The following is a 72,089-nucleotide window of genomic DNA, read 5'->3' on the forward strand; positions in this document are numbered from 1 at the left end:
TTTTTATTATTTTATTATTATCTATTCTTATTTTTTCTAATTTTAGCTTCTTCTCTACATCGTAGTTCTTCTTTCTCTGCATTTTTTTCAGATACTCTCTTTTTTTGGTAGAATTTCTTACTTGACTGGATAATTAATTAATTCCATCGTTCATTTTATTCTCTATGGCATGCTGTATTAATGGAGACTTAATTTACTTTTCTACTTTATGTTATTTTATTTAAAAAAAGTATGAGGAGACAATAGTCTTATTGTACAATGCATACAATAGGGTTTAATTGAAATTAAAATTAAATCATGGGTAATTAATTAATTTTGAATTCTTTCTAATTTGAAATTTGAAACAAATTAGGGTTGCCATCAGTTATAGAATCAAAACAACGAACTCCCTCTCTCAAGACAGTGTGACCTCCATTCTCTCGATTAATCCGCGAATCTCCCTCGTCATCTCTGCCACGATCACACGACTGCCCTCGGCGTCTATTTTCACCGCCCAGCCCAGTCCACTGTCCAGCACTGCGTCCCGTTGGTCTGTTTCCACCTTCCTCTACGATCGAACAGACACCCCAGCACCGCCCTCTCGTTCGCACAGTGCCCAGCCGGTTTTGCCTCCTTCGAAATGGCAGGATCTTAAGACGAACATATTTCAAGCGAGGGTCCTCCTTTATGCACACCACCTAGCCGAAATTTATTAATGGAGTTCGATGTAGTTGAACCGGTAGTTTCTGTTCCGTCTGAGATTGCAAAAATTTTATCAAACCAACATGAAAACTTATCCGACGATGTCGCAGTCCACGGTCACAAGTCGATCAAGGTGAGCAATTACGATCAACAAATTCTGCCATGGATGTTTATTTTTCGATTAATTTAAATTTTTAGTCACAATATAAATGAGGTATTTGTTTTATATTTCATGAAATATGCAAATGTGATCGATGAGTTGAGATTCAACTAAATTTGTGATTATTTTATATTGAATAGTATGATTATATGTGTTGAGAATTTGCTGAAATTAATTAATCGTTTCATTCTTATATGATTATATGCAGGAAATATATTTTATGCGTGTTTTTGTAGATGAATTTATATTTTATGCATGTTTTTGTAGATGAATTTATGCGGCCTTCATGTTGTATGACATCTTTATATGTTAACCATCCTATTATAGACTTATGTGCTTATATGAATAATGAGGTAGCATAAATAAATTTATTGGTTTGCTTATATGAATGCATTATAATGTATGGTGTGTGTATATTATCCCTACATGATGGTCATTCAATTAATTAAAAAAAATAACCATAAGGTGATGTAATGGCTGAAATTGTTATTTGAATTGAAGTGTATGCTAATTGTATTTGCAGCATGTTAACCATGAAATACTTATATGAGTATTTTATAAAGGCATGGTATGCTTATATGATCTCTACATATTTTTTAGTTATATGCTCATATACTTCTTGCATATGATGTAGTATTTTTTGTTTTTGCATTTTTTTATTTTTTACGCTATATAATTTTGCTAGAAAATATATATATACATTTGTGCTTAACATACAATATAATACTCAAAGGCCCCAAAATTTCAATTAGCAAGTCCACAATACATACAACACTGATTACTACTATAAGAAAAATAAATTAATTAATAAACAAATAAGAAGAAGAAGAAATAAGAGAGGATTGGCAAGGAAGTCATTAAAGAATCGAAAATGGAAAATGGGAGTGTATCATTCACATCCAAGAAGAAATAATGAGCTTTTTGACTTTTCAAAGCATAGAAATGGACTTGGTTTTAGGTTGTGTAGGTGCGATTCAGTTGTGGCAGATCCATGCATACTCTATATGAATACTTAATATAAACCTAACTAATTAGGTGAGATTTTTTATGAGTACACTTTTCATTGTTATTATTTCTTGTAAGTTATGTTTAGTAATAAATTTTTTATGATTTTTTTGAAAAAAATATTAATAAAATCTTTTGAGTTGAAATTTGTTTAATAGTACTGTATCTAATTAGTTTGTGTATGTTTGATTGTAGGTCATAGAATGTACGGATATTACTGGAAGTCATGACGCAGATCTTGTTGATGAGGTTTGGTCTCTAGTATATTGCTGTTTTTTCATGAACCGCATATTTGAATCTACCATTAATCCTTATGTTCATCGAATGATGTCTGTTTTAAAATAATTCGCAGTATCATAGTTGCCTTGCCAAAGACGAAATACCAAGAGTTGGGATGCGGTTTGAGCATTTGAAGCTGGCTAAGGATTTTTATGCAACATATACAAAGAAAGTCGGTTTCGATTTAATAGCGTAGCGGATGGTTATTTCTATTGGTACCCAGATGGTTATTTTGTAATAGCCTTAGTGTGATGTGTATAATTAGTTACAATTATGTTAAACTGGATATTCGATTTAATAGTATAGCGGATATTTATTTCTATTGTTACCCAGATGGTTATTTTGAATAGTTTGGGTGTAGTGTGTGTGATTCGTTAAAAGTATTATAAACTGGATATTTGATTTAATACAAAAGCGAATTGTTATTTCTTTTGTTACTCAGATGGTTATTTCAAATAATTAGGGTGTAGTGTGTGTGATCAGTTGCAAGTATTTTAATATGGATGTTCGATTCAATAGGATAGCGGATGATTATTTTTACTGGTACCCAGATGGTTATTCATAATAATCTTGGTGTAGAGTATGTGATCAGTTACAAGTAATAAAGGCTGGATGTTCGATTCTATAGGCTAACAGATGGTTATCTCTATTGTCACCCAAATGGTTATTTAGAAGTTTTGGTGTAGTGTGTAAATAGTAACAAATAGTAGAAGGACTAAAGTCTTAAGACTAATGTCCAATTTGAAAAAGGTAATTGTGAAAAAGGTATTTGTGGTCTTAAGACTAAGGTACAATTTGGGTTAACAACTTAAATAAGCTCTTTTTCCAAAGTATGAGGACTTTTATTAATAGCAACTTATAAATAAGTTATTTGTGTTGATTTTTAGTTATAAAAATACTTATTTTAAAGTTGTAATGTTTGGATAAATAACGAAAAAAATATAATTTTTTTACACAAGAGAATGGATATTAAAATTCTAATTCACAATAATTTTGATGACAATGCAAAAAAAATAGTGTATAGTTAGTATTTGTTGTTTTATTGTGCATGATATGGTAGGTGAAAATAAAAAATGAATATGAAATGTGTGTCAATGTATATTTTGTTGCTGTTTTTTAGTTTTTAGTATTTTGGAGCTATATGGCACGAGAATATAACACTGATGTATTGAGGCAACTAAGAAAATATTGGCCTCAAAGATTCTAGTCTTTTTCTTATATCTGCTATGCTACAGAAGATATATCAAAATCAAACCTCAGAATTTTTCTTTTATAACCATCTGCAATTAAGATAAAAAAAACTAATTCATAAAGACATAATAGCAAATACGAAATCCACCTATCCAATCACAAACTTAAGTAATGATCCAAATAAATATGAGCATTGTCTATCAGATACACCAACCATCCAATACCCTACTAAAGCAATCATCCAAATTGCTTACGAATATTATCACCAAACCAATAAGAGGAGCACAGCCGTCAATTACAGCCACACCAATCATCAATGTAAACTACTTTCATACAATCCATCAACTTAGCAGCTCCACAAATCAATTTTTCCTTTCACAAAAGAGCATGCGAATAACATGAAAAAAGAAGCCTATAACCTGTAGCCAAAAATGTAAATTATATCATAATTTTATAATTCAATTGATATAATATTAATTGTTGGAACGAGAAGGCATCATAATAAAATACTGATATATTGAGACAGAAAACAAATTATTGGTATTAAAGAAGCTAGCTTTTTCCTATTTTGTGATATGCTTCAGAAGATTTATCAACATCAAACTTCCCAATATCTCTATTGTAACCATCTATAATTAAGATAAAAATTTAATTCATGAAAACAAATCATCAACTACGAAGACCAACTAACTAACCACATACTCAAGTAACAATCCAAATAAAGAAGTGCAATTTCCATCAGATACAACAATCAACCAATAACTTACTAAAGCAACCATCCAAAATGCTAACAAAATTTATTAACAAAGCAAGTCGGGTAGCAAAGACGTCAATCACATCCACACCAACCATCCGTGTGAACTACTTTCGCAAAATATAACAGCTTTGCAGACCCATAAATCAGTTTCGTCCTACACAAAAAGCGATGCCAAAAATAAATCACAAATTATCTATCTAGTGAAGGTGTACTCCATTTTGATTATCTAGAACGAAAATATTTACTGAACAAATACAACCACAGAAAATACTAAAAAAAGAAATAAAAATCACACAATACATGTCTTTGTAGGAGCCTTCAAAGTAATAACATAAAAACAGCATTCATGGTTATTGAAACAAATTCTCCCAATTTTCCTTGACTTACGTTATCTATCAAAACCAATGGCCCGATTAAATACCGATCTAAATATCCAAATAAATGTGCCCAATATCTATGATTAAGATCAACCATTACATCACATAATAAACAAGAGTGTTTACAAAGGATAAAATGCAAAAAAACACATATAAGGTTTCCTTTCACTTCTGATCACTAGATTCAGTGATGCACCATTCCACTTTTCTAGTAGACTTGAACAAACATGAAAAATACATGCTTTAACTTGAATATATTTGTAGTTTGAATTACACACCAATAATAAAAAGGTTCAGGTAATTCTTTGACTAAAGTAACAACGGCAATATAGTAAGGACTGGAAATTGTTGTGAATCCAAAATTCAAACTAGAGTAACAGCTTGTAAGACTAGCCATCCAATAGGCTACAGAAATAAACATCCTATAAATATCAACCAAATTTCAACATTTGTCAATTACTTTACGTCACATTGCATGCACAGGTCCGCACGGGGCAGGAAAAAAATTGAAAATTTAGCTGCTATATATACAACATTACCAAACTTTTTCAACCATTCCCACGCTAAAGTTAGATCACCATAAATTGTAACGATCTCAACCAACATCATACTACATATGCTGCAAGATAATAAAATTGAACCTAATGATTTCTCAGTGCATATAATCACTCATATCAGAAGCAAAATCTGTCCATAATACAACATGCAACAGAAATTACGATTCAATCAATGAACAAGTTAACCCACTTACCTCGGATGGTTAGTCTACTGCCAGCGATGATGTTCGTGGTTGTCCCGGTGGATGGTCAAGGAGCAGGCGGCTAATCTTCCGCGGTCGGATGCTCGGCTGCCACCAGTGCGACGGGTTCTGCTGGATACAGCCGCTTCCGCGCGACGAGATGTGCAACGGAGGAGTGCGTGGTTGGGCTGCAGATCGGGTCGCCAGCGTAGCGCGCAGGAGCTGCTCCAATGACGTGGAGGTGTGCAACGGCAACAGGGTGAGGGACTTGAGGGGAGCAATCAAGGACACTCGCGAAGACGAGTCGCTTTTCGAGGTTGCAGCTTCCGACGCACGTGGTTCTCCGTCGATAGGCGTCTCTGCAGCGACTTGGAGGGTTTTGGGTAGGGGAGACAGCGTGGGAACTGAAATGATTGGGTAATTGGGGTAAATTTTGAAATAGGAATAATTTGGTGGAGGGGTAAATTAAACAGCAATTAGGAATTATGATTATTTGGCGTTTAATTACTCTTTTAATGAAAATTGGGTCCAATAAACAGCCCATTATAATTATTGTATACATATCTCATTGTCTCCCTAACGGGACTCTTTTATTTATTCTTAATTTTGTTACTTTAATACCATTTTTATCTTATTGATTTATAGACCAATTCTTCTTGTAATTTTCTGTACTCCTACATACTCTTATTTTTTTATTAAATTAATTTGTACTTGATGTAAAAAATTTAAAATCACATGGCTATTTTAGTCATTTCGCATATAATATCTTAGTTTTGTCCATATTTTTCTAAACATAATACACGACATTACATTAGTGTCTTGTCCATCATATCTAAATACAATACACAAAAAATAATTTTTAGTATTTCTATTCTGTTATCTCTATTTTAGTGTCATGTCCTATCCTATTTTCAAAAATAAATGCAGCCAAATTTAAGACTTAACTCGATTATTTTCTTTTTATAATAATAAATTCATTTAATTGTTCGTTTTTTCCTCTTTCACTTTAAATAGTAAGTGTTCTAGTACATGATATTAACTATATAGTCTTTTTCATTCTCATAATTATTTAATTTAATTTAATTTTTAAATTTATTCAATTATTATATTGTGACTTATTTTTTATAATAATATATAAAAAATATTATTTATACACTAAAAATAATTAATAAAATTAATTATTAATATATTTATTTATTTTAATATATATTTATATTTTAACATATATTTTATATTAATAACTGGTCATATGGCTTATTTTAATATAAATATCGTATAATTGAATAATAAATTCATTTAATTGTTTGTTTCCTTCATTCTCTCTTTCACTTATCCACTTGCCCGCATATAATAATTGCCTAGCTAATACAGCAGCCAGCTGCATTATTTAGATAGAAAGAACATGTCATTTTTTTCAATTTGTAATAAATTATTACATGCACAAAAAATTTTAAATTTTCTATACTTATTGAAATACAAACAAATAAATTAACTATATAACTAACTCAAATTGGTTGAATACATGCCAATTATAATGCATGTCCCACAACCACATGCATATATACAAGTTGGGCATGTTGTATGTCCAGGGAAAGATTCAAAAGAGATAGGCTAGACTCTAGATACCTATTTTTAGAGAGAAACCAGAGTCTAGTTGATAATAATAATAATAATTATTGGCCCTTACTAATTAAGAAGTTAAATGGAAATTAAGACTTTTACTGAGTTTATGTTGAAAAAAATTATCCGATCCATACATTATTTTATTAGTCCAATATATATCCAGTATTTCATTAGGTGGAACTTCTTTATTATCATTGTGTTATACAATAAGATCATATACCCATAAGATTAATATTTAACGAGTTGAAACTCCTTCAATTAATATTCTTTTTTTTTTCATGCTAATAATCGTGTATGTACTCGTCCGAGACAAAAATTAAAGGAAAAAAAAAAACCGGTCATAATTGCTTCATCATAGTAATTATTTGTAGACATTTTAAATGGTTATTTTTAATTAAGTACTTTTTTAAGAGAGTTCTGTGCCTTTTTAACTTCTCCTTTCTGAGGATCAAGGTTTGTTTAATTATTCTCTCTGTTGTTAATTAATTATTTATTCATATATTTTGGTATATATATATTCAAAAAGAAAATAATGTACCTTAACATTTTATGTCCTATTTAATTAAGTTCAATAAATGTTTACAATTTGTAGATGACTTGCCCAAAAAGAGATTAGAAAATCAAATTCGTAAGAAGGGATTCTCACATGAAATAGAAAGTAATTAATACTACTGTTTCATGATAAACTACATACTATGATTTGATTTGGTTAATAAGATACTGATATTTTGGTTTTTGTCAAATTCAAAAACAATATTTTCCCCATGAAATATTTTCATTGATTAAATATCATATTTCATCATAAAGTATAAAAATATTATTAGTAATTATGGTAGCAAATATCATTAGTAATTCATGAAGATGACTATTGTTCATACACTGCCCAACACTAAGGCCCAGGTCCAAATACACCAAAAGGCCCAATCCAAAGATTGGCCTTTGTTATTCACCGACCTCCTCAAAAGAGGTCGGACTCAACACAGACTTCTTTCCAAAGAAGTCGGGTTCAAGAGATAGCTGGCAGATAACGCTTATTCAAATAAGTAACTGCCCCTAAAATCTCTCTAACCACTTCTAGAAGCCATATCCCAACAATCCCTAGATAAAGGGACGGTTATCCACCTAAAAAGGTGGCACTACTCCAACGGTGGTTATTGGATCACCACTATAAATACCCTGACACCCCTCAGGTATCTCTAAGTTCCAATACATTCTAAACCTGCTTAACCCCATGCTGACTTAGGCATCGGAGTGTCTTTGCAGGTACCACCCCCATCTCTTGGAACACATAACTCGGAGGCGGCTCCCAGACGTAAACCAAGTCGGAGACCACTCTCCTCCAACGCTTGGGCCTCAGACAAGTCCAACCACCGTCCGGTTCTAGGTAAGCCCCGGAACATTGGCGCCGTTGCCGGGGACCCGGAGCTCAATCCTTGATAATGGCGGATGATCAACAAGATGGTCGGACAACCTCTCGACATGAATAAGATGAAAGCATGTTAAAAAGAAGCTGGAGTACAGCTTCTATGGATACCAGAAATCCCGTAAAAACTTCTCCCAATGGGCAGAGGATATCAAATAGGGATGACGATTCTACTTCTACAGTTAAATTGGATTAAAAGAGAAGAAAACACCGTCCCAAGGCCATTGTAGAAGGCAAACCAAGACGAACTCGAAAGCCAATTGAATAAAAGAATTTTCAATTCAGAAAATTCAATTGGCAAAAGAAGTTACGTGAAAAAAAAAAAAGAACTCGAAAGCCAATTGAATAAAAGAATTTTCAATTCAGAAAATTCAATTGGCAAAAGAAGCTACTTGAAAAAAAAAATGAACTCGAAAGCCAATTGAATAAAAGAATTTTCAACTCAGAAAATTTAACTGGCAAAAGAAGTTACGTGAAGAAAAAAAAAAAGAGGAAAAGGGAACGTGACTAATCCCAACCTCTTCGTGAAATAGGATGGACAATGACATCTGTGCCGACTTACAATCTCGGAAAAGTCCATGATACCCACTCATGGAATGGAGCAGTTGCATGTTCCAAATTCACAGGTTTTATAAATAAATAAAATATCCCATATTAGTCAGTAATTGAAGAAAGAAGGGAAAACGTTGTTGATAAAAACAATGAAACCTTTCTTTTCAACTTATGCCAAAAAGTGCAGCATCAATCCATTTGAATGCAACCCAATCCGACAATGAAGTGATGAATCCAGTTTTTTCTTCGTTGGATTCACATATCAATTACAACAGAGTAGTGAATAACACGAAAAATTCACATGGTACATCTTTCGTTGGTTGCTCACAAATTACATCACTGCCAATGAATATGGAAAGAAATATTCCTGCGGTAGAATTTGATGTTGTTTGCACACCAATAAAGATGGATGTCTTCCAGGAAGAAAACTGGAATCTGATCCAAAGAAAAAAGAAAGTCGGAGCGACAAAGGCCCAGTCTTCATTGGAGGGAATAATGGTCAGACTTTTCTTTAAAGGTCGGATGAGTTGGGAGCTCACCAAAGAAAATCCGACCTCTTTTAGAGAGCTCACAAATAAAAGTCCGACCTCTTTTAAAGGTCAGACTTTACAATAAAGTCGGATGAGTTGGGAGCTCACCAAAGAAAATCCGACCTCTTTTAGAGAGCTCATGAAGAAAAGTCCGACCTCTTTTAAAGGTCAGACTTTAAAATCCGACCTCTTTTAGAGAGTTCACAAATAAAAGTCCGACCTCTTTTAAAGGTCAGACTTTACAATAAAGTCGGATGAGTTGGGAGCTCACCAAAGAAAATCCGACCTCTTTTAGAGAGCTCACAAATAAAAGTCCGACCTCTTTTAAAGGTCAGACTTTACAATAAAGTCGGATGAGTTGGGAGCTCACCAAAGAAAATCCGACCTCTTTTAAAGAGCTCATGAAGAAAAGTCCGACCTCTTTAGTATCCGACAAAGAAAAAATCCGACCTCATTTTGGAGTCTGTAAAAAATCCGACCTCTTTTACGATCAACTCTACAATGAGGTCAAAAACCTCGAAGAATATCAGAAAGAGGTTCCGACTTCTTTTAAAGATCAGAGTCTACAATGAGGTCAAAAAACCCCAAGCTTAGAAAGAAAGCCCGACCTCTTTCCAAGCTTAGAAAGAAGAATCCGACCTCTTCTAAATATCCCAGCTTATGAAGATAATTTGACCTCCTCTGAGGATTCAAGTCTACAAATAAAAATCCGACTTCCTTTAAGAGCTTACAAAGAAAAGTCCGACTTCTTTCTTGAGCGGACGAAGAAAAGCCAACACCAAAAGGAAAAGATCCAACAAAGTCACTTAAGACTTGAAAAAGAACTACTACAACATACTCAACTTATTCGAAAACAATCTACCTAGATTGTGCCATGTTTACAACAAAAGGGATACTACAGCTAGAAAGTGCACCTTACTCCTTAATGCACACTTTTTCTGACTTGAAGTGATGAGATCCAAAGTGGCATAAGAAGTTATAAATGCAAATCGTGGTCCGACCCCATTAAGCCACTTGTACTAAATCAAACTGGCAAGGGGCAAAGCCTAAAACGAATTGCACAAATAACTTAAGGGCAACGTGATCATAATCAAACATCAACACGAAGAGGATGTAAACCCGACGTCACAACAATTTGTTTAAAACAAATTGAGAAAGGATGGCGATTTATAAGGATGCCTCCTCAAGCCAAGAGATAAGTATCCAACCTTGCTAAGTTGACACAACAAGTATAAAACAAGTTATCCGACCTCCCAAAAAGAGAGTCCAAAATAACTTGTAAAAGTCACATAGCAACAAATAGTAAGATTCAAAGAATGGCATGACTGAATACTCGAGTCCGACTTTATGAAGCTCGACCTCGAGTAGGGGCACTGGCTTATCATGAAAGCTAAGTCCAAAATTATTAAAAACTAAAGACAACATTCTACAATGATGCTAGAGCACGAAAGAAGAACGTGGCCCCCTTCCAGAAACCTGAGAGCAAACTCAGATAAGGAAAGAGCTCTTGAGACAAAGGATGGCTACGAGATTCGCCACAAAAGACCTCATCTTGATAAGAAAAAATATCAGGCTACTGAGTTCGGGCGAATGAAAGCTGACAACAAAAAGGATAGGACCCTACAAGATTACTGAGATCTTAGGAAAAGGTTATTACAAGGTGACTGACTTAAACAGCACCGAGCTACCAAGGTCGTGGCATGAAAAGGTACTAAAAACGAACTCTACTCCCTGATGTACTCTTTTTCCAACTTCATGATTTTTTCCCAAAAATTAAAGGATTTTTTCTGAAGAAGGGTTTTAACGAGGCATCGTAGTAGAGACTAAGGGATCATAGATAGTAAAAAACCCTTAGTAGCAATAAAAGTACCTTCGCAAATAAATAAAGATCTTTTATCTCTTATAAATTCCTTCTCGTTTTTCTTTCTTTCTACGAAACGCACCGACTTAAGCTCGACAAAGCGTGAAAATCCCATGAACCGACCTAGATGGTCGTCAGGATAAAACGACGAGGTACAAGTCGGTGTAAAGAGGTTATAAAAGTCGATCGTAATAAACTCGGAAATTATCTGACTTACAAGTCAGAAAAATCGAGAAAAAAGGAAACGCATCGCAAAAATAACCTAAATCATAAGAGCTCAATAAATCAAAAATTGAGTGTAAGGAATACCAAAAAGAGATTAGGAAACCTATTGAAAGCACTAAGGCAAAAGGCTGTCCCGAGTTGTTAAAGAAAACTTAAAGAAAGGGACAGTCAGCCAAGTAAAAGGTTTTCCAAAAACAAAGATCAAAAAGGTTTTTTCTAAGATTACTGAAATCTTAGAAAAGGGCTACTACAAAGTGTCTAACTTCGAAGGTGAAAAACTATCCAGGTCGCAACACACCTCCAACATAAGGAGATAAAATAATTCCTTATGAAAATTGATTTTCTACAATTAACACACACCAATTGAAGCTCGATAAACCGCGAAAGTCACGGGCCGATCATATAGAAATCGCCTGGATGAAGCGACGAAGAACCAATTGGTGGAAAGAAGTTACATATGCGAATTGGAAAGAAAACACCTCGAAACAGCTCGGGCCAAACGGGTTGAAAAAGTTGTGTTTAGAACAAGTCGCAAAAGTAACTTAATATGCCCCTTGAGGCATAAATACGATCTAACAACTCGATCCACACGGATAACAAATGGATCGTACAAAATCTCAAGCCCAGAATCTCATCTCTACAAGTTCTAAAAATAAACGACCTAGTCGTATAAAATGGAACACTTTCACAAAAACAAGTTGTTCCAAGAAAACTCGTTCTAGCATTCACAACAACATAAGGATAACTTGGATAAAACGAGTTATGCCAGTCAACCATATTTTCAACGAAATTGTGTCAAGCACAAGTCGTGTCTATCTAAAAGCAAAGCTTTAAAAGTGATTTGTATCAAAATGAATCACTTCAAACGACTCGTATAGAAACGATTTAAAAAGGAAGGATTGTAAACGTTTTTGAACAAAATCGAAACGTAAAAACTATCCTCCAAAACAACTTGGATAAAACAAGTTGTATCATACACAAGGACGACAACCTTGTAAAAACTAGAAAGGGGAGGGAATAAGCATATAATCCCTTCACCTAAGGCGCCAATTTATGCTCGACAAAACGCAAAAATCATGAGTTGGCCTTTTCAATGGTCGCTCGGATAAAGCGACGAGGTATAAATTGGTGTCCAATGGTTATAATACGGCTTGATGATTTAAAACAACTCAAGCCCATGAGTTGAACAAAATCGAGTAAGAAAATAACCATATGATCTAAGTAATTTAAATTGCGCAAAACAACTTGATATATAACGAGTTGTGCTTCAAAAAAGTGACTTGTATAAAAAAAAGTCATCTAGAAAACTCAGAATGAATGAGTTCAACAAAAAAAGGCTTCATTCGAAAATCCTTTCTGCTTGATTGCTCGAGTCCGACTTCATAAAGCTCGACCTCGAGCAGGGGCATAATGGATAAAGCAACGAAGTCCGATGGTTATAAAGATGATCTGATAGTTTAAAGGGACTCAAAATAAACAATTTGTACTTGAAACAAGTTGTGAAGTCCTAAAAAAACAGCTCGAATTCAAATGAGTTGTATGAAATTAGATCAAGAAATAGCCACGTTTTAATTAAACGATTTGAAATGAAACAAATCGTAAGACCTTAAAACTACTCGCATCGAACGAGCTAGATGAGGTTATACTAAAAAATACGAGTTTTGAAATAAACGATTTGTATCAAAACAAGTCGTAAGAAATCAGAATAAGTTTCAGAAAGGTGATTTGTATTAAAACAAGTCATGGATCCTCAAAACAACTCGAATTGAACGAGTTGTATGAAACTAGGACAAGAAATATTCTTTGGTTAAGTAAGATGTGCTAAAACCAATTATACAGAGCCTACAAGCCCGAATTTAAATACTCGAATCCAACTCTTAAGAAAAAGAGATTGAACTCGAGTAGGGGCACTGTTCATACACTGGCCCAACACTAAGGCCCAGGTCCAAATACACCAAAAGGCCCAATCCAAAGATTGGCCTTTGTTATTCACCGACCTCCTCAAAAGAGGTCGGACTCAACACAGACTTCTTTCCAAAGAAGTCGGGTTCAAGAGATAGCCGGCAGATAACGCTTATTCAAATAAGTAACTGCCCCTAAAATCTCTCTAACCACTTCTAGAAGCCATATCCCAACAATCCCTAGATAAAGGGACGGTTATCCACCTAAAAAGGTGGCACTACTCCAACGGTGGTTATTGGATCACCACTATAAATACCCTGACACCCCTCAGGTATCTCTAAGTTCCAATACATTCTAAACCTGCTTAACCCCATGCTGACTTAGGCATCGGAGTGTCTTTGCAGGTACCACCCCCATCTCTTGGAACACATAACTCGGAGGCGGCTCCCAGACGTAAACCAAGTCGGAGACCACTCTCCTCCAACGCTTGGGCCTCAGACAAGTCCAACCACCGTCCGGTTCTAGGTAAGCCCCGGAACAACTATATATATGCATAATAAAACAAAAACGTTATTTATACACTAAAATTAATTATTATATATTTATATATAAATATAGATATTTTTAATTTATTTTTATAATATATTTTATATTTTAATATATATTTTATATTAATAACTAATTTTAATGTAATAAATATCACCAAAGGTAAGATAAAATAACACACTCTCTCTCATCTTTTAAGTTAAGTATGATGAAGGAGATTGATGAGATCTTGGTAGGTGATGAGCTAAGAGATAAGAGTACGTGGAATAAATAAATAAATAAATCTATAGCCATAAATTATTATTTATTCGATTGGTAAACGATTAGACTACTGCAGCATGTATTATATTTTTATATTATATATTTAATTTAATTTAATCACGGTTTATCTTAAAATTGAAATATATTGTAATAGTTTTATGCATGTTGATTGTTGCGTGATGAGCTGCGTGGTTGTGTATACATTTGTGTATATATAAGAGATCAATTCAGAGGCAAAAAATACAGCAAATAATTATAATCCATGTATCATTGTTTTAGTTGTTGAATTTGCATAATAATGACAATGTCTTCGTTCTCATGCGCTACTACTGTTTTTCTACTGCTTCTACTCACAATTGACCTTCGCATGGCAGGTTCGTCTTTCGTTAATGTTATAGAATCATTGATTGGTTTTATTTGTAACCAACAAGCGTAGTCGTATTGAAAAGAATTAATGGCTTGTTTATAGTAGTTAAAATTTTCTTAATTTAATTTTTAAAATTTTTTGATATTATGATTTTAAATAAATTAATTAATTTTTGAAAAGTTTTTACTAGATCATAATTTTATAATTTAAATTTTATTATGCTCTTAAATTTTATGAATTTAATTTACTTAACTAATTAAAATTTTGATTTTCTCTAATTTGCTCTAGCTTAGTTAGATGACTTATAGTTATATATCATAGTAAGATTAGATCTTTTTGTTTTTTTAAGTCTTTTAATTTAGTTGAAGTTAATTATCATCTTGTGAACTGCTTGTGTAATCTTGCGGAATATCTAAGCATACACATTTGTTTTTTCATTGAAATTTCATAAGCGCGAGTGATTAAAATTTGGTCTCGGTTAAAAATAGAATAAGTTATTGAAAAAAAGAATAGTAAATGATCCGTAAAATTTATTGTTTTTTGTCAAATAGTTAATTAATAATGTTTAAAAAAATAATTAAAAATATGTTATTGAATTATTAAATCAAAAAAAATTAGATTAATGACTAAAAATATTAATCAAAAATAATAAATTTTATTTGTTTTTAATTTTTTTTTTCAATTGGAAATTTACAAATATGTATTGCTTGAATGTTTCGGTCAAGAGATAAGGTATTTAATTTACAAATTTGATGTGCCAGTGTCACTAACACAGGAACACGTCATGTTACATAATGTCAGTGTTTAAAAATATAGTTAAACTATTAGAAAAAATTATTCAAACTAAATAATTTTAAAACTTTTAGAATATTTCAACATAAAAAAAAGTGATAAACATATTTTAGTCATAGTTTTAATTTAATATGTGAAATTTTTAGAGTTAGTAATTTTTAATATTTTGGTTATTATTTGTCTGATATAAATATTAAATTATTTTTAATAAATAAATTTTATTAAGTTATGTATATAAATTTAAAAAATTATAAGTATAAACTATATTGATTCGTGTATGTAAATTTTGATAAATATAGATATAAATTATATATTTTTTGTATGTAAAATTTTTATAAATATAAATTATTTTAAACTAAATATTAATAAAAAATAATAATATTTGCTGATAAGGTAGTATTTTTCGTTTAAAACTAACAAGGTCTATTTGGCTTATAGATGCACAAATTGGTGTGTGCTATGGGATGGTGGGCAACAATCTACCAGCAGCAAACGAAGTGATAGATGTTTACAGATCAAATAACATCAAACGAATGAGACTCTATGATTCCAATCAAGCTGCTCTACAAGCACTTAGAAACTCCGGCATTGAACTCATTCTTGGAGTTCCAAACTCTGACCTTCAAGGGCTTGCCACAAACTCTGACAGCGCACGCCAATGGGTGCAAAGAAATGTGCTAAGCTTTTGGCCTAGTGTCAAAATCAAGTACATTGCAGTTGGTAATGAAGTGAGACCTGTTGGAGACTCCACTTCATGGATGGCTCAGTATGTTCTCCCAGCAATTCAGAATGTATACCAAGCTATTAGAGCTCAAGGCCTCCATGATCAAATTAAGGTTTCAACTGCCATTGACATGTCCCTCTTAGGAAACTCTTTTCCTCCTTCACAAGCCTCATTTAGGGGTGATGTCAGGTCATACCTAGACCCAATTATAAGGTATTTGGTATATGCAGGTCGGTAATGTTAACGAGACAATTACTCAAAATTATTTTATGGGTAAAATATATTTTTTATTTTTAAAATTTATTAAAAATTTTAAAAATATTCTTAAGTTTTTAATTTGTTTTAGTTTTATGTCAAAAATTGTCGATTTATATCAAATGTATTCCTAATAATTAATTTTTCAAAAAACAATTTTTAACATGAGCAAGTCAAACACAAAATTTTATTATTGACTCCTAGTTATCCAATATTATTGCTTAATTAATTATAAATTTTTTAAAAATTTAACTATTAAAAAATATATTTGATGTAAATAAAAAACTTTAGGGTAATATTAAAATAAAATAAAATTTTAAAATATTTTAAAAAATTTTAACAAATTTTAAAAAAAATATATATTTTACCCTTATTTTATTTAACTTAATATCCATAATTTTATATATATAATATCTAATTATACTTTTATTACATCTATCTAATATTATTTAATTATTTCTGTGATAATTAATAATGAAAATAAAAAAAACTTTGAATTACTTTGAACTTATTTCTATTTTTTTTCACACATTTTTGTTTGTAGGTGCACCATTACTAACCAACGTTTATCCTTACTTTAGCTATAAAGATAACCCACGTGACATATCACTACCCTATGCTATTTTCACATCACCAAATGTTGTGGTACAAGATGGTCAATATGGGTACCAGAATCTTTTTGATGCTATGCTAGATGCAGTGCATGCTGCCATTGATAACACTGGAATTGGTTTTGTTGAGGTTGTTGTATCTGAGAGCGGGTGGCCCTCAAGTGGAGATTTTGGTGCAACTTATGATAGTGCCCAGATTTATTTGGATAATTTGATTCGTCATGTTAATAGGGGTACTCCAAGAAGGTCTTGGAAACCTACGGAAACTTATTTGTTTGCTATGTTTGATGAGAACCAGAAGAATCCAGAGCTAGAAAAACATTTTGGACTTTTCTTTCCTAACAAACAGAAGAAGTATTCATTCGGATTTGGTGCAAAAAGGGAATTGGAATTCTTTAATGCAACAATTCCATTGAAGAGTGACATTTGAGGTTGGCATCCATGTTGGTGTGGTTTTTGTTTTCGCTTCCTTTTTTATAGTTACTATTAGGGCTGAAAGTGAGTCAAGCCAGCTTATGAGCTAGCTCGAATTCGACTCGTTAATAGCTCGATAAGCTAAGCTCGTGAGCTAATGAGCCAAGCTTGAGCTTGGAATTGAGCTCATAAATTAAATGAGTCGAGCTTGAGCTTTGATAAGCTCAGGTCATTAGCTCATGAGTTGACTCGATTATATATATATATATATATAATTATTAATACACATATCCTATATGTATTTAATCTATATTTTTAATATTATATATATACATATGAAATAGTATTATATAATTATATATATTACTGATCTTAATTATTTAAAATTTTATATTTATTTTTTACATATAATTTTAATGTAGGACATAAATAAAAGATTTATAATTTATTGATAGATAACAATATATAAATTGATCTTTTTAAATATTTTTAAAAATATATAAGTTATAATTTATTGATATAGAATATAGATTATGTATTTATGTTTCTATTATTTGAGCCAGCTCGTGAGCTCGAGCCAGCTCGTGAGCTTTTGGTGAGCCGAACTTGAACTTAAGAAATAGGCTCGATTGTTAACGAGAGCCAAGCTCACTTTTTGTGAGACGAGCTTGAGTTTAGTCTAGCTCGACTCAGCTCGACTCACTTTCAGCCCTAGTTACTATGAAAAAGTTTGGCATGGGTTAAATTAGTGCATGCAAATGTATTTAGATATACGAGAAACTATGTTGCACAATTTTCAGTATTTTTTATTATTTTTGATCAATATAAATATTAAATTGTTTTTAATAAATAAATTTTATTAATTTATGTGTATAAATTTTAAAAAATATAAGTATAAATTGTTGCTGATTAAAAAATGATAATATTTGTAAATAGTGTAGCATTATTATTCTAGATATATTAATTTGAGAACATATTTAAATAGAAAAAGTATAGATAATTATGGCCAATTTGAGCCAATTTTTTAAATTGCAAAAACAATTTAAATTTTAAAAAATGTGCCCTATTATTTATACTACGCACATTCGTCTTCTTCTTCATCACGAAATCCGCATGTAGCGCCATGTCGGCCGTTGCGCACTGCACTACCGCTACCACTGTAGCGCCACATACAAGTACATTGCACACAACGTTTGTCGTGCCGCCCATCACCCGCGCACCATTCCGTCATGCACTGTTACCACCGCGCTGTCTATCAACCGCGCTTCTTGTTCTAGGCTTTGGATTATTCTTTTTAACTAGTTTTGAATGTTTTTTTTTCTTAAATTTTGGATTTTTTATATATTTTAGATGTTTCTTTTAATTATATTTTGGATGATTTTTTTTAGGTTTTAGAATTTTTTAAATAGTTTTGGATATTTTTTTTTTCTTAGTTTTTTGGATGTTCTTTTTCCAATATTTTTGGATGTGTCATTGTTAGGTTTTGGATTTTTTAAAATGATTTTGAATATTACTTTTTTTGTTAGGGTTTGAATGTTTCTTTTTATTACATTTTAGATTTTTTTGTTAGATTTTAGATATTCATTTTACAATTATTTTATATGTTTATTTTTATTTGGCTGTAGATATTTTTTTAGATTTTAAATTTTTTTAGTTGATTTTGGATATAATTTAAATTCATATTCCATCTAAAGATAGAGAAAATTAAAAAATGTCTAATTTAGTTTTTTTTATTTCCTAATGGGCTTTTTTTAAATTAATTGGCTGTACTTATATTTGATTAGCTAACAAAATTAAAATAAATATATATAAAATAAATTTGTACGGTCATAAATGAAAGAAATAAAATGAATTATACATTTTTTTCAGTGTTCAATCATTTGGACTTCTAATTTATCATGATTGACTATTTTTTTTTTTTAGTTTAGCCATGGTAAATTAATTTGTCGCGGATCAAAATTCTATTTAAAGGTATATTACTGACTAATAAGTTGCTATATGTACATAGCAGGATTTAAACTTTCGATATTAATTAAATAGATTAATAAACTAACTACTAGATCAACTAAAGTTAGTTATAAATGGCTAAATTTTTTCGGTTATTATAAATGGCTAAATTTAACTTGCATTAGAAATTTAGAATAATAACATTATATTTTTGGTTTTACAAAGGGGCCAGTGGCCCATTAGAATAATCATATTGCTATTCCGAAGCTAAACATAATTTTTATTCCCTAAACATTTCCCAAAGAAATATGGGCTGAGCCCGTTTGAATGTAGATTTTAGAAACCCAGAAAAAAATAGGTTACATTATGCCAAAAATAATAGGCTACATTATTACTTTTTTACTAGCCCATTTAGAATTTAAAAAAGTAGAGAAAAACCGAACAACGAACTAGCTGTTGGACCAAAAAAGTCCGTCGCTCCATGCAACACGTCGCGCCACGCCGCCGTCCCTTCCATGGCTCGTGATCATCGCGATGGAACGCCTAATCTTGCAACACGTCTCTCCCTGCTGCCGGCCTTGCCACGTCGAAGTCCTCATTGCGGTTGGATGAAGAAGATCGTTGGGTTCACCCCACTGCAACGTGCCTTCGCACCACAGCCACACACACGGAGCAACCTCCCTCCGCCGCATGCATGCAACTATGCAAGGCCGCACGACTACCTCCTCACGCCGCACCACAACTTCCTTCCTCCTTTTGGTCGCGTCGTTCTTTTTGGTTGTGGATGACTAGTTTTAATTTAGAGTTTTTTTTTTTTAAGTTTCGAACTTTTCTTTTCTTGATATTCTGAAAAAAATTTTAAAATTTTGAAATTTTTTTAAATAGTTTTAAACGTACATTTTGTTAGTTTTCAAATTTTTTTCCTAGTTTTTTTTTATTTGTTTTGAAATTGTAAAATTGATTTTGGATTTTTTTTTGTTAGATTTTGAATGTTTCTTAATATATGTTTTAGATGTTGGGACTCCACAAATTCCGCACAGCCGAACTGACAAGTGTACCGCGTCGTCCAAGTAATACCTCTGGTGAGTGAGTGTCAAATCCCATGAGGATTGTCGGATTGAGCAAGCAATGGCTATCTTACAAATCTTAGTCGGGCAGGTAGAAAAGATAGTGGATGTGAAAAACGCATAAAAACAAAATAAGGAAAGAATTACTGAATTAGTGTGAAAACAATGATAAGAATTCGGTTGAGGCTTCGGAGATGTTTCTTCTTTCTGAATAAACTTTTCTTACTGTCTACTTCAACAATGGATGAATCATTTCATAGCAAACTGTAAGTGATTAACGCTGGGGCTATAATGGTCATTAGTCTCCTCTGCTTCAGATCACACGCCAGTGCTAATGGTCATCCAATCTGAACGAGGGTGAAGCTCTAGTAATTTAATCACTGGTGATCCTACTTAAAACATCACAGACAAGGTCGGATCTTTCAGATCGAAGAATGAAGCTTTATGATTCTAGTCTATACCGCAAAGGCCCTAATCGCCTCGTACCTCGGCTGAGCAGATGTTCTCATGTCCCCAACGAAGTCGTGAATTAGTCGTCTAAGAGATGTATAATCAAGCTTATGATTCAATGCTATCCTACTAGGGACTCGCAATAACCCATGTAGAAAACGAGTCATACTCTCGTTCCACCCGGTTTCATTAGTTTGAAGAACGAAGATACATTTTAGAATGGAATCAAACATAGATTGAAATAGAAATAGTAATATTCTTAATCCATGAGAATCAGCAGAGCTCCTAACCTTAATTTAGGAGGTTTAGTTGCTCCTAGCTTACAGAAGATAAAATATGAAACGTGTAGCGAGGCAAGAGTCCCTAACAAAGGTGAACTCTTGTCTATATATACTAATCTAATAACTAAATATTACAGAAATAAGATAGACTAGACTCCTAGTGCGAAAATCCACTTCTTGGGCCTACTTAGTGAGTGTTTGAGCTGAGTTTGGGGTGAATTCACGTGTTGGGACTCCTCTTGGGGCGTTGGATGCCAACCTTGCTCCCTTTTGGGCGTCCAAACGACAAGCTTGCTCCCTTTGGGGCGTTAAACGCCAAAAAGGGAGTGATTTGGGCGTTCAACGCCCGTTTTAAGCCTTCATTTCCAAAGACAAGTATGAACTATTATATATTACTGGAAAGCCCTGAAAGTTAGCTTTCCAATGCCGTTAAGAGCATGCCATTTGGACCTCTGTATCTCCAGAGATGCATATTTAAATACACGGAGGTCAGAATCTGATAGCATCTACAGTCCTTTCTCATCCTCTGAATCAGACTTTTCCAAAACTTGCCAGAATCACCCAAAAATCACCTAAAAACATAGAAAAACACAAAAACTCAAAGTAGCATAAAAAAGTAATTTTTGCACTAAAACCTACTAAAATTAGATAAAACTTAACAAAACAAAACCAAAAACACTAAGAAAACACTACTAAAAAATATATAAAATATCCGCTCATCAGAACACCAAACTTAAACTGTTGCTTGACCCCAAATGACCATCCTAAATTGACCATTAAAATAGAAAAAGAATGAGATGAATAAACAGAAGAACTAACTATGATCATCCAATAATTTAATTTTTATTAAAGAAAAGGGAAAATGTATAATTTGACACATGAATCTTTTGAGTTGATGTAAGCATAAAACTGGAGAAACAAAAATAAAAAAAAAACTTGAACAGAGGAGTTGACATGAGTGAGAATCAAAAGTAAGCAACTGAGTGTTTGATTTGATATTGCCTTCAAGCACGCGTGCGTTATATCTACCATACTCACACGATTAATTCAAACAGCGGCGTCGTTGAGCTTTTGGCGGCATATGTGAGAACCCATGGCAATGTCGGCTAGAGTCTGTGGCGACGTCGATGGCACGGTTGGTCGGAGATTGCAACGACACAGGTGAGAAAGACGAGCCTGGCACAACAGACGCACGACGGAAAGGTAGGACTTGCCGTCCGCGATGATGGCTGTCGGGAGAGTGGCGAGAAAACAGCGGCAGAGGGTGAGGCGCATCAGGCTGACCGGCGGAGGTGGAGGTGGTGTCGATGGGAGGCTGCAACAGCGTCGGTATGGCCGGTGAGGAGTGCAGCAGCATGATGTGACGACCAGAGAAGATGGCGGCGAGTTTTAGACATGTATTAGAGGTTATGGTGAGATTAGAAATAACCGTACGTAGTGTGAATAAATTTAAATACTAATCATAATTTTTCAAATTTTAAAATTTGAAATAAAATAATTAATGATCTGATTTTTAATTTTAATTTTATCTTCCTTTTTTACTTCTATTGTACACATTGTATACTAAAATTATTGTCTCCCCATACTTTCACTTTTTTTAGATAATCTTTTTATAATGATTTTGGGTACTTATTATCATTTAATTTTAGATTTTTTTAAATATTAGATATTTTTTATTAGGTTTTTAGATATTTCTCATGATAATTTAAATTCATATTCTCTCCAAAGAGAAAATTAAAAAAAAAAGTTCAAATATTTTTTTATTTTTTAGATTTGTTTTAAAATTTTAAAAATGATTTTGGATATCTATTTTTGTTAGTTTTTAGATATTTTTTTGTTACGTTTTGAATATTTTTTATTAGAAATTTGAAAATAAACTTTTTAAATAATTTTAGATATTTTTTTCACAATAATTTTAGATATTTGTTATCATTTGCTTTTAGATATTTTTTAAATTCTAGATATTCTTTATTAAATTTTTAAATATTTCTGGTGATAATTTGAATTTTTTTAAATTAATATAAAATAGTAGTTAATTGCAGTTTGCTGCATCCCTTGTTGATTAGTACTTAACAAAATTATTCTAAAAATATGTTATATTCTCAGAAATATTATCCCTAGCAATATCATATTCAGGTATTATAAAAAATTGTTTATTTAGTGCCATTAATGTTTGAGAATTATTTTTAATAGTTTCGATAATAAATTAGGATAAACTTGTTTTATCAGACATATTTTTTAGAATATTTAAAATTTGAAATTAATCCCAATATTTAAGAAATATACTAGTAATTTCATATTTAAATTTTATTCCCTTTGACATGAAAATATCAATATATACCTTTTGAATGAGAGGAAATTATTCTATTTATTCCTAAGAATTATATTTTAAAATTTTAAATAATAGCAACATATTATATTTCTATAAATATTTATAAAAAATAATCGATATTTTTTGAAAGAGTAAACTACTGTTTCTAATTATAAAAGTTGAAAACGTTGATATATTTATTTATAGAAGACAGAAATTACTATTTGTACCTATAAAAAATGGCTTTTACAAGCAAAATTATTCAAACTCTAAAAAATAAAATAAAATTTTTAAACTACCATTCTCTCCACCACTACCACCATCGTCTCTCCCTCCTCCTCCCCTCTCTCAATGTTTTCAACTACTCCAATCCCAAACTCTACCACCACTCTCCTCCCCAACTACCACCATCACTGTTGCCATTACCATCACCACCACCACCATCACCACCCTTCCTTCTCCCTCCACTTTTTCGACTCCGATCTCAACCGTAGGCTTTGCTTCCCCCTTCAACCTCGTCTTCTGTCTCAGCACGCCAACCACAGAAGCAATAACTTGAAAATAAAGAAGATCAAAGCAAATTATAATTATAGTCACATTTGTAATTCAATGCACAATTGACTGCCGACGATGCTGACGCATTACTGTCTCCCTTGGCCTCGACTGCCGTTTCCACCGTGGCGACTCACTTCTCTCCGACACCCGTCTAGTGGCAGGGCCCTGCCCTCCTCGCCTATAACGACGCCGTTTTTGCCAAGGAGGATTTCGTCAGCATCTCCAAAATTGGATGCAGTAGCAAGCACAGCCTGGAGGACCGACCACTTCTGGTATACTAACTTTGCCTTTCTTTTCTGGAAAGCTGAAGGGATTAGGGTGACGATTGAAGAGGAGGACGAGGCAGTGATACTGAGCGGTGATGTGATCGATGTTGGGATTGGGTTGCTGATAACATTGAGAGAGAGGGGAAAGACATAGTAGTAGTGGTAGAGAGAAGGATAATTTAAAAATTTTATTTAATTTTTTAGGATTTGAATAATTTTATTTACAAAAGCCATTTTTTATGGGTATAAATGATAATTTTTATCTTTTATAAATAAATATGTCAACATTTTTAATTTTTATGATTAAAAATAATAATTTGCTCTTCTTAAAACGAACTTTAAACCCGAAAAGAAACTTACAATAGTGTAAAAATTCTACACACTCACAAAAATAAAAAATGTATAAATTCTACATATAATATGACTTTAATAATGTTATTCTGTCACGCGAGCATTTTAACGATTTCTTCTCCTTCACTTTTGGAGGATGGAATACTTTTTTGAGTTAGTTATTAACTGAATTTGTAAAGATAGTCCAAAACGCAAGTCAATTTTCATTATTACGTTTTACCTAATTTTCTCAAATCTCACATAAAAAAAAAATCATGTACCATATATTTTCTCTTTGCTGAATTAGGAAACGAAAATTTGTACTCGCATGACTTCATTTTCCCGGTGTGATTGCAGGAGACTATACATGCCAATGATAACACCGTCTCTTCAAAGGGGGGAAAGTGATTAAATTAAAAAAGTTCAAAACAAAAAGCAAAAAATTATTTGTAATGCCAACAAGGATATATGGATTTGCATCTCAAGTTCTCAACTCAACATACATGCAGCTCATCAACGTTAACCTACACGCATCTACCATGAAGTCAAGTTATTTTTTTGGTGACTATGAAGTCAAGTTATTTGATAATTATAATTTACTTTGAAAAAGTAGTGGAAAACTTTGAATATATTATTTTTTTATTTAGGAAAAGATATATATTTTTCTTCTTTTTATTCTTTCAAAGAATAAATTATTCAATTAATACCCGAAAATTTATATCATTGACCAAAATAATCTTAAAAAGTATTAACAATAAATAAATTCTCGAAAAATTAAAAAATATGATAAAAATACTACATATTAAATATATAATATAAAAAAATTTTAAAGATTATATTTTGATATAATTTTTTGTAAATATCATTAGAAAAATAAATTTTTTTTATCCTCAAAATTTTGTAATTTTACATCAAGTAAATTTTTTAAAATTTTTTTATTGTAAATGACTAATTTTTTTTTGAAAAATAATAAGAAAAATTTAGAAATCAAATTTACTATCAATTTTTGTGTGCATGTTTTAAATATTTATTCAAATGTTGGCACAAAAATTTAAATTAAATGAAAAAGTTATTTGCCAAAATACAAATTTTTTGTCAATTATAAAAAATATAATATTTATTAGTTATTTTTCTTGTATTTTAAAATAAATCAGGAACTGTTATAACGATAATATTTTTTAGAGATTTTTTTGTCGGTGCCTGAATATTTCGAGTATCAAATTAATAATTAACTCTTCTTTCAAATAAATTTTCCATTTTATATTTTTAGTTTCTATATTTAAATTGATACTCCAAAATCTGAATTGATTACAATATGTCAAGAGGCTCAATAGCAGAAAAGTATTTCTAATTAAGTAATTATGCATATAAAAATTATCTTATAATTGTATATATAAAGTTGTTGAAATCAAAAGTTTATATAAAATAAAGTAGTAAATTAAAAGTATAAAACATGAATTCATAAAACAAATTAAATTATAAAACTCTCTGTTTTAATAAAAATTATCAGAACTAATTATAACTTGAATCATATATCACATGTCAAGAAAGTGTGAAATTTAACAATATTAAAATAATAACAAATTTCAATAAATTAAAATTCTACTGATTTCTTTGTTAAAAGTTTAGATTGCACGAAGCCACTAGCGCGTGGTAAACCGCCTTAAGAAAAAATTATATATTTAATTCATAAATTTATCATCTTTCACTATGGCAAAAGCAAAATATAAAAACCCCATTATATTGTGGCTGCTGGGGACCCTGGGGTATAGTGTATTTAGTGGGAGCGTAAAGGATCAAAACGATTCGTTTTGTCCAATCCTTTTCTTCGTTCTCTCTTTTCGTTTCTGCTTCTCCGTTCTGTGCCTCCCTCTCCAATTAATTATTTTTTTAAATTTATTTGTTTATTTATTCACTGAAGAGCCAAAAAGAGAGAGAGAGAGGGCACAGAGCACCGAGCAGCCTCCACGAATCTAAAATCGCATTACGGCGCGTGATTCGCACTCGATGCTTTGAAGCCATTCTCCTAAACCCGCAATTTCCAACTTCCACAGGCCACCATTACTCTCTTTCTCTCTGTGTATTGAATTTCAATCCACAAGAACGGTACAATAAACAACTAGACCTTGTTTATCCTTATGGAAAGTCAATTCCATTCATGCCACTAGGTCAAATTAAACAATATTTATTTGTTCTCATATTTTGAATTTGAATTTTCATTTTACTTTGTTCAAATTTTCAGGAGTTCGTGCTTTCCTTTGGTTCATGTGTTTGATATTGTTTTGCTTGATTGGTTTTACTCTGTGGATGTGTTTGTTGTGTGTTCTGTTTCTGGTTAACTTTTGGCACATTGAATTTAGGGTTTCATAATCTTTTTTGTTTTCCTGTTAGTGATTGTTTTGAATGGTGCAGAGGAATGTGTGATGCGTTCTATGGTGGGTCAGAGGTCTAGAGGAGAGTTTTGTAGCCGTGGAGGCTGCTTCTGTGGTTGAATCTGTTACTCATTCATGAGGTAGTCTACTCTCTGCCCTTGTGGATTTTTCTGATTGATGAATGTTGTGAAATTGAGTGACTGTATTCAATGGAGAATATGAATTTGTTTTGGTGTCAATAATGATATGAAAATCTTGAGGAAGAATTCATGGGTTTGATGGTTAAATTAATGCATCTTACAACTTGTATACACATTATCTCCTATTTTGTTTGAGTTGGTTGTAGAATGTGTGAACAAAGGGTTTCTTTTCATGCTCTCCTTTTAGTTTATTTGCTGCTTTAAGAGAGAGAATAGGTTTTGATTTCAGAAATGTTGTACATTAGAGGGGACACTCTGCAACTGGATGATGCTGCTGTGGTTAACTTGGATATTAGTGGATAATGTTGTACATTAGAAGGTCAATGATGCTGAATTGGATGTATAATGTGAAGGTGATTGCTGATTCATCTCATAGAAAAGAAATAGTGAATTTGGAGATTGTTTACACTCCGTCATTAAGGTTGCGTTTGGTTAGTATCCATGGACAAATACAGGGACAGGGTAGGACACAAATATGTTTGGTTGCACTAAGACAAAGGCTAAGAGTGTCACGGTGGGATGCAAAATTACATTGTCTTGGTATCTCTGTCTTACTATCTTGTCCCATTCTGTTCCTTGTTCCAAGCACATCTAAGTTACTTATGGCCTTAGGAAATGGCAGATAATGACCTTGTCATGGAACCCTCAAATATATCCACTATCCAGGGACCAAAAATGACCAAAAAAAAAAAGAAGAAGGCATAGTTGATTTTAAGTAGTAAATTAGGTGTTAGGCTTAAGGACTTTCTGGCAGTTTTAGGAACTAGGTAACAAATCATAAATTGTAGCTAAGAATGGAGGGTGGATCTAATAGTGGGTAGTCTAGTAGCTAAAGGTAGAGAGAAACCTGGAAATACCGTAGGAGAAAACTATTAAAAGTGGTGTAGAGCTTTTAAATCAATTTCTAAATGTAAAACATAACTCATGACACAACATCATGCCAGCGCCTAATCTATGTAGCCAATCCAAGCTTCTGGGACAAGGTTTATTATTCATTTTTTTTTTCTGCGTACGTCTTTCATAGTCCAGACATGATATTTTGGTTTTTCTTTGGAAAAAGAGCATGCTTGGGAACTTCCTAAATCAGCTTTTCTTCACCCTCGAAAAAGCTGTTTTATTTTATTTTAGAATAAAGTATTGTTTTTGTCCCCAATGTTTGGGGTAAATCCTATTTGCGTCCCAAACGTTTAAATCGTTCTATTTGTATCCCTAACGTTTGTAAAAGTGATTCAATGTTATCCTGCAGTCAATTACACATCATGAGCGCTTTAGTTTGAGTTTTGAAAATCTCTTTTTGGAGTTAGAATACAAATGTCTGTGATAGAATCGATAATTCACTCCGAAAAATAGCTCATCAAAAGTTGAAACTAATTCCTACAACATTTACCTAATTCACTTTTCTAGGGATATAATTGAATCTAAACACAAATAGTGGGTATAATATTAAAATCGAATACATCCAAGTGGGACCTAATTGAGAATGAATACATCCAAGTAAGAATAATTGAAAAATATAATCTGATTTGTTAGTATAATTGATAGTAGGATAACATTGAATCACTTTTATAAACGTTAGGGATACAAATAAGACGATTTAAACGTTAGGGACACAAATAGGACTTACCCCAAACAAAAATGACACTTTACTCTTTATTTTATTTTATTTTTTTGTTGGGGTGGGGGTTGGGGAAGAAAACTTGTTTGGGTAAAATTTTAAAATAGATTATAATCAACTGCTTATAGCTGAGAAACAACTTTTTGAAGTTTATGATGTTAAGTAGAAGTTCATTATTTCAGATATTTTAGGACTTTATTAAATTTACCTCAAGTATCAAATAATATATAAAACATCATTTCATACCCTGTCTAGTGATTTTACTATATAAAAGCAATTTTGTTTTCGTCGACAATCTAAACAAAACATATTGTCTTAAAATTACTTTTTAGCTAAGGTATCCAAACATAAATTAATTCTATATATAATCAATTACATAAAAATGATGATACAGATAAACAATTTTGATTTTAGAGCTTTCCCAAACACACTGAAGTTTTGCAAATTTCAGCTCTGGATTTTTGAAATATTCCTGTTATCCTTTGATTGGAAAAAGGACCATTTTATTTTTTAAATCTTTAAACTCTATATATTATGTTTGAATGTCAATCCAAGATTAGGAGCTGGTTGTTTTGAATGCTCATTAGTCAATCTTTTCTTCAAGTTGTTATTTCCGATGGAAAATCAATATTCATGCAGTCTTTGAGGGTGAGATGGTGGAGATAGATTTAAGTTTATCAATTACTATTTACTGGTTGATTTATCTCTCTCTTTTTTATTCTTTTGGGTAGGAACAAGGGAATCATCGGAACTATGTAGCTCAATGATAGTTATACTTTTGTTTTATCTGTATACTTTCTCAATAAATGAATTCAATATCTGAATCTTGGCTATAAGCTATTTGTTGCTCTTCTTTCCAGTGATTTCCTTAATTGCCTTTTACATTTTGTTTTCACTTTTATTTTGTCCCAAAATAATGAGTTGTAAGTTTAGGCTCTATCTGTGCTTCACAGGAATATGGCTTTGCAGAAGTATGTTCCTCCTGGTAATGCACCTTCTGTGAATTTGAAACGTTTAACTATTTCCAAGAAGGTGCCTGAAAAAGCTCAGCTTAAGATGGCAAATCAGAATCGCGACATGGATGTGGATGTTGACCTTAGAGAAGTTTATTTTCTCATGATGCACTTCCTTTCTGCTGGGCCGTGCCATAAAACTTATATGCAGTTCAGGAATGAACTTCTTGAACATCAACTCTTACCTAGAAGGTATCATGCTTGGTATTCAAGGAGTGGGGCACCTAGAGGTGATGAAGATGATGATGGTCTGTCATTCTCTTTAACTTACGATAAGTTGTTGGAGAGGTATTATGATATTTCCCCTTTTTTTTTTCTTCAATTTTTTTATTTTTATTTTTTAGCCTCTTCTGACTCTCTAAATGAATTTGTCTTCACTGTTAGACACTTCAAAATTCACCTACACTGGCCCATTTTAACATTCATGTTTTTCATCTTACTGTTAGTTGTATTGATATCTTATGGTAGATTACCTGTTTGCTATTCGTTTATGCTGTAATTTTTGAACAAATAAGTATGTAATGATTTTTTTTTAATTTTTTAAAATGTTAACTTTCTTTATGATCTTTGCAACACAGTTGACTTCATAATTACTTATTCTACAGGTATCCTCACATTGAAAAGGATCACTTAGTCAAGCTTTTGAAGCAATTGTTATTAAATACAGCCTCCCCATCTCTTCGCATTAGTAGTGGAAATGCTCCAAATGCAGCTGATGTTCCTACTCTTTTGGGGAAGGGTTCATTTTCACTTCTGAGCTGTATGTGTCATTTATTTGTGTTTTTTTTATTATTATTATTATTAACTTCAGCATTAACACTTCATTGTGCTGTGGAAATTCTCAAACTAAGTAGTGAATTAACTGATTATACTTTTCTCTGTTACAGATGACAATGATAAAATAAATGAAGTCAAGCGGCCACCTCCTCACATGCGCTGGCCTCATATGAAAGCCAATCAGGTTCATGGGCTTAATTTGAGGGAAATTGGGGGTGGTTTTCCCAGACACCATCGTGCACCATCTATACGTGCTGCTTGCTATGCAATTGCAAAGCCTTCTACCATGGTACAGAAAATGCAAAATATCAAGAGGATAAGAGGACACCGTAATGCTGTCTATTGTGGTAGGTTATTCTTTGTAGTGCTAAATGATCTTAGCTTATGTTTAGAATTTTTCTGTAACCTTGTTGTCCCTGTGCTTTTCCTGAAATAAGAATTTACGTTGTTTCTTTTTCTTTTCCTTTAAGGGTTACAGTAGAGTAGAGATACATAGTTGGGGAAGGCCATATTATATATATATATATATATATATATATATATATATATTTAATGGGTAGCTGTCTTATTTAAAAGATGAGAGGCAGAAATAGCTTACTGTGAGAAATGTCATAATTGATCCTTCTATTGTCTCTTTCTCCTCCTAAGGTATTATATATAATTAATACACATTGTATTATAGAGCAAGGGACAAAGCACAATTAGGGGTGAATAAAAACACTTGAACATGCTAAAGACAATTAACCAGGGCGGAGTAAGGCTTGCTGAGCAAGCTACACAGTGAGGGTAGAAGAGTCTTTTACCTGCCAAGCTGTCAGACTAGTTAGGCAGATAAATGATTCTCTGCATGCAAGTCTATCATAATAATCTGTACGCATACTCTATTAAATGACAATCAATCCCTTGGAACTGCCAGATTAGAACAGCAAAAGGAAGCCATAATCACAATCCTACCTCATGGCAGTTAAGGGGCGGCTGCACCCTTAAAGGTGCCTTGTGCTCCAATCAGATGCTCCATAACACTGAAATGATCAGTTCCACTATTTTAGCCATCAATTGGTCTAAACTCTCTTGTGTATCATTTGAAGATTTCATACCGCCCTGGGCCTTACCATCTTCGTCCCCCCACAACCCCCCCTTCCCCCTTTTTCTCTCCTCCTTTCTTTAATTCTGCTAGTTGCTTATTGAACATGCGACTGAGTTTACTTTAACACATGCCACAGCTATATTAGATCGGTCAGGGAGATATGTCATCACGGGCTCAGATGATCGACTGGTAAAAATTTGGTCAATGGAAACTGCCTATTGTTTGGCCAGTTGCCGTGGACATGAGGTGAGTTTGTTTTGTACAATAAATTTTATTTCTCCTCTTTGTCTGGATTTTCATTTGTTTGATATTCTTTGGCCTTTAGATTGAACTGTATGCTATGTTTGATAGGGTGATATCACTGACCTGGCTGTGAGTTCAAACAATGCTTTAGTTGCATCATCATCGAATGACTGTATCATTCGAGTTGTAAGCTCCATGTGACTTATTCAGTTGTATCATTTTGTTTTCCTTCTCCATTCTCCCTGTGCTTTTTGTATGCACTTTATGTTTGACTATTTTATTCTCATAGTGGCGCTTGCCAGATGGCTTACCAATATCAGTTTTGCGGGGACATACTGGAGCTGTTACTGCAATAGCATTTAGTCCAAGAACTGTGTACCATCTTTTATCGTAAGTTTGTTATAATAAAGAAAACAAAAGAAGTTTGTAATATAGTCATATGCCTGTGATGTGGATGCTAATCATAAAACGCACAGTAAATTTGAGGTTACCAATCTAATTATGAGATACTTAAGTAGTTCCATGGTACCATGAGACACACAATTTTCAACTACATATTACCCAACTATTATTGCCCATAGAGTTCAGCCATTTTGTTACCATTTCTCTATTTTGGTTTTGTCTGATTCTTGATGATTAATCCATCTTATCCATTTACTTTAGGCCCGGAATATAATAGTTTATAAACATTAGGGGGTTATCTTCAGTATAAATTTATCTTTTTGTCGTGAATATAATAGTTTAGGGGAGATAATCTGTGTGAGTTGGATTTTAAAGGATCAATCTATTAAACGGTCCTGATTTCTTCCTATTGATGCTATTTATCATGACACTGAAAATGTTATTTTCAACTTCAGCCTACAGATTTTTGTATGCGTTTAATGGTCTGACCTGATTTGCTTTTGCATGCATTATCCTTACCTTAAGAATTGCAAGCTTTCTCTCCCAAGTTAATATTGTGTCTTGTATATTTTGCAGTTCCTCTGATGATGGAACTTGTAGGATATGGGATGCAAGGTACACTCAGTCAAGTCCAAGAATATATGTTCCGAGGCCTACTGATTCTGTAATTGGTTAGTTGATTCTTTTGTGAATTGATTGAGTAATTTCTTTTTTGTGAGAAGAACTAACATGGAATACCTTATTCAGGGAGGAATGGTGTTTCATCTTCTAGTACTTTGCCACATAGCCATCAGATCTTTTGCTGCGCCTTTAATGCAAATGGGACTGTCTTTGTCACTGGTAGCTCTGATAATCTTGCTAGGGTACATATCTCTTGATACATACATCATACTTGTCTGAATATGAAAATATCTCTTATTTCCTCTATCATATATTTGAATGCCATAGTGTATAGGCTTTAATTGTCATCATATGCTAACAAGACCGCCTCAAAACTAAAATTTACTGTAGAAATAACTTGTGAGGTGTTTGATCGTTTTCCATTTATAAGAGTACCCAACTATCTCTGACATATTGTTAAGTGCTAGCATCTAAATGAGTGTTTAGCTTTGCATATTAAGTAGCATTCAGAGAAGTTTACAATGAGGAAGAGAAAGGAAGAAAAGAACCCATATAAAAAAAAAGAAGGGGGGGGGGGGGGAGGGGCTTTAGGTTTCCTTTAATTAAACCAATCATGTATTTATTGAAATGGATTTTCAGCTTCACAATTTCTTATCTAACTTCAAGGTTTTACAGGTCTGGAATGCTTGTAAACCAAGTGTGGATGATACCGAACAGCCAAATCACGAGATAGATGTGTTATCCGGGCATGAAAATGATGTAAACTATGTGCAATTTAGGTTTGTATTGCTCCAGTATCTGATATACTGGTTGATAGATGAAATTTTTGCGTGCTAATGCCCTTTGCTTCATGTTTTGCAGTGGATGTGCAGTAGCATCTCGGTTTTCCACATCAGAAACTTGGAAAGAGGAAAATCTTCCCAAATTTAAGAATTCATGGTGGGTGGGTGTGTATATATATCTTCGGGAACTAGTGTTTTGAATGTGTTCTGACTCCTAGATTGGCCCTCTCCTCTCCTCTGCTTTCTTCCAGCTAAAAATGCCTTCTGCTCAGTTCTCAATGATTTTGCTATCTAATAATCTAGTTGGCTTTTATTCCAGGTTGAATCATGACAATATTGTTACCTGCTCTCGTGATGGGAGTGCTATTATATGGATTCCCAAATCACGCAGGTCACATGTAAGATTCATCAAATGTAATTCCTTCTATGGTTGTTTTCTTTCTTTTTCCTCTTTTTATGAAGGAAAGTGAGAGTTGTGGCTACTTTGTTACCCAAATTACCAAAGATTAGTTGACTACATTCTAGTTTTTCAAATTTTTTCCATTTAGGGGAAAAGTGGTCGCTGGACTCGGGCATATCATCTGAGAGTTCCACCTCCACCTATGCCTCCTCAACCTCAGAGAGGTGGTCCTCGTCAGAGAACTCTACCCACTCCACGTGGTGTAAATATGATTGTTTGGAGCCTAGATAACCGCTTTGTCCTTGCAGCTATTATGGGTGAGTTGGTTTTTTTTTTTGTCTCTCCTGTAGTGCTCCCCTCTTTCCCTTCTCTCTTGGCTTTCCTTTTTCACCGTTTTTCTGCTTTTTATTTTGTCTCATTGTCATACCTTATTTAATGTTCATGTATAAGTTATTGTGGGAGATTTAGTTTTCTTGTAAGCAATTAACTGAAATAGGAATAAAAATCATATCTAAATTAGCAAAGGAAGTTATATGATAATGCAACTGCTACAAATAGTTTTTTTTTTGCACACCACAGTCATGCATGCATTTGTGATCATGCAATCCTATTTCATCGTTTGGTCGCGACTACAATATCTGACTGCTAAACCTTCTTGCAGATTGCAGAATATGTGTTTGGAATGCTTCTGATGGCAGCTTAGTACACTCGTTGACTGGCCATACTGATTCTGTGAGTATTCACTTTCTTGGTTTTTGCTTTAAATACCATTTTTTCAGTGTCAGAAGACATAGCAGTTGTGGTTTATAGGCTTGTTACGACAATTATATGCATGACATCTGATATTATTGTTGTGTTTCTCCGTTTTTGTTTCAAAGTTTACAAGTTGATTTGATTATGTTTCAAACGGTTGACCTTTTTTGTTTTGCAATTCACTAGATATCAGTTTTTGCTTTATAATGATAAAGCACAGGGCTTTTTAAGAGAGAGAATAGAAGTGAAAAAAAAAGAAAAAAAGGGGGGGGGGTCTCATGATCTGAGCTTTGGGATTACTTGTCCTCCTTTGAATTGCATTTCTTTGTTTCAAGTAATTTTGTTTTCTTTTACGTCAAAAAACAAAAAAGTGGATGGGTAGGTGTTACAATTGTGGTTGTGGGGAGAGAGAGGAGGAGGAAGGTTTTTTTTTTTGGGGGGGGGGGGGGGGGGAGACGTGGGTATTAGTTTCTATAGTTGTCCCATTCAATTGGATTCATATGGTGTAACCATTAGCTAACTAGATTGCCTTTCATTTGTCTGCATGCTTTATTTTTCTGCAGTGCTGAAGGAAAAAAAGTATGATAATATTGAATGCTTATTTCTGCAGAATCTGTCTGATATGTCATGCTTTGTTATTTTCTGTGTGTAGACATATGTTCTGGATGTTCACCCATTTAATCCTCGGATAGCTATGAGTGCTGGATATGATGGAAGAACTATTGTGTGGGATGTGAGTCACCGGTTGTTTTCTTATCTTGCAGATTTCTAGGCATTCTTATGTTGTTTATATGACTTCGATATTTCATGATTTTAGATATGGGAAGGCATGCCTATCCGGATATACGAGATGTCACATTTTAAGTTGGTGGATGGGAAGTTTTCTCCGTAAGTATAAGTGTGCGAGCTTAGAAATTTAGCTTGCAATAAATTCTCTAGACATATTTGGTGGTTTCAATAGTTTTCAAAAGTTATTCTCATGGTATAAACACCAATAATTTTTATTTTCAGCTACAGCCTTGTTTTCAGCTATAGCCTTGTTTTGTTGGTATATGATGTTTTATTAATCCATTTGTACACTACCTGAATCAGTTTGTTTATGTTTTGTTGAATCATACATTTATGTTACAGGGATGGGACATCTATAATACTTTCAGATGATGTTGGTCAACTATATATATTAAGTACAGGTCAAGGTGAGTCCCAGAAAGATGCAAAATATGATCAGGTACATATATATCTCTAACCCATTACATGCTTTCTGTCTCTCTGCTAATGTTTGGGACTAATATTCTTGGCCAATATTGACAGTTCTTTCTTGGTGATTATCGTCCTCTCATTCAAGACACCCATGGTAATGTACTTGACCAGGTTAGTTGATTGCTTAATTTTCTTTTTCATTATGAAGGTTGTATAACATCCCGTTAACTTCTTATACCTCTGCTGCAACTGCTGTGTATCTTTATCTTTTTGAATGAGATTGTTGGTGAAGTTTTTTCTAGGAATTAATCCATGCATTTTTCTACTTATGCCAATTGAAAATTTATGTACCCAAATACTCCTTTCTATTTGCACTGACGCTAAACTACTACATTTTAATTTTTAATGCATTGGTAGGTTAGTTCGGTACTAACCAGCTGTCAACGCATTTAAAAACCTAAAACAGCGTAATGCAAGGTAAAAAGAGTATTTTGGTACATAATCGTTAACTTAGAGTAAGGTTTAATTTGTTTTAATAGTAGGAATATTAATATAAGAAAGCTCAAGGTTAAACTGTATTTGATTCACTCCTGAAAAATTAAATGATACATTTTATGATGGATCATCCACTGGCACCTGATATGATAAATTTAAGCAATTATGTTGTGGAAATCCATAAGTGTTGATAAAATGACTTCCTCTAAAGTTATGATGCTTTTTCTGATTCATGTTTTATTTATGCTCATATAAAGTCCGCATTTTGTTATCTGTAACTGGTATTAAATTTTGAATCAGGAAACTCAGATTGTACCCTATCGACGAAATCTGCAAGATTTGCTTTGTGATTCAGGTTAATTCTGCTTCCTGGGTCTGTCCATGATATATATATATATATATATATATATATATATATATATATATATATACTGTATTTCTTTTGTTTCTGTTTTCCTAAGTTATTCTTCTTATACATTGTTGTTATATGTTGTCAAATTTCCAGCAATGATTCCTTATCCAGAACCTTATCAGAGTGAATTTCAGCAAAGACGATCAGGAGCTTTAGGCCTTGAGTGGCGGCCATCATCGCTAAGGCTTGCTGTTGGTCCTGACTTCAGTTTGGACCCAGATTATCATATGCTTCCATTGGCAGACTTGGATCTGCTTGCAGAACCCCTTCCGGAGTTTATAGATGCTATGGATTGGGCTCCAGAAATTGAAGTGTTTAGTGATGATGCAGATTCAGAATATAATGTCACTGAAGATTTCTCTTCTCGAGGCGAGCAAGAATGTTCAAGCTCCAATGGCTCTGGCGATACAGGATGCAGCACGGACAACAGTGAAGGGGAGGATGCTCATATGGACTGTATCCGTAGATCAAAAAGAAAAAGACAGAAGACTGAAGTAAGTTTTACAGAGAATGTAAACTCCATGCTCCTAAGGACTTCTGTAACTAATTTGAATTATCCTGTTTTCTTTTCTACAGATTGAGATTATGACTTCTTCTGGGAGACGTGTGAAAAGGAGGAACTTGGATGAGGTTGATGGCAATAATTTAACTGGTAGCCGAAGCAGAAAGGGAAAAAGTGGCCAAAAAGCATCAAGGAAAACTTCTAAATCCAAATCTTCCAGACCTCAAAGAGCTGCTGCACGCAATGCTCTACACTTATTTTCTAAAATTACTGGTACCCCAACAGATGGAGAAGATGATAGTTTGGTTGGTGATTTTTCAGATAGTGAATCAACATTGCAAGATTCTAACATGGACAGCGATGAATCTGATAGAGCTGCACAGAATGATCAACTGAAATCTTCAAAAGGAAAAGAAGTATCAACATATGAATCGGAGGACATGAAATCTCATGGGTTAACGGAGACTGATGCAGTTGCAGGGAACAGAAGGAGATTGGTTCTCAAGTTTCCAATTCGTGATTCATCGAAACATACTCATGGATTTGACAACCAAGCTGAGTTGGTTGGGTCGTCATCAAAATCTGCACAGGAAGCTCATAATTTTAATAAGAATAGTTGTATGGATGAAGGTTATTCTGGCAGTGGAAGTTACCATACAATTGAAGGATCACATCGGTTGAATATTGAAGTAGACCGTGTAGACTTGCTGGAGAAAATTAGATGGGGAGTGGTTAGGCCTCGTTCTTCCAAACCTCTGAGAGTGGGAGAAGCTGCAGTATCAAATGCAAATCCTGACTCTCTGAAGTTTAGTAATCATCTCATTGAAACAGAAAAAGAGGAGAAGGAATTTAGTCCATTGACCCCTCCTTCAGAAACCAAAAATGATGAAAATATGGTAGACAGTCTAGCAGATATCAATGACAATGGTGATTGTACTACTCATCCTTTTAACCCTTTTGAGAATGGTGAGAATGAGGAAGAGCTCACAACTACCAGAGATCACAGGAATAAAGAGGAATCACTAGTGTCAGCCCTGATTCCTGATAATACAGGTACTGCATTTGTTAGCAATAGTGGTGCTGAGCAACTGCCTGAACCAAATAGCAGTTTCCCTTCCGTCTTAACAAAGTTAAGGTCAAAAAGAGGTTCAAGAGATCCTGAATGTTCATCCAAGCATGGAACAAAATCTCCAGTGCTAAAGAATAGTGCATGTAGCAATCATGCCAGCAATGAACAGTGTATGATTGTTACTGAGAATGATGACAACAGCAAGGTAGTAATACCCAATCGGGGAGAAAATGGATCACAAGAAATAGATGCTCAAGGTACACAACATTGTACTTCAAATGGTCCACTAGAGCCACATCCCAGAAGAGATAAAATGTTCAAAGCCGTTTACAAAAGATCAAGATCAAATAGGGCATCTAATAATTCAGCTAATGGTGGTGCTTTAGGAGAATCCACTTCTAATGGAAGCAATAGTAATTTCAATACATCAGTGGGTTTCAGTAATGGCACAAATAAGGATGTTCGTGACAATGGATCAATAGAGATGGAGCCAATCACATCTGACCCAAATGACAAGGGGAATCATCTCAAAGTGGAAAATGGGCATGAAGATGGTGTTGGTAGAAGTCAACATAACATGCAGACCAATGGAGTAAAGTTTACAGAAGAAGAAAGAGGTTCTAGTTCAAAATCGACCGTTGGTATAAGGTCCACCAGGAGCCGGAGATCTAGTTACAATATTCATGAAACTCATGAAACTAGTCCTGTAAATAGAAAGAAATCACTACAATCAGCTAATAAAGGATCGTGGTTGCTGTTATCAACTCAGGAAGAAGGTTGTAGATTTATTCCACAACAGGGAGATGAGGTTGTATATTTGAGGCAGGTTAGTCATAACATTACCTATTACATTTTATAGTTTTGTGGTTTATTTTATTTTATTTTTTTATTGATTTATCTTAGATTTATGGTTTAAGTATTATTGCTTTTATAGGTGTAATATCTTTCTTAAGAAATATCATCAACGAGATGGATGACGGTTTTTCTAGGTGTTATATTAGTTTTGTATGTCTCATTCAATATGTTTTCCTTCGAAAATATCCATTTTTCAGGGGCACCAGGAGTACATAGCTAATTATAGTCGCAAAAAGGAAGCAGGGCCTTGGATGTCGATTAAGGAAAATATAAGAGCTGTAGAATATTGTATAGTTCAAAGCCTTGACTATGCTCATGATTCGGGTTCTGGTGATGGATGCTGCAAAATGATCCTTCAGTTTGTTGATCCTGATTCTAGTGTTTTCGGCAAATCTTTTAAATTGAATTTACCAGATGTGACTGGCTTCCCAGATTTTCTGGTTGAAAGAACCAGGTTTGATGCTGCTATGCAAAGAAATTGGACGCGCAGGGATAAATGCAGGGTTTGGTGGAAAGATGACAGCGAGTCCGATGGAAGTTGGTGGGAAGGTCGAATTATGTGTGAAAAAGCCAAATCTTCTGAATTTCCAGACAGTCCATGGGAGAGATATACTATTCGGTACAAGAATGATCTTACAGAAACACATTTACACAGTCCTTGGGAGCTTTTTGATGCTGATACTCAATGGGAACAGCCTCATATTGATGATGAAGTAAGAAATAAGCTGCTAACTGCACTCACCAAATTACAGGAGTCGGGAAATAAAGTTCAGGTATCATCTTAAAAATCCCTGCCAGTTTTGATTTTTGTCTTTGCAGGCAAAAACAATGTACATACTTACCTTTTGTCACCAATATCCAGGATCGTTATGGAGTTCATGAATTGCAGAAAATTTCATCCAAGTTAAAATTTTTGAACAGGTATTCGATCTATATAGCCTTTTTGAAGTTGCACTATGTAGTGTATCACTATCAACGTTTACTTGAAGATTTCTTGTAAATTTGCAGATTCCCTGTTTCACTGTCTCTTGATTTGATAGAGTCAAGGTTAGAGAACAATTATTACCGAAGATTGGAGGCATTGAAACATGATGTGACAATTCTGCTTTCGAATGCAGCTGCATATTTTGAAAAAGATGCGGGGATGTCAACAAAAATCAAACGCCTTTCAGAATGGTTCACGAAAGCATTTTTATCTTTATAGCTCTTAGCTTCTTTCTAGGCACATAGCGAATTTTAAGGCCAAAGGGGCCTTAACTATTTAATTTTTTAGGCTAAATTTTTTGTAGATATTTTTCCCCCGTTTGTTCTCCATTTGGATTAGTTTCTTTATTGTTTAATGAACTTGCTGCTGAGTTTAGTGATAGGAAAGAATATCGGGATATAGTAGCATTTTGCTGTGGAAAATTTCTGCAGCTACATTCAACATTGTATAGAGATACTCATTTGATAGCAAATGCAAAGTTCACATTCAGATTCTAATCCTGCTGTCTGATTGAGCTAATTACTAACCCTGCTTCTGTTTTGATAATTTTGATTTCTAAAATGGCATGTATTCAACTTCGAGGAATGTGCATTTGTCATTTGCACACTAATTGAAAATTAAGTAGTCACAAATATATTAAATATTTTTATTTAATAACTAGTTTCTAATTCAAATATTTTATTGTTTATTGTGTTAACTCTCCTTGGAGGGTAGTAAATATTGCATTGAAATGAAAGAATGATAGGTATATTGAACCAAAGAAATTTAAAAAAGTGACCAAATTTCTTATACAAAAAAAGAGCGCTTAAAATTAAAGATAAAAGCAATGTAAGACATAAACACTTATATAGCTGTCAGATAAAATTCATGATCTAACCTCAAGTTGAATTATTTATGGTAATATTAAGAGGTAAAAATGAAAAAAGGAATGTTAATTATGTAGCTAGAAGTCCAACAACGGCATAACATAAAAAACTTTTTGAGAAGAGTCCCTAACCCAAAGGTAGTTGTTGGTTGACTTCTGGTTGTAAAATTGTCATTTCCAAAAAAAAAAAAAAGAAGTATAGAGAGCCAATGGAATATTTGTACAATAGAGGTTTAGAGATATAACCATTAGTATTACCTTTTTCTTTTGGGATGAATGGTATCATGACATGGTTTCAGAGCTTTAGATCCATTCTGGATATTATGGTTATTCTGGATATTATGGGTGATACCATTGTACATATTGTACAAATATTCCATTAACTCCCTAGCAGGGCTCTTCCGAAAAAATATAGTCTAATCTATTTGAACTCTTCATAAAACGTCACCACTCACCAGTGCTAAACAACTGTTATAGCAACTTTTCATTCCAGTTACCCACATCTCACATTTGGTATAAAAAACATCAAGTTCATGTGAATAAAAGTTCAATTTAATAAACCATAAATTCAGATTCCTTCTCGGCAAACAGGATAATAATGGCATTTTGGTTCTAAAGTTCTGTGTTTAACCAAGAAAATTCACTCTCTCTTGGATGACAAAATAAATTGGATCTTTCTAACATAAAACCCTGAATAGAGCCACCATCAGTCTCTCCATCGGTATCCACAGTTTGGATTACAGCAAACAAAGAAAAGCGTCATTCCTTCTTCCCCTCGGGCTGTTGCCTGCATACATTTAAACAAACAGCCATCAATAATTGAAATACAAGAGTTTCTTGACATAGAGCTCTGTGTATATCCAAATTCATAGCATATCGAAAGCATACACCAAAACATCTTTCACCAACACAACATAACTGCATGATTTTTGTGGACAAATATGAATGCTTTTAGAGTTTATGATTTAGGTATACATGGACAAACTCATTGAGCTGCCTGCCTGTCTTCTGTTTAGTTAAGAACTAACTTCGCACTTTTGAACAAGTTATATCAAAAGCAAATACACTTCCTATGTAGCAGGAAGAAATCCCCTATCATATGAAGTTAGACCAAAAGATCAAGCACCACATTTGAGCAAAAATCTCCCCTATGTTGATCTATATGATGAATACATCTCTCTCATTTTCTAGCAATGTTCTCAAGTCTGTAACTCTAAACAGTTCAGTCTGATTTGATCACTCAAGCAGCACAGAACAATGAAGCATTGCATCTTTACACTTCTACACATATTCTATAATCAAGAGCCTTTTACGCTCGAGTTTATGTTTGAGGCGTTTTTGGTCACAGGTTTTCCTTCACAAAGTAAAAGACTTGGTTTTATTGCTCTCCTGTGTTTCAAACTTCTGGATTGGGAGGGAGAGAGTCGAAAGCTAAGGCCATCTGATCAGTATATCCAAAGTAAACTAATGAATCTCATTAAGACTATATGACTACCTTCCATCATTCTGGGCATTGGTACATGCACTAAACAAGGGATATCCCTTAACTGTAGAACTTACTATTGCAAGAAAATCAAGACATATTTGGCAGACATTATTGTTGCCATGGAACACCTTTTCTACCCTCTAAATATCTCAATAAAAATAAAATGCAATTCTTCAGTGCTATAATCAACAGTGTACCTGGAAGAAAACGGCTTCTCCATGGTTGCACTGAACACATCTAACTGCCTTGGTGCGAGGTAGAGTTGGATCTGCAGCCACATCCTGCAACACCTGAGTTCGCTCTCCCACAGAATGGTGCACCTCATTTCTGTACACACAGTTGTTATCAGCAACCTCCTGAACAAACCAGTCAAACAAGCAGTTCCCAATTAACTTTCAGACATCAGAACAAGAAAACAATGGCTCCATAACCAACAACACAAAGACCAGAAGCAACAAATTGTCACACCAAAAGTGCATGAAAAACGCATGCACCCACCACTTCCAGTTCAGATAATTCTAAGCTTCAAATCCCAAATTATTTGCTTTTTATCAACGATTCGATGAAACAAATAAACAAGATTAATGTTTTGCCCCCAAAAACGAAAGAAGTCTTTCTAACCAATGATTTGGCAAAAGTAAACAAACAAGTTTATTTATTTTTATTTATTTATTTATTTTTGCTGTGTGGTAAAATGTTAGTAGCATACTGGAATCAATCCTGAAGGAGAAGCGAACGAAAGAGAAAACAGAAGAAGAGAACCTGGTGATCGCAATTACGGCATGCATAAAGAAGAATCTTCTGCTCCCTGTCTTCCTTAGGGTACAGAATGTTGTTGCTGATACCAAATCCCAAATCCAATTTTGATCAGTTATTCATTGTAAGCATTTTATCAAACAATACGAGTGCATGAATCAGCTTATTCTGAATTCAAAGAATTTCACAATCAAAATTAGACAGAAAACGATTTTATCTTCAAAAAGATAATTGGGTAGCAACCATTCGCGGCAAAATTTCATGGTACTCATGTTTGCAAGGCTCTAACAAGCAACAAGAGGCACAGCTTCGAAGCTTTGATTCTGCGTCTTTTTGCGCGGGCTCTCGTTTCTTGTTTCTTGTTTCTTCTTCCTACTGCCACTACTTCAGCTCAGTAAATTTATTTATTTATTATATAGAGAGCGCAATGATTTACAAGTCCTAATTTCCTTCCTAACAAGTTTAATCACTGCGATAAAGATTGAAATTATAATTTTAAGTTGTTATCTTAAATTTCATTTTAATTATAATAATTTAATTAATAAAAAAATAATTTATATGCGTTATTTTTCTTTTTTTAATATAGTATTAATTGTATTAACTATAAAATAGTTATTTAATCTATTTTTTTATAAATCAGACATATATACTCAATATGACCATAAATAATCTAATAATACTTAAATCTACCAACAAAGTTTTATATGTTGGTATATTGTGAAGTAAAAAAATATCAAAATTAGTTCAAAATGAAAAACAAATTAATAGAGAATCCTAATGCAGAAAGTTTTGTAATAAACAATAAATAATTTAAATTTACGGAATAACAATTCAATGCTATCCTTTGATACCTGCAAAATATATACATGAAACAACACTGTATCAATATTTGTATATAAAATTATATGATTAACGTAATTATAAAATTGTTTGTCAAGAGAATAAAATTATACGAATTTTTATAATAATTTTAATATTCTCAAACTATTAATGTACAATAAGAATTCATCTATTAGTTCCTAGAATTTCTAAATTTTTTTAAGTGATAGTAATAAATTTTAGTAAATAAATAGATTTAGTAAAACATTTTGTTATTACCTTTTTATTATAGACTCTCAAAAATTTTTCTATATACCACATTCATCGTGTAGTAATTTTCAAGTGTATTAACCCGTGTCATGCACGTGATAAGATTAAAATTATAATTTTAAATTATTTTGTTAAGATTAATTTAAATTATAATAATTTGATTAATAAAAATATAACATGTTATGTATTATTTATTTTTTCTTAAGCTAGTGTTAAATATATTAACTCTAAATAGTTATTAATTGATTTTAGTAATCTACTTTTTTCAATAAATCAAACATATATATTCAATGTGACCATAAATAACTTAATAATACTTAGACCCACCAACAAATTTTTATATGTTGTTTTACTGTTAAATAAGAACATATCAAAATTAGCTCAAAATAAATAATAAATTATTAGAGAATTCTAATACACAAAATTTTCTAATAAACAATGAATAATTTAAATCTACTAAAAAATAATTCAACACTTTTCTTTGATGCCCGCAAATCATATACCTAAAATAATATTATATCAATGTTAGTATATAGTTTTACAATCATCGACCGTATTTACTATACATGAATCCTTCTTAAAAGTTATTCTATACACGTGTGCAGTCGGAAGATAAATTATTGGACTTTATTTTATTTTTCTAAATTATTATAATTATGCATTATTCATTAAATGCTAATTGTAATATTGTAATATAATCATAATAAATATATTTTTCTAAAATAAATTTAGAAGAGAGAATAGTACTTTCATTTTGGAGGGAAAATGAATTCATGAGAAATTGACACCTCACTTTTATTAGTTGATAATGTATTAAATATTGATTTTATATAATTATAATAAAAATATTTCTCTAAATTAGTATAATCATGCATTATTCGTTAAATGTTAATTGTAATATAATTATAATAAATATATTTTTTTTAAATAAATTTAGAAAAGAAAATAGTGGTTTCATTTTAGAGAAAAAATGAATTCATGAGAAATTAACACCTCACTTTTATTAGTTGGAGAAAAAATCCAATTTTAGTATATTTTGTCATTATTATACATTTTTCTCTAATCATATATACACTGTTTTCTTTTCTTTGTTTCAGCATTTTGAACCTGGGTTTAACTTCTCGTAGTTCTCACTTCTCAGTCATTCTATTAGATGTAGTTGATAACTATTGAAATTCTTTGATTAATATAGGAGAAAAATATATTATTATATGATAGAATTAATATGAGTATATTTTATTATTAAATAAACAAAGTTAATATAAAATAAAATTATACATAAAAAACAAAGAAAATAAAAGTAAAATAGCAAAAGCGATAAAAAGATTATTTTTATAATTTTATTTTGTCATTTTTATGTATAGAAGATTAGAAAATAGTAAATTTTTAACTAAATTAATTTATATTTATTGTATTCAATTTAAATAAGTAATAAATTATCTTATTTTAATTTATTCCTTAAATTTATATATCATAAAAATTAAATCAAATAATTAATATACATAATTTTAAATTATGTGATACTTAAATATCTATTCAAATTAATTAGTTGATATAATTACTTCATCATAATAAATTGACTTTAATGAGTTAGATAAAATAATACAGAAGCATGCTACGTTGATTCTATCATTAAAGGTAAAAATTCGATTTTTATACGATGATAGGATAGATAATATAATAGATAGCGAAAAAGAGAAAGATAAACATTTTAGATCTTAAGTTGTTTCATTTGAATGTTGCAATGTGGGTATCATATTATTTTACTTATTCTACCCTATGGACCCTTTTGTAACTTTATTTCAGTATCAATAGAATTTTACAACCTTTGAGTACTAAATTAAAATTCAAAATGAAACTAAAAAAAAAGTAAAGAGTATAAAATTATTGATTGAAAAACACTCTAAATAATAAAAAGCCAAATTAACTTTAATATTAAATTCATTAATACGATTTTAATTTTATATAATAGTTAGAAAATATATTAGTAAAAGCAAATGGAAGAATAGCTTTAATTAGTATTTGATAAAATATTTATTTAGAATAGTTAAAAAATATAAAATTATGATATTATTAAAAATAATACATTTTTATGTTAAAAAAATTATATTTAAATAAAATATTTATAAAATATAAAATTTAGAGTAACATAGTTTTATAAACATTAATCATTAATCAATTATGAACTAACATAAAATTATAATATAATTTATTTATGAAAAAATAATCAATAATTAATATTAATAAATATAAAAATCATCCAAACACTTTAATTAAAAGTATGAATGGTTAATTATTATTCATTATTAATAATATTTTGTTCATAAAAAAACTGAAAATATAATTATTCAGATTTAGATTTTAGAAAAATAAACGTATAAGTAACAAATGATCTATTTTATCATGTATATTATAAATTAATGAATTAAACTAACTGATATAATGTATTATAATTAATTAATTGGTATAAATTATAATAAATTATATGATATTTAAAAAGAAAATAAAATGAATAAAAGAATAAAAAATAGAAAAATAGAAGACTACAATAAAATAAATTGAATGTAAATTTTTTTTCTTTTTACAAATTTTATATCACATCTGCTTCAATAATAATAAATAAAAATACATCAACTTAATATCTAAGAAAAAAGGATGAGATAAAATCACAACACAATTCTAAAATAAAAGCTTAAATTAAACCATAATATCATTGCACAACACAAATTAAAAATAATTTTACACTACAATATACCACACAAATAGATAAATGACTTAAGATTAATTATGGATTTTTTATTTATTTATGCAAACATGATAACACCATGGTCTATAAATGCTTAATGGATAACATATCATATATTGCTCTAAATGATGAGCACGGGAGTTGAAGAGTGTGTGCTGATTTGTGTTCATGATAGTTGCCTTCTTGTGACGGCGCCTCATAGGAAGAAAAAGAATTGTTGTAAAAGCTTCCCAATGAAAGAGTAATTGGTAAATGAATGATATTTTCTTCTAGCATATATGGTCTTTTATAGTGGTAAAATAAAAATAGAATGAATAAAATTTTGTATTTTTATATTAGAAATAGAATTTGATATTGATGGTTTCAGTGGCTAAGAGAAGGGGGGTTGAATCTTAGCCCCCTTTTTGCTTGATAATACTTGCTGACTTGTTAGACCAATTCTGGAAATTTTTACTCTTTTTATCTCTTCACTACACACGAGACTTTTTGTTTTGTCTCGTCCCTAGCCACGAGACTTTTCTTTTTGTCTCGTCACTTGGCACGAGATAATTCCGGTTTTTGCTCATGTGTAGTTGAAAACAGAAATGGAGTAGAAATGAGAAGAAAATTACACCCAGATATATCCTGGTTCGGCTGCTAAGTGCAGTGCAGCCTACATCCAATCTCCATTACAAACATGATAGAATTTCACTATAATCAATCTGATTACAACTTGTAAAGTGCTAACCCAACTTACAAGGGGATTCCCACAGAATCATGATACACAACATAGATGAACAAAGGACCTCTAAGACATCTATGGCTTTTCTTTTAATTTTGCACTCTTTGTCTTTTTCCGCTCTATGGCTTTTTCATACAAACCTCACTTGTTTGCCTTTTTCCATGAGACTCAAGACATGACAAAATTAAATAGAAAAATACAAAACAGAATACATTGAAGGAGAAGAGAAAACTGTTAGCTCAGGTAGCTCTGAGTGTAACACCCTACCATACAGAGTCTTATGCTTAAGTCATAATTCAGAGATGGCAAGGTATTACGACCTCTAAAATAAAATTTAGTACGTATAGTAGTAGGAATGATTGATTATAACTAGGAGCCTTTGTAGAAAAAGGGGTAAACAAAAACCGCAACTCAAAAGCGCAACACTCCGATCGTTAACGTAACGAACAGGGATAACCCAACGCGAGATTATATATATACAAAGGAGTGTCAAAAAAACAGGAATATCAAGACTCAAGATCCGGCTGCGAAGATAACCGGTCCGAGCATAGCAATATATACATATGATAAAATAAGGAAAACCCCAAAGGAAACCCAAAGGGATACAAATACATAAAACCTATTCTCCAAAATCTCCCATAAGAGGAGTCATCACAGTTTGTATTATTTAATGGAGATAAAAGTATCTAAGCAAAACATATAAACTAAACAGAGTCCCCAAGAACAAGGAATCTTCGCAAATCTAGAAGTCTCCAGCATGCCTCAACGGAAAACCTCACGTCCTGCATCTGAAAACCACAAAATCCGCATGGGTGAGAACCAGAGGTCCCCAGCATGGTAACAGCTTCCACATATATAATACATAATAATAGAGGAAAGCCAAAGGCAATCCTAGAACTTCCTCCAGATAATTCAAAGCTTATAAACAAGCTAAACCATATAAGGGCATCTGGCTAAAGATTCTTCAGTCTAACTAATACTTCCCTTTCCAATTCCTTCTCACCTCCCAACCGCCAGCAGGAGTATAATGTAGCAAACACAGTTATATCAGACAAAGAATATACAAATAGGAGCAGTTAAGACATTTAGACAATTAGCAAGTATATGCAGTCAAATAAGCAATCTCAAACAATTCACATAGTATGCATATGATGAATGCCTGTCCCTAGTGGCCGATGATATCATCTTGTCGGTTATAGAGCCAACCCGACAAGTCCTGGTCGCTAACCATTGGACTGTCCCTCTGTCGCGCATCCCCAACTCGAGTTATACTCGTTATAAACTTGATCATAAACATGATCCATATCCATCACCCTCACTGGTGAATATTTCGGGGGCGAGCTCATCCGGGTCTTTCACAGTGCCCGGCCATACTTACGACATAGGGTCACCAGAGTATCAAGTCTCAACCTGGAGCACGTGGTGGCTAGCCACTGCTACTACCCAGGGAAACTCGTATCTCAGATAGTGGAAGTGCAAATCACAATTATCAATAATTCAGCATAAACATGCATGAATCCTCATCCATGGATCAACATCCATATCAGCCATCCGGCTCACGGTTCAGTCCAGAACCAGCCAATATTCATAGCATACACAGCTATTCCGGCTCACGGTTAAATCCATAACCAGCCAATATTCATAGCATACACAGCTATTCCGGCTCACGGTTAAATCCATAACCAGCCATTTCATTAACAATTACAGCCTTTCGGCCCATGGCATAACAAGCACTTCCACCACCATCCTCCGCATCTCACATAATCATCTTGATCCTCATTGATCATTCATTTTTCCCTTGCTTCACTCGCAAGTTACCTCATTCACTAGCCCCTTTCTAATAGCTAGGCATGTCATAATGATTTAAGACATAAATGGTGAGATCGGAGGCTTAGAAGTATGAGATTTGGCTTTTAAAACTCAAAAATCAACTTTGGGATGAAAACAGGGCCACGCGTACGCGCACTCCACGCGCACGCGCGGATGGCCTTAAAAACTCATCGACGCGCAAGCGTCATGCACGCTAACGCGTGGATTACAAACTTGCCAATCGACGTGCACGCGTCAACCACGCGTACGCGCGGGTGTTCTCGTGCCCCAGGCACAACACTGGCACAGTTCTGGCATAACTCTCTGGAAAATGGCTGGGCATTGGGTGCAGCACAATCGGCGCGCCCGCGCACATCACGCGCACGCGTGGATGGCGCTTTCTGGAAGATCGGCGCGTACGCGCCAGGTACGCCTACGCGCAAGGGGTTATTCTGCTAAAAATTTTCTAAGTTAAAAGCTGCAGAATTCACAGATTCAAACCCCTATCTTCCAATGGACATAACTTCCTCATTTTAAATCATTTTTTACCCGTTCTTCGAACGGCATGGACATCCCGGATCAAATTTCATTTCTAAATAGATTTGGTACAAAACAGAGATCCGTAGTCCAAGTTATGTCCCACCAAAGTATGCCCAAAATCATGTTTTTCATAAAAACCACAAAGTGCCAATTTCAAAACAAGCCATTTCCAACTCTTTTCAAAACCAATCAAAACATGCCAAGTTCATCCCTTTTCTTTGAAATCAATCAAAATATATCAAATTCAACATCAAGCCTCCTCAACTCACACATTGACACATCACCACAAATTACCAAAATCACTATCTCATCATTTTACCCCACTTCACCCAAGTGGCTCAAACTCAAACACATTGACATATCATATACTATTCCTCATGCCAATTCTCAACAACACCAATTCCAATAAATCATTATTGTACACAATCAACATCATACTCACCATCAACATGGTTCAACCCACAATTCAACCATAACCAATCATCAAGCATATATCACAACATGTATATTTCTCATACATCATACCACCAAGGCATCAATAATCATCATCACATATATGACCACATCATATATCTCAATCATTCAACAACATCAACAATTCAATGCCTATCTTAGGGCCTCTAGCCTAAGTATTTCCTACCACATTACATATTAGATACGGGAAACCGAAACCATACCTTAGCCGATTTTCCCAAGCACTCCCGGAGCACTTCCAAACCACTTATCCACAAGCTCTCAAGGCCTCAACACCTCCAAGAACAGATTTTTCACCACCAAACCCTTTCCAAGCTTTTCAAAGTCACCAATCAAGCTCCAATATACACATATACACAACCTAAGCCACAACCATCATACCCATACACAACATCTCAAAACCCAAACATCATAGAACAACAAAATTACACTAGGGTTGAGAATCTTACCACACCCAAGGTCCAAGGAGACAAGATTAACCTTCTCCTTCAAGAGAGTTGGGTCCTATAACATCAAAGAATCCAAAATCTCAACATTTTACCCATGAAACTCGAAAATAAGGGCTGGAATTTCAAACAGAAACACGTGGCTTACCTCAAGATTAATTGTATGGGTTTTGTAGAGCTCTCCGCGGTGAACGCGTGGCCGCAAACGGAGCGGCAATCGGAGCTCTAGATCAAAAGTTATGGTGATTTGAAGATCAACCAAGGGAGAGAACTTGAGAGAGTGTTCTTCCCTCCATGACCTCTCTTTTTTCAGCGTGAATTGAGTGTTGTGAGGAGAGAGAATGCTGAAAACTAGGGTTTTGGTTTAGTTATGTTGGGCCAAGGGCCCACTTTGGGTCCGGTTGGCCCGGTTTGGCCCGTTCGGTCCCATCTTGGTCCGAATTCTATAAAATTGGTACCAAAATTCTCGTCTCAATCTCCTCTATCACATATAGCCATAAAAATCACATTTTAGGCTTTCTAGAATAAATTCTCATTTATGGGTTAATTAGCCGTTAATTAACTGGGTTTTACACTGAGAACTCTGTGCTTTGCACTCTCAAATTTTCTCCTTTTCTCAAACAGTGGTTGTCCACCCTTATTATAGAAGAGGGGAGCCTCCACTTATTGAAGCCAAAACCGAACCAACTTCTTCCTCCTTCAACAAACAGAACCGGTTCGGCCACATAGAGAGAGAAGAGATAACCATGCATAACCCAGCATGTAATTATCTCTAGTCCTTCCTTGATCATCACCCTTCATCAATCCGGGCACTCCATCCTTGGCTTCCTCTCCAAGATGGATTTCTGGCCCTTGATGCTTCATGATGATGATGACTTCATCTGCTTCAATCTTTGCCTCAACCATCACTTCGCCACTCTAGCTACTCCCTGTGGTGGTTGAGCAGAATCAAAGACAAGTCATGCTTCAAGAATCTCACTTGCTGGCCGAATCTTCATCTTCCTTTTTTGAGCATGAAGAGCTCGAGATTACCTCACCAAATCTAACCACATTTGGTGACAATCTCAGCCACTACATACTTTTCTTTTTCCTGCCATCATTAACTTGATGGTTTTGATGCATGCAACTTCTTCTTTTTCTTTGTTGATGAGCATAGCGTCCATAGCTTCCTGGACAAGGACCGAAGAAGAAACAAGAAAGAGATGAGAGAGAATAAACAACTTAGAAGAAAAGCAATTCAATGTGATAAACCACTTTGTTGGTAAAAGTTGCTTTTACTTCCCTAGCTTAGAGTGGCGTGTAGTCATTATGGCCATCAATCAATTCAGCTGAACTTTTCTCTCTCATATTTTCCATGCATCAATTAACAATGTAATAGATTTTGAAATCCATCACATGGTTAAAAACTTGGATCCGTTGGAAGCACTTTGCTTTCATTTTATCTTGGTTTCGGACCAAGTTTGGAACCATTCATCACTAATAGGATTTGGGCTTGTAACATTGAAGTTAAAACTGGCCCAATTGATTAACATTTGCTTTCCTGATGAATTTTTGTTTCGGATCAAGCATAGGAAGCTCTCATAAAAAATTAACCATGGGCTTGGTTGTAATCAACATTGAGCTTGGCCCATCAATATAAAATTTCAGCCACTTAGTATAAAACATGCAACAAGACTGGTTATTGGGCTTAAGCCAGAAATTCATTTTTCGGCCCAATATAAATCTGCACAACAAAATTATTAATTAAGCAAATATGAATTAAGATCAAATTAATAATTTTGTAATTAAACATTTTAATAATGTTTGTTCATCATCAAAATTAAACAAGAATTTTCCAAACTCATCAGATATTTATCCTAATAAAATTAAATAATTAATTAGTTATATTTAAATAAATAAAATAAATTAAATAAGAATATTTTTAAGAATTAATCAAATCAATTAGTCAATACAAATAATTAGTATAATTAATTTTATTTGATTTATTGAATTCAAAAAATAAATTAAAAAATAATTGATTGAATTAATTAGTTGATATAATTAATTTATTATAATTGATTGGATTTAATGAATTAAAAAAAATAAATAGAAAAACATAGGAGACAGTGATTTTTTTAACTAAATTAATATGTATTTATTATATTTAATCAGTATAAGTAACAAATCATCTATGTTATTATATATCTTATTTAATCTTGCATGGCACGAGTTATATTTTGATTTTTAATTATTTACGTACATAAATGATTAAAATATATAACATAAATATCGTAATTATTATAATTCTATGATATAATTATAATTAACATATTTTATCATAATTAAATATTGATTTGATATAATTATAATGAAAATACTTTTCTAAAATAATATAATCTACTATTATTCATCCACTAATTATTTGGCAATAAACCTTAATATGATTTTTTACATTTCCGCTATGGAAAATAACTACTTAGATATACCAAATAATATGTAACATATTACTACCTGTATAAGTTAAGGCACAAATACAGAATTTAATTAAGGTGATTGAAACTTTCACCAAACAGAATATGACCTCAATCGAATAAAAAAGGGTACTCGATTTTGCATTAATTATCTAGTCAAAGAAATAATATACTCGTTCATTATTCATGTTTCATTATATTTTTTAAATAATATATAGAAAATATATATCCTGTGTTGTGACTATTAGTAATTTTATTAATAAGCCTTTTTTTAAACTATTACTAATTTCAATTTTAATAGAAAATCTGAAGAAATAATTTCGCTTGCCATAAATAATATACTAAAACTGTTAGTATATTATCTTCTATATGGTTAATTGAACTTATCAATGATTTTTCCGTGTAAATCGTTATTACCCAATTTTTAATAACTACTTAATATACAAAATTTGAAATTGGAAATTGTTATTACTAATTCAATTAACTGGTTAATTGAGTAATAATTGTCAAATTATTAAGGTGCAAAATCATTGATTTACTCAATAGATTTCCATATATTATTTATATTTCAAGTAATAATTTGAAATTATATTATTTACCCAATTAATAATACTATTATTAATAATTATTGTTTGCATTGATTTTTAAATCAATTATTAAATAATTATTTTTGTTAAGATAATTGTTTATAAATTATTTCAAATTATATTTTGTTAAGATATAATTATTTAGATTATTACTCATGACACGGGTATAATTTCATTTTATACCAATTAATCAATTATAATTATATGACACAGGTGTAATTTCAATTTTATCCACCGACTATTGGCAAATAAATTTTATTCTAATTATAAATAAAATCTGTTTTTATTGGCAAATAAATTGTCTTTAGGTCAACGATTTAATATATGTGTAGGTTCATTTTTTGTCAAATATAATGAAAATACAAATAAAAAAATAAAGGATAAAAATAAACTTAATAATATCTGACACTACTTCATTTTATTAAATTATTTAAAAATAGAAAATCCACAAAAAATCATCGTAATATATAAATTGAGGCAATAATTTAAAATTCTATAATTATAATTTAATCAAATACTAATAGTAAAACTAAATTACCTAAACAATATTGAACCTATTATAGTCCTTAGTCACGTATAGAATAGAATCATTCTTGTAACAACAACCAACTGAAATAACATCGTAAGTTTTAATATTTAGAATTTGTGCAAAATCAGACCATCCTCTTGTTAGATAAGCTTCATCATTCACTATCCATGCAATGCGGCAAGATATAGAATTGTCACACCGAGAAACCAAACTAACTCTTATTCCCCTCAATGGCATTGCATGCATGCAAAAGAAAGCTGGTAATTTCTGAAAAAAATCAAAATATGTTAAAAAAATTATTCTAATAATGAACAACTTAAACTAAAAAATTTAAATATATTACCAATCGTTGAAATTGCATATCTGAATTTGTCACGAATTTAGCAAAACTGAACTGAAATTGAGAGAATTCAATGTCATTATGTGCTCCACTTCGAAGATTTTCGGACAGACGTAAAAAGCATGGAGGGGATGGAACTTGAACTTGCCCTATAAAATTTCGTGGATGCAATTTCTCAATCAAAAATCGAGCTCCTCCTAAGAAATCTAACTTTAACCACATTCCATTGGGTTGGTCATAATAGGTGAGTAGATCCAACCATCCTTCGGTAAAGTAGAGGCTATTGCCTCTTCTTTGAACGCTTACATCCATGTAGTTGGAACCCGAATCAATGAAGACAACTCGATGAGGTATTTCATGGATGTGATGCATTGTAAATGATTGTGGCAAAAGACAATCGAACTGGAACATTAGACGATAAGAATAACTTAGAGTAAAAACAAATAAAAAATTATCAAAAGAATAATATAATAGAATGAGTATATAAAAAATATTATAAAAAATTATAAATTGTACCTTAAAAGGATCAACTTCAATAAAAAACGAAGAATACATTCTTATTCTATGAAGTAGTAAAAAAACCACTAAATATAAAATTATGAATTGACTCTCAAATTTAGATTCATGTACCACAGGAAAACACTATATATAGACTTTAGTAAAATAAAAATAAATATGTAAATTACTTATTATTAAGGTAATTTTTTAATAATGCATTAAATTTTGATTTGATACAATTATAATGAAGATATGTTTCTAAATTAGTATAATTATATATTATTTATTAAATATTAATTACAATATAATTATATTAAAGATATTTTTTATAAAATAATTTAGAAAAATTATTTGATATACGTGAATCGGGTAACAAAGATTTTTTATTATTATTATTACTATTATTGATATTATTATTATCATTAAAATTATTAAAAGTATTTTTAATTGATAATTGATAAGTAATTTAATAGTGCATTAAATATTGATTTGATATAATTATAATGAAGATATGTTGCTAAATTAGTATAATTATATATTATTCATTTAGTATTAATTATAATATAATTACAATAAAATAATTCAGAATAGAAAAAAAAATTTATTCGTTTTGGAGGAAAAACGGAGGCATGAGAGATCGACACGTCACTTTTAGTAGCTAGGAGAAAATCCAATTTTAGTATATTAAGTAGATTATTCTCTTATTAAAAATTCAAATATTATAACATAAAAATCTACAACTTTCTTTATTTAAAAATTGGAGAATAAATTGGGATTTTGGATAATTTTTCTTACTCCTTATATAAATGTAAAATATGAAATTAAAGAATATAATATAATTAGAGTTTAATTTTAAGGACAATTTACGTTTTTAAATTGTTTGAACTCCAATTTTACGTAAATACATTGTTTCAAAAACGGATACGTAAATACATTGTTTCACTATTTTATATAAACCGCTACTGGCAGTAGCGGTTTATAATTGCACAGAAACCGCTAGTACCAGCCGCGGATTATGTGTATTTTTTGTTGTTCATAAACCGCTGCTGCTAGCAGCGGTTTATGTTGGTTGGTATGCGTGCGTAAACCGCTGGTGCCCATAGCGGTTTACGTTTATTGTGTGTCATTGGGGTCCCTATATAAACCATGGAGGGGCCAAATGTGGAGAGGTAGAGTGTTATTCACAAATGGATGGGGAGGATAGTTTTGTGGCTCTGGTCCATTGCTCTGGAAAAATTCAAAAGAGCAAACGCCATGGTGTGAAATTCACAGATAGAGAATCGGTTAGTATTTTTATCCGATCTTCGAGTACATTGGCAGAGATTAAGCTCAGCATACTACAAAAGCTCGGTACCCGTGAGACGAAGCTGGTTAAAAAGTTGTTTTACAAGATTCCCATTACCGTTGTGTCAACCGGTGTGAGATATGAGACCTTTATGATAGGGTCGGATGAAGACCTGCAGGTCTTGTTTCACTGCAGGCATAGTTTTCCAGAGGTGAGGATACCTGAGATGTTTGCGAAGTTGGAAGATCGTGTGGATAGCTCTGGGGCATTGACACCGGGTCCTCAGTCGACCACAGTGGGTGGTGCCTCGACATCACTGCCTGTGGTAGCAGCGGTAGTTCCACCTCCCGAGCCCGAACGTGCTGGGGTTGAGTTTGAGGTCGGACCGGATCAAGTTGAGAATGCGCTGTGTGATGATAATTCCGATGAGGAGCCGGTCGATATTGGTGGGGACAGTGAAGATGATATACCGAGAGGTGTACGTACAGCCCATGGAGGTTCCGGTTCTGGAACACAAGAGTACCCTCCCCACCTGTCGTCTTTGAACTTGGAGGCCATCGGCCAACACCAGAATGTAGAGGCAACATTCGATGGGCAGGGTATGCATGATGGGACAGGTTTGACTGAATTTCAGATTAGCCAATCGTTCCAGAGTAAGGAGGAAGCTGTGCTGAGCGTAAAAGATTACAGCATTCGGCGTGGAGTTGAGTACATGGTTATGGAGTCAGACAATCTAAAATACCAAGGGAGATGCAAGGAGTTCGGTAACGGGTGCACATGGTTGATTCGGATAGTCATGCAGAAAAGGAAGAGCACATGGGAAGTAAGGAGGTACAATGGAGCACACACGTGTATGGCCACATCGATTTCGAGCGACCACAAGCAGCTTGATTATTATGTGATTTGTGGAACGTGTGCGTCTCAGGACGCCACCTCTCAACGAACGCACTAACCAATGGCTCATCCAACCAGAACCATTGGCTGTTTAGCCTGGCCAAATGGTACAATCCAGCCCTCTCTAAATACGGGATGATCCTATCATGCATGGGCATATTCTGTTGCCGTCTCACACTGTATATACACCTAGTGGGCTGCAAAAAACCGCACAATAAATGCAAGATACAATTAAATTCTCCAATCCATAAGGAAATTCGCTATCTAATAATAACACATATCTTAAACCGTCAACAAATTTTTGACCGGTAAACAAATTAATCTCTAAATCCTATAACTAAGTAGTCAAAAAACCAGCGACGTTCAATTTATAAAATACTTACTACAATAACACAAATGACACCACACTAAACTGATTACATAACACCCACAATTATAAAAGTATTACAAATCTTTAACAATAGAATTCAAAAAAAAATTCTGTATATTCTACCGTTCATACCATTTTTAAAACTAAAAGGGACTAATCTATAAAATCCGTATATACTTGCGTTCATATCATTTTTCTAGCTAAAAAAATCCTAAGCCTAAAAAAATAGCTAAATAATTAACTAACCTCGTCACCAATGGAACCGGCAACATGCGCAACACCGTTCAGTCGGTACATGCTCCTTCTGTCTGCCATGATATCCCGCCGGAAGTCGCAGCTCAAATACCTCAGGCTCGTTCTCAACTTGCTCTGATCTCTCTCTAGAATTTCCTCTCTCTAACCAACCTTACAACCCCTCAAAATGAATAATCCGCGGCTGGCTCAACGGTTTATATAGCTATCCATGCTCCACGTAAACCGCTATAGGCACCAGCGGTTTACGCACACAAACCAATGCACATAAACCGCTGCTGGCAGCAGCGGTTTATGACCAATGCTTCTCAAACGTAAACCGCGGCAGCTCATCGCGGTTTCCATGCTGAAATAAATAAACATAATCCGCGGCTGGTACTAGCGGTTTCTGTGCAATTGTAAACCGCTACTGCCAGTAGCGATTTATATAAAATAATGAAACAATGTATTTACGTATCCGTTTTTGAAACAATGTATTTGCGTAAAATTGGAGTTCAAACAATTTAAAAACGTAAATTGCCCTAATTTTAATGTAGCGAAAATGTAAAATGTTTTATACAGTCTAATCAAGATGGTCCAAATCTAACAAGTTCTTTTTCTTCGTCTTTTTTTCCGTATTTTTTTTACGCCTCCATCTCCTTCTTTTTATTGGTGCAATTTGAGTTTTATTTTTGTTTTTTTTTTCTTATCATCTTCCTTATTTGGTATTGCCTTCTTTGTTTGATTTTTTTTGTTTTATTCCTCTTAAAAGAATAAAACAAGAAGAATTATGAAAAAATAAAAAAAAGGAAAAGATGTAGAAAAAAGATTTTGAATTATGCAGAATTTATCAAAACAAAAAAAATCGAAATTTTTTAACAATAAAAAGTAAAAAATTTCTAAGTTTTAACAACAAAACTTTACTACAAAAATACAAAAAGTATATTTTTTAATGGTGTATTTTTCCCTTCTTTTTATTCTTTTTTTTTTTCCTTTTTTACCAACTATATGTACATAAACAATCAACTATTTTTATAAAGTACATCTTAAAATTACTTTGTTACAACCAAGTATTCTTATAATGTACACATAGCACTTTTTATATTACTTTGGTAAAATTTTCAATAACAAATGAAAAAAAGCTTATACAAATATTTTTACTTAAATAAAAATAAATAAACTAAAATAACTCCACGTTTTCTTCTTAAATTACCTTAAAATTTTGAGTCTTGTAAATAGATGGAAATAGAAACACAGTTTTGCTCTGATATCAGTTCACTCAACATGAGCTACATAGCCAAGTTCCACAATGGCTTGACATTATAAAAAACTACATGAGTACAAAAGCTATAATTGAAATGATTTTTTGGTTAGAAATCACTCTAAACACCTCTCAAACTTTATCTTCAATCCAATATGGAACTTGAATTGAGCAGCCTCAGTCTCTCCATCGGTGACCGCAATTCGGGTTGCAGCAAACGAAAAAAAGACACATTTCTTCTTCACCTCTGGCTGTTCCCTGCAAACATTACAAATTCAAAACTATACATAATCAAAAACTAATCAAAATTTATTTGAAACAGCAGCAAAGAAATGAGCAATATTTCTTCAATGCTATGATCTTAAAATAGATAGTTCAAACACTTCAGATTCAAAGGTTTACATCAAACGTTTCTTCACCCACATAATATAAATGAAGAAAATCCTAAATTATTTCTTAATCTAAGAATTCCAAAAAACACAGAACAATTGATCAAGTACTGCATTTTAGCAAATACTATGATCCCATATACACAAAAACATAAAATTACCAAAATTGTCCGGATTTCAAAACATAATCAGTACATTATAGAATCAAGTTTAAGCTAGAAACATTCCTGTTTAAGCAAAAGCATTCACAAGCTTTCCGTAGATAAACTTTGTTTTTCATTCACTCTGAGTAGGTGGTAGAAGTTGAAATCCAATACTAACTAGTCAAGATTTTAATTTATCCACAAAATAAGTCATGACTTTCAACGAGTCAAAATGACTCTACTTCCTATCAATCCATGAACACACAAAACAGACCAAAATTCCTAAATTGCAAAATCAGAATCCAACTTATGAGATAGAAAATCATTGGAAATTTGGAATTGCCCTTACATTGGAGTGGAACACCCTCTTCTCTCTTTTCCTCAAACATTTAATATCAAATAAAATAACAAGAAAAGCAATTCTTCAATGCCATTGAGTTGGAATTTACCTGAAAGAACACAGCTTCTCCATGGTTGCATTGACTGCAGCGAGCCGCCTTGGTGCGTGGAAGAGTTGGGTCTGCAGCTAGATTCTCAGTAGCCTGAGTATTCTCTGCTGTAGAATGATGTATCTTTGTTCTATACACAATGTTGCTATCAGCAATCTCCTGAAAAATAAAAAAAATTAAAAATAAAAGGGGTAAGCATATAAGTTACAAACTCCAGGACTGAAAAATTGGTCACTCAACATTCCAAATCAAAGACAACAAAGCCAAAATCTTTCTATTAATGATTCTGTAAAAAATAAAACAAAAAAAAGTAAAAGTTCCTTTATAAATAATTTAGTTAAAAATGTGAACTTTCTGGGAACTAAAAACTAGGTTGATTGGAATCAATGGATTTAGCACGGAAAAAGGGGTTCACCTCGTGATCGCAATTGTGGCAAGCGTACATGAGAATCTTTAACTCCTTGTCTTCCTTAGGGTACAGAATGTTATTGCTGAAAACGGAACCGAAACCCACCCCTTTTCTAATTAACTGTTAATAAGAACAAGCATATGAACACATGAATGAGTGAAACATGGGAAAAGGGGGCACAAACCATTTGGTGCAAAACTTCAAGCCACCCATCTTGCCATTGAATCGAGAAGAAGAAGAAGACATGGTGATGATGCTGATTGCTGAGCCTCACTCTCTGCTCTTTTTCGCGGGCTCTTGTTAAATTTATGTGCTGCCCTTTGCTCTATTTATGGAAGAGATGGAGAAATAAAATTAGAATAAATTATCATTTCTACCATGAAACCTGACAAATATGCTTATATAAGAATAAAATGACTATTATAATTATGGAAGATAATTTTTGTGTGCTAAAAATATTTTAATAGACTAATTATGTAATCAATGTGTGTTGGCATAGAAAAATCATCTTCCGTAATTATAATTATTATTTTATTTTTATATGAGTACATTTGTCATTGTCTATATTTTTTATGAGTACAAATAGTAATTTATTCAATAAAATTATTTTTTGTTGGAAAATTAAGGTGTGTTTGGATTGTTTTTTTATTTAATTAGAAAACATAATATTTGTTTAAATAGAAAAATATAAAAAAATATTTTATAATAAGAATTTATTAAAATCTTTTTATATTAATAGCTATTATAAAGTAAAATAATTTTTTATTTTCAAAAATATTATAAAAGTGATTTTTTAAATTAATCATATGCACTTGAAAAATATTAGTTCATTTCAACATTTATAATTTTGGTTAATTATATTAACTTTTCGTAATGTTTGACATAATATATAACAATAACATTCTTTTAATTATATCACTCTAGGGTTTAAATAAGAAATAGTGTTATTATTCTTTGCTTAATACAAATGTGTAACCGAATAGAGAGGAAAAAAAAAAAAGAGCACGTGCGGCCCACTTAAATATTCTTCGTCTCTCTTCTCCTCTCCCTCGACTTTCTTCTTTTGTCTTTTTTTTAGTTAATAGTTAAATTCGTTATTGAAACATCATTTATTTTTTAAATTATTCTTTAAAATTTTTTTTATTTATATTATTTCTTAAAAATAAAATATAAGTCAAATTAATAATTCTATTAGTTAGATAATAACGGCATAATGACATGTCACGTTAAGTACCATATTGCATGATGACGTGGTAGGTTAATACCACGTGTCACAAGATGATTAATTAATGTGTCAGGTCAATGACACCTAACATGTCACGTGTCACTTGACATGTAAAAAGTTATTTATAATCAAAATACTCCCTAAAAGTTTAAACGTAAATCATTTTCATCCTTAAAATTTTAAAAATTAATCAAATTAATCTTTATATAATTTTTTTATTTTTCTTCATAATATTAAATATGAAGAATTTTTTTATAGTACTAATTTTAATATTATTTTTTAGACCTTAATAAATAAAATTTTTTTTACATAAAATAATAAAAATAATTAAATTATTATAAAGTTATTTTGTCATTTGTATTTTAAATTTTATATTTTTAAATTGTAATTTTTTATAGTGATATTATTTATTTAAACAAGTTTATCAAATTATTATTGATTATATATTTAAAAATTTAATATTTTAAGTTTATAGTTTTTTAAAATAACTACTATATTTATTTAGTGAAATATAAAAGATTAAAATATTTAAAATATACTATATATATTTGGTAAAATTTAAAATATTGAAATTTTAGTATTTTAATATTTTAAAATAACTACTATATTTATTTAGTGAAATATAAAAGATTAGAACATTTAAAATAATTACTATATTTATTTAATAAAATCCAAAATATTAAAACTATATTTTGGATTTTACTAAATAAATATAGTAGTTATTTTAAATGTTTTAATCTTTTATATCTCACTCTATAAATATAGTAATTATTTTAAAAAAATATATTAAAATATTAAGATTCAACAAGTAATCCTACAAATCATTTTTTCTTATTGAGTTCTACTATATATATTAAATAATAATAAAAATTATAATTTTAAAAATTTAAAAGATTTAAATTTAAAATAAATATTATATTATATAGTAAAATCTAAAATATTAAATTTTTAAATATATAATAAATAATAATTTAATAAATTTGTTTAAATAAAAAAATTTTGCTATAAAAAATTACAATTTGAAAATATAAAATTTAAAATACAAATGACAAAATAACTTTATAATAATTTAGTTATTTTTATTATTTTATGTAAAAAAAATTTTATTTATTAAGGTCTAAAAAATAATATTAAAATTAGTACTATCAAAAATACTTCAAATTTAATATTATAAAGAAAAATAAAAGAAATTTATATAAGGACTAATTTTATTAATTTTTAAAATTTTAAGAATGAAAATGACGTCTAAACTTTTAGATACTATTTTGATTATAAATAATTTTTTTACACGTCAAGTGACACGTGGCATGCTAGGTGTCACTAACCTGACACGTCAACCAATCATATTGTGACACGTGGCATTAACCTGCCACATCATCATGCCACGTGGCACTTAATGTGACACGTCATTAGCTGTTATCATCTAATTAACAGAAAGATCAATTTGACTTATATTTTATCTTTTAAGTACTAATATGACTAAAAAAAATCTTTTGAGAACTAATTTGAAGAATGAATAATTTTTAGAGACCAATTTGACTATTAACTATTTTCTTTTCATTTCTTCTCAAAAACAAAATTTAAAATCCTCCCTTTTTTTTTCTCTTTCCAACTACATTTTCTCATCTCTTTCTTATTTTTTTCTTTACAACCAATCACCTAATATCATAAAACTTACCTTCATTATCTTGTTTTCTTTTTTTTTTTTCTCTATTCTATCTCTATTTATTTAAAATCTCATTTTTTCAAAACCCCCTAAATCATAGAATTTCAACTTAATGAATAAAGCAAGCATTCAACTTTTGAGTTCCATTATTATTGAGATTTCAAGAATTGTAAAATTATTAGACATCAATTGATAGCTCGGTAGCGCGTTCAAAGTTGCTTCCGGTTCTTTAGAACCAAATTGTGAGTAAATATTATATCTATAATTATTTTTAAGTGTATTATTATTAGCATTTAAATTGAATCATTATTTTTAGAATTTAAAAATATTTGATTATTTTCAAATTTTGAAATAAATATTAATTTGTGAAAAATTTATAATTTTATAAGATTACACACGAGACGATATTTATATATTTTGTAAAGCATACATGTTTTTTTACTAACTTTATTAAATTTTAATTAAATTTTAGTATGCATTCTTATAAATATTTGATTTATTATGAAATTTAGTAATATATTTTCAGTATTAGAGATTTGTTATAAATGATTTGGTTTGGGAGACTTTGACTAGAAAACCGTAATTAACGGCAGTATGACATTAACTTAGATGCATCTAACTCAGACATCAGCTAGCAAAGGCATTGCTAGCCCAACGTGTAGGCCACACGTTAGATCTGTTATACCGTACGGGCACACTAGAAAAAAAGGGCTACCTTTAGAGGTGAAGCCGCCCTAAGTGTGTAATATTCGATTTGATTTGACTTCTGGAATAAAAATTCCCATTTCAGTTCATCCGCTTAATATATATATCTATTTGTTTGTATAATTAATTAGTATGAATTTTTTATCTCTGAAAAGAAATATAACTTTTAAGGTAAAATTTGTATTGTCTCGGGTGGGTTATAGATATAATGTTTGCTCACTTAGTTGCAAAATTCATCCTAATATATTCCTATATTTTTCAGATACAAGTGTCATTTCAGGTTCTATTCCACCTGTCCCACAGTAGATCTTAATCATTTTGGTAAGCCCTTCTTCTTTTCAAGGGCTATGTGATATGTAATGAAATTTTCATGCAAAAACCTAGAGTTTTTCAATGCTCCATATATCACCGGCAGAGTCCTCGCATGTGTTATGTTATTTTGAATTTCGAACTGTTTACATAGTAATTATGACTTGATTATGTAAAACATATGGATTTAACTATATATTTAATTATCAATTTAATATATATAATGCGACTTTTGACATGTTGGATTGTAGATATGATTGGAATATGTTGTTGTTGTCGTCTTTAAAAATGAATGTTTTTTATTGATATAAGAAGATAATATTCATATTGGTAATATTTTAAAAATAAAAAAGATTTTGTCCGTTTTTCTAAAAATTAGATCATTTGGTTTGCCGAGAGACTTGTCCCTTGAGCGCTGCCCAATCACGACTTGGTTCGAGTCATGACAACCGAACAGCTTGAGACTTCCTCTTCTATTGGAAGAGAGATGATTCAATAGATACTGATTCTAGAGCAAGTTATATCCGTATCCAAGACTACATAAGTCTGGAATTAGGCGTAGCTATATCACAAGCTCATGTTTCTACGATCTCAATCTTCTCTATTGATCTGATCGGCTCGATTGAGACAGAGAGTAAAGGTACGAATCGGCTTGTTGTTGATACCGACAAGACCCAGCCAGATGATGTCTGAGACGATTCTATCTTTATGAGCCGAAAGATAGACGATTATGGCATCTGCATCATAAAATCGTTTGGTTTGTACATCAATAGATTCATCATATTTTCATTGCATCTTGCATCCATAATTATCATCTAAAAATTTTTTTATCCGTAATGATAAGACAATGTAACTTGTAAAATTTTAACCAATAACTGTGTTTAAGCTATTTGTTAAAAATTTAACCAATAAGGAAGTTTTTTTTTATTGAAAATCAAAAAATAATTTAACGTTTTCAAAGTACATTTATTTAAAAAAAACTTTTGTTTATTCTTTTTATTTACATCATTTATGCTCGTTACATATATATTAATATCCTTCTCTAAAAGGATTTTAATCTATACATTTTCAATACTAAATAAGATATGAGATTCACATATATGAAATGAGACTCACACTTTATGCATATCAAACTCATTTTATTGGACTTAAATACTTAATTATTAAGTTGCAACCTAATAACAAAAAAGCAAGCATGGTTTTGAGTTGTCACAAGAAAACATCATCTATGTCGTAATCCTGGCCAGCATGATTAGCCTGAATTTGATGCATACCATTCTTGAAAAGAAAGAGAGCACAAGCCTCCATTTGGGTATCCATCTTCCCTCTAATCTTAGAAACAATTCTCTTAGTATAATCCAAAGTTAGCTTCACAGGTCCTTCAACTTCAACACACAGTCCAATCCTCTTGTTGTTGGTTATCTTCATTCTCACATTGAAAGTCAACTCATCATCAACCACAAAAGCATGCTTAACCTTCACCATTTCCACAAACTCGGCATTCACCTTCTTTCTTGTCATGGAGAAACAGCTGCCGGAGCCGGTGTCACGACAAACATAGCACAAGAGCTCGGCGTCCGACAGCGGCGGCACACAATAACTCTCCTTAAAGGAATCGTAGGAACCCGAAAGCTTTGTGTTTGTGTTGCATAAGACACCGTACCGGTCGTCCCTTATGATACGCATGCTCAAGTTGGCAGAAGCTCCCTTACCGTTTTCCTCGATGAGATTGATCTGCACCACGTTCACCTGGCCGGTACACCCCATCTCCGATATGATACAAGAAAGGTGTCGCTTGCCGAGGGTGTACGTGGTGCACCTTTCCGTGGAGAACACGCCAGTTTTGCTATCTCTGGCTTTTTGCATGGTGTTGCTCACTTCCAATGGAGGGTTGCCAGGTTTGAGTCTGATCACACTCCTATTACTATTATTGTTCCCAAGCATTGTTTTGGTGATGCTGATGAACAAGGTTTATCTGGTTTATTTTTTGTTGGATGAATCCCTGGCTTTTGCATCATTTTCTATTTGCTAATTTATAGGTGAGATTAAAACTGAATAATCCATGTACATCAAAGATTCTCAGCGTTAAAGAAAAGCTTGGCATATGAATTATTGTTTTAAGGGTCACCTCCAAGATGTATAAGAATGTGACACACAATAGGGAATAGAAAAATATCAGGTCAAATGCATTTATTTGAAAGAACATGAAAGGTCCAAAATTGGTACTATATCAGCTTAGGGTTAGAGATATCCTTAAGTTCTGTATGTATGAAAAGGAATACTGCATTAGCAGATCAAATTGCATCTGATTCTTGCTAGTTGATAGGCAAACTGATGCGTTTATTTAGATCATTCTACGGTACATAAAAAATCAACTTCTATAACTTCTCGTAGATATTACATATTAAAGTATAAAATATACATTTAAAATAAATAAAATAATACATATATTTATACGTAAATATATAATAACTAATTTTATAATTATTAAGCATATAGTGCCAAAGATACTAGATACTAAATTTCTTAATAAATTTGCATTGTTAACTAAAACTTTTACCAAGTATTTAACTGCAATTTATTTTTGAGTAAACACACACTCTGGTCCTTTTTCATTTTCACGAAGGACAAAGCGATTCCTATCTAAAAAAAATGGACACTTCGACTCTCAACTTTTTTATTTTGGGACAATACAATCCCTCTATTAAAAAAATTATTTAAATAATAATAAAAATTAATTTTGTAGAGGTTTTATTTGTATTTTGTGGGGGATTTTAAACCTTCACAAAATTATTTTCAATAATATAGCTAATTACTACCACTACTACCACTATCTTCTTCATCCTCATTATTATGGCTCCTACTTCTATTATTTTTATTGATTTATCATTATCATTATCTCCTCTACCGTCATCATCACTAATACCAATATTATCAACATTAAAGTTTTCTTTTTTTATTTCTTATTCGATGTTATTTTTTTCTTTTAAAACTATTTGTACTACAATTACTATTTTTTTGTGACATCATTTTCATTGATAGTTTTTCTTCACTTAACCATCATTGGTGAATGAATTTTTCAAAAACAAACTTATTAATAGTTTGTAGAGATTTAAAATTCTCACAAAATACAAATAAAATTCCCACAAAACCAATTTTTATTATTATTTAAATAATTTATTTAACAGAAGAATCATATTGTCTCAAAATAAAAAAGTTGAGAATCGAAGTGTCCTTTTTTTTTTCAGGGATCGCTTTGTCCTTCGTGAAAATGGACAAGTACTGAGTTGGGTGTTTACTCTTTATTTTTTAGATCAACCATTTACCAAAGTAATACTAAACCCCGCTTAATCCAACTAGATTTGTAAAAATCTCTGCTGAGTTTTAAATGTGCTAGCAAAATAGTTTTATATTCGTAAAACTCAAACAGAGACAAACTGGATATATATCTCTTGCTAAATGCTAAAATGCTTCAAATTTTTCATGCCTGAACTTGTCAAGTTTAGATTTTTCTTTTAACAACTCTAGTAAATAAAAAATAATACGGTGTTATAAAAAGGAGAAGCTAATGCTTACTTAGGCAAAACCACAATGAATTGAAAAACACTTGGCAAGTAAGAAATATAAATTATAACCAAAAATTAAATTTAAGAGAAAAATCATTGCAGTATGTACTAGTAACTCTAAGAATCAAGAAGGGAAAGAAAAGGGTACTAATATTAAAAACGAATGTGAACAAAACATCCCACTCAGAAAATCCCAGTGAGGAGATTTGCAGCAGTGGAGATTGCAGCTCCAGTGATAGCACACTGCACAATGTGTTCATGAGATGAGTCTTCCAATGTTAGTGCGAGTGTAGCCCCAGTGATTGCTCCAGCAACTGCACTATTTTTCTGCATCAAAAAGAGTAAAAATTCAACTTGCACTCTTATCTTCCACAAAACTTAAGGGTATGTTTGTGAGTTTGGTTTTGGAGGGAAAACGAGGAAGGAAGGGGCTTGATGTAAACTTGGCTCATGTTATACTCCAAACTCTTTCCTTCCATCTTTTTTTTCCTCCAAAATGAAACTAAGAGATGTATCGTATTTAGATTGAACATCACAGAGGAGAAAATGTTCTACCAGAGAAGCATCAAGTAGCTGGAACATTAAGATCATATATCATTAAAGTTCTTAGCCTAAATTGGTTTTATCTACATTTATAATCATGATAGCGGTTATGTTATAATTACAAAAATAAATTTGGCTAATCCAACAGCAAAAATTTGGCTAATCCAACAGCAATTGTTGCTGCGATTTTGGACTTTCAAGCTAATAAGAGCTGGTGGTGTTGTTCAAAGCTATGTGATAAAAAAAGAGAAAAAGAAGTATTACCCAGTCATGCGCTCCGCGAGCTTCCTTCAAGCCATATGTAAGACCTGAATATATTCCAGCAGCCAATCCTGCATTTTGCAAGATTCTTTGAGGTTCATATGTTAATGTTGGGACATTTTACCCTTTAAATTTTGTAATACTAATAATTTCCAAGGATAATACTTGTATCGGTTTCCATAAATCCTTATATCTATTTCAACAACTAATTCTCAAATCATATAGTAACATTTTGACATCTTTGTTGGAACTAATAAAATTAAGATATACATTTAATTTGAGAATGGGGAAAAAAGATTCATGGAACTTGACCAAGTATTCTTTTTTTTAAGGTAAGTAGAAACAATAAATAAAACGGGAAAATGCAAGTTATTATAACACATAATAAAAGTTATCACTAATCTAGAAAAGATCACTCAATGATATTACAGAAGTAAATGGTGTCTTGGGTTGAGGGGATATATCATTACCCCATTGCAAGGACTCTTTTCCAGTGTTCTTCACCTGAAGAAGAGAAAAGGCAATACAATCAACAAAAAGAATGTACAATTTTAACTAATAGCTAACTTATCTAAGTTTGGCACTACAAATGTTAAATTGTGGAACAATACTAAAGCCATAATAAAGTAATCTTATATGAAGTTATAAACTCACCAGTGCCTCGAGGGACTTGCAGCTGGTTTCTCCTGAATGCACAAAACAAGTGTTATATTCAGGGGCGGAACTAGATGAAATATTAGAGGGGGGCTAAAAATATTTATACAATAAAATAAGACTAAAATAAAATTTTAAGAGAGGGGGTTAAACTGAAATTTACATATAATGTACATGTAAAAAATTAAAATTGGGGGGCCATCGGCCCCCTTTCTATGTATGTAGCTCCGCCCCTGGTTATATTTAATTATTTATCAAGTTATACAGCTTAAAATCAGTACAATGTTGTAGAGATTGACCAAGTAACAGTATATATATTTAAGTGAAATGTTCTTCACACATCCAAACATTGTATGTGTCCATATCTGCTCCACGCCTCCACTAGTCACCTTTAGATTTTGATGTGGCCATGTTTCAATGTCTGAACTCTTTCGTATCTTTAGATCTTAGTAGGTGTCTCATATACATCAATTTTTAGATGTTAAAATAACACATTTGGCAGTGCAGTCTATATACTACACTTGTAAAATGATATTAAAGAACTAACACAACTTATTCTTTATGTTACCAACAATATTCTCAGTTGTTTTAAAAGAGATTTAACACTAGTTTATAATTGTTAAAGAAGATTAAATATTAGTGGTGATTTGGGAGTGCAGAGCAAACAAACCATTAGGCATAAATAGATAGCTACTATATATTAAAACTTTGAATTGATAGAAATGAGGTGAATTCGAGTGTGTTAGATGCACCTTTTAGACCTGAAAAACACTGCGTCTTCTTCTTCTTTGCACCTGTGATTTCTGGCGGTAAAGCCCCACCATTATTAACAGTCCCACAACCTATATGAAACCAGATCATGGACAGAAAAAATGCATCATGTGGTATAACATACATCATAGATGATAAAATAAAATAATAACTAATTTCCAACATGCCTCAACATTCTTATCTCGTTTTATTAAAAAGAAAAGAAAGACATTAATATTAATATATAATTTGCAATGATCATCCGTACATTGGCAACAAATCAGCAATGATATTTGAACCTATTATTTCATGCATATTGCATAGTATCCAAATTCTTCACCACTAAACCACTCCTAGTGGCTTAATTTACAATAATCATATATGTCACAAAAATTGAGAAAACACAACTTCAAATTAAATCAATCTAAATCAAATCACAACCAACAATAATGTAAATCATGCTACTCAAATTACCTAAGTTGAACTCTTTAATCAGAATAGAAAAAGTAAGCTTTTTTTTTTCTAATTATGGTGTGTTAGTTAGCATGATATATTATTTTCTTCAACTGTAAACTCTTATGGCGCGCATTAATGTACCTTCGATGGCCGTGAAATAAGCCTCACGCGACACAGCTTGCACTGCTCCTACCTGCAACAGAGTGCATATAAGACATCATCATTCATCAACCATAAGATCCGTTATCACAATAAGAAGGAAATCCGCCATATCAGAATAATCGAAACAAGAATCAAGTAAATCAAATTGGAAATGCATGTATGCAAATAAATAGAAATGGGGAAATTGAATACACCGGCGGCTTTGAGAAAGCTCTCAGCGATGCGGTTGAGAAGAGGGTGGCCGAGATCCAACATTCCCTCTTTGTCGAAGTTGCAGAGCTCATCAAGCAGAGACCGCGTCTCCAAGTTACTGCTTGTGCTAATGTTCATCTTTTCTTTCTTTCTTTCTTTCTTTCTTTCTTTCTTCTATTTCTGTTAATGTAACTGCTTCGGGTGAAATGAATAAAAGAACACTACTGTGTTTGAGGGACACGTGTAGGGAGGAGGTAGATGACACGTGGCGTATTGCAGGGAAGAGGTGGCAGGTGGAAATAACAAGGTTGATGGAGTACAACATTTCAAGCCACTAAAAAAGGAGCAATGCCTTCTTCCATTTTCACCTTACGACTCAGTCCTCTCCTCCTTCCCTCCTTATTACACAACCAAGCCCCTGCTTGTATTTTTTTTAATAGACATTAGGGTAGATTATATAACATGTAATACTTAATTATTTAGTTTAAAATATAAAATAACAATAGCTTAATAATCAAAGAACGTGTTTAAAACATATAGCGCATAATAATCATGTTTGGATTCATAT

At 32.2% G+C, this 72,089-nt stretch overlaps 7 protein-coding genes across 9 annotated transcripts; 3 read left to right on the plus strand and 4 right to left on the minus strand.

Annotated features, from left to right (window-relative positions):
• Positions 1-14,382: 14,382 nt before the first annotated feature.
• LOC130976340 (glucan endo-1,3-beta-glucosidase, basic isoform-like) lies at positions 14,383-17,543 on the plus strand. Its single transcript, XM_057901189.1, has 3 exons — positions 14,383-14,486; positions 15,710-16,225; positions 16,795-17,543. Exons 1-3 carry the CDS (start codon positions 14,411-14,413, stop codon positions 17,289-17,291), a joined length of 1,089 nt encoding a protein of 362 aa, XP_057757172.1. The 5' UTR covers positions 14,383-14,410; the 3' UTR covers positions 17,292-17,543.
• An 8,716-nt stretch (positions 17,544-26,259) lies between these two features.
• On the plus strand, positions 26,260-40,762 carry LOC130973784 (uncharacterized). 3 transcript variants are annotated; one of them, XM_057898449.1, is made up of 25 exons: positions 26,260-26,650; positions 26,895-26,994; positions 29,623-29,970; positions 30,288-30,442; positions 30,570-30,806; positions 31,683-31,792; positions 31,898-31,975; positions 32,079-32,179; positions 32,768-32,862; positions 32,939-33,054; positions 33,488-33,591; positions 33,674-33,751; positions 33,914-33,992; positions 34,143-34,311; positions 34,656-34,726; positions 35,400-35,480; positions 35,565-35,635; positions 35,879-35,975; positions 36,059-36,118; positions 36,743-36,797; positions 36,948-37,348; positions 37,431-39,251; positions 39,478-40,053; positions 40,143-40,201; positions 40,289-40,762. In XM_057898449.1, the coding sequence occupies exons 2-25, from the start codon at positions 26,990-26,992 to the stop codon at positions 40,482-40,484; spliced, it is 5,163 nt and encodes a 1,720-aa protein (XP_057754432.1). In that variant the 5' UTR covers positions 26,260-26,650; positions 26,895-26,989; the 3' UTR covers positions 40,485-40,762. The 3 variants fall into 3 exon arrangements, with proteins under 3 accessions (XP_057754432.1, XP_057754433.1, XP_057754430.1); XM_057898450.1 differs by having other exon boundaries at positions 26,260-26,588; positions 29,603-29,970; XM_057898447.1 differs by having other exon boundaries at positions 26,260-26,588.
• Positions 40,763-41,591: 829 nt separating this feature from the next.
• LOC130976304 (DNA-directed RNA polymerases II, IV and V subunit 9A) lies at positions 41,592-43,748 on the minus strand. Its single transcript, XM_057901131.1, has 4 exons — positions 43,616-43,748; positions 43,379-43,454; positions 42,814-42,972; positions 41,592-41,917 (listed from the first exon to the last, which is right to left on the minus strand). The coding sequence occupies exons 1-4, from the start codon at positions 43,642-43,644 to the stop codon at positions 41,837-41,839; spliced, it is 345 nt and encodes a 114-aa protein (XP_057757114.1). The 5' UTR covers positions 43,645-43,748; the 3' UTR covers positions 41,592-41,836.
• A 13,040-nt stretch (positions 43,749-56,788) lies between these two features.
• Positions 56,789-57,838, plus strand: LOC130974702 (uncharacterized). The gene has a single exon (XM_057899561.1). The coding sequence runs from the start codon at positions 56,789-56,791 to the stop codon at positions 57,836-57,838; it is 1,050 nt and encodes a 349-aa protein (XP_057755544.1).
• Positions 57,839-59,590: 1,752 nt separating this feature from the next.
• Positions 59,591-61,387, minus strand: LOC130976303 (DNA-directed RNA polymerases II, IV and V subunit 9A-like). The gene is made up of 4 exons (XM_057901130.1): positions 61,217-61,387; positions 61,039-61,114; positions 60,624-60,782; positions 59,591-59,900 (listed from the first exon to the last, which is right to left on the minus strand). The coding sequence occupies exons 1-4, from the start codon at positions 61,276-61,278 to the stop codon at positions 59,820-59,822; spliced, it is 378 nt and encodes a 125-aa protein (XP_057757113.1). The 5' UTR covers positions 61,279-61,387; the 3' UTR covers positions 59,591-59,819.
• Positions 61,388-65,943: 4,556 nt separating this feature from the next.
• On the minus strand, positions 65,944-66,935 carry LOC130976809 (uncharacterized). The gene has a single exon (XM_057901734.1). It carries the CDS (start codon positions 66,879-66,881, stop codon positions 66,147-66,149), a length of 735 nt encoding a protein of 244 aa, XP_057757717.1. The 5' UTR covers positions 66,882-66,935; the 3' UTR covers positions 65,944-66,146.
• A 1,617-nt stretch (positions 66,936-68,552) lies between these two features.
• On the minus strand, positions 68,553-71,911 carry LOC130976595 (outer envelope pore protein 16-2, chloroplastic-like). Its single transcript, XM_057901504.1, has 7 exons — positions 71,522-71,911; positions 71,309-71,360; positions 70,714-70,803; positions 69,962-69,993; positions 69,778-69,811; positions 69,311-69,378; positions 68,553-68,830 (listed from the first exon to the last, which is right to left on the minus strand). Exons 1-7 carry the CDS (start codon positions 71,657-71,659, stop codon positions 68,687-68,689), a joined length of 558 nt encoding a protein of 185 aa, XP_057757487.1. The 5' UTR covers positions 71,660-71,911; the 3' UTR covers positions 68,553-68,686.
• Positions 71,912-72,089: the final 178 nt, after the last annotated feature.

The sequence above is a fragment of the Arachis stenosperma genome, chromosome 4, assembly GCF_014773155.1.
Source record: "Arachis stenosperma cultivar V10309 chromosome 4, arast.V10309.gnm1.PFL2, whole genome shotgun sequence".
NCBI lineage: Eukaryota > Viridiplantae > Streptophyta > Magnoliopsida > Fabales > Fabaceae > Arachis > Arachis stenosperma.

Coding starts and splice junctions, on each gene's coding strand:
- LOC130976340 (XM_057901189.1), top strand. CDS start 14,411: ATGACAATGTCTTCGTTCTCATGCGCTACTACTGTTTTTCTACTGCTT. Junction 14,487..15,709: donor AATTGACCTTCGCATGGCAG/GTTCGTCTTTCG, acceptor TTTGGCTTATAG/ATGCACAAATTGGTGTGTGC. Junction 16,226..16,794: donor AAGGTATTTGGTATATGCAG/GTCGGTAATGTT, acceptor TTTTGTTTGTAG/GTGCACCATTACTAACCAAC.
- LOC130973784 (XM_057898449.1), top strand. Junction 29,971..30,287: donor TACGATAAGTTGTTGGAGAG/GTATTATGATAT, acceptor CTTATTCTACAG/GTATCCTCACATTGAAAAGG. Junction 33,993..34,142: donor CCAAATCACGCAGGTCACAT/GTAAGATTCATC, acceptor TTTTCCATTTAG/GGGAAAAGTGGTCGCTGGAC.
- LOC130976304 (XM_057901131.1), bottom strand. CDS start 43,644: ATGAGTACCATGAAATTTTGCCGCGAATG. Junction 43,455..43,615: donor ATGAAATTTTGCCGCGAATG/GTTGCTACCCAA, acceptor ATTTGGTATCAG/CAACAACATTCTGTACCCTA. Junction 41,918..42,813: donor GAGAAGCCGTTTTCTTCCAG/GTACACTGTTGA, acceptor AAATGTATGCAG/GCAACAGCCCGAGGGGAAGA.
- LOC130974702 (XM_057899561.1), top strand. CDS start 56,789: ATGGATGGGGAGGATAGTTTTGTGGCTCTGGTCCATTGCTCTGGAAAA.
- LOC130976303 (XM_057901130.1), bottom strand. CDS start 61,278: ATGTCTTCTTCTTCTTCTCGATTCAATGGCAAGATGGGTGGCTTGAAG. Junction 61,115..61,216: donor TTGAAGTTTTGCACCAAATG/GTTTGTGCCCCC, acceptor TTCCGTTTTCAG/CAATAACATTCTGTACCCTA. Junction 60,783..61,038: donor GCCACAATTGCGATCACGAG/GTGAACCCCTTT, acceptor TTTATTTTTCAG/GAGATTGCTGATAGCAACAT.
- LOC130976809 (XM_057901734.1), bottom strand. CDS start 66,881: ATGCTTGGGAACAATAATAGTAATAGGAGTGTGATCAGACTCAAACCT.
- LOC130976595 (XM_057901504.1), bottom strand. CDS start 71,659: ATGAACATTAGCACAAGCAGTAACTTGGAGACGCGGTCTCTGCTTGAT. Junction 71,361..71,521: donor GCTTTCTCAAAGCCGCCGGT/GTATTCAATTTC, acceptor ACTCTGTTGCAG/GTAGGAGCAGTGCAAGCTGT. Junction 68,831..69,310: donor CTCGCGGAGCGCATGACTGG/GTAATACTTCTT, acceptor TTTTTGATGCAG/AAAAATAGTGCAGTTGCTGG.